The 60948-nt window shown below is 42.1% G+C and overlaps 1 protein-coding gene across 1 annotated transcript; it reads left to right on the top strand.

Moving 5' to 3' along the window:
* The first annotated feature begins 8476 nt into the window (after nt 1-8476).
* Gpr143 (G protein-coupled receptor 143) lies at nt 8477-33887 on the top strand. Its single transcript, XM_021154006.2, has 9 exons — nt 8477-8726; nt 11530-11639; nt 12631-12725; nt 16475-16567; nt 19279-19388; nt 21597-21705; nt 23997-24114; nt 24643-24880; nt 33793-33887. Exons 1-9 carry the CDS (start codon nt 8477-8479, stop codon nt 33885-33887), a joined length of 1218 nt encoding a protein of 405 aa, XP_021009665.1.
* The last annotated feature ends 27061 nt before the right edge of the window (nt 33888-60948 follow it).

Below are 60948 nucleotides of genomic sequence, written 5' to 3'. Positions count from 1 at the left end.
TTTTTTTTTTTTTTTTTGTAGACAGGGTTTCTCTGTATAGCCCTGGATGTCCTGGAACTCACTCTGTAGACCACGCTGGCCTCGAATTCAGAAATCTGCCTGCCTCTGCCTCCCGAGTGCTGGGATTAAAGGCGTGCGCCACCATGCCCGGCTTCTTTCTTTCTCTCTCTTTCTTTCTTTCTTTCTTTCTTTCTTTCTTTCTTTCTTCTTTTCTTTCTTCTTTTCTTTCTTTCTCTCTCTCTCTCTCTCTCTCTCTCTTTCTTTGTTGTTGTTGTTGTTGTTGTTATTATTATTATTTTGGTTTGGTTTTCTGAGACAAGGTTTCTCTGTATTGGCCAGGCTGTCCTGGAACTCACTCTGTAGAACAAGCTGGCCTCGAATTCAGAAATCCACCTGCCAGGTGGTGGTGGCACATGACTTTAATCCCAGCACTTGGGAGGCAGAGGCAGGCGGATTTCTGAGTTCGAGGCCAGCCTGATCTACAGAGTGATTTCCAGGGCAGCCAGGGCTACACAGAGAAGCCCTGTCTCGAAAAAACAAACAAAAACAAAAAAAACAAATGAACAAAAACAACAAACAAAAACCCAAAGAACTAGGACTTAGTTCCTACATGATGGCTGACAACCATCTCTAACTCTACTTCGAAGGGAGCCAATACCCATTCCTGACCTCCTCAGCCACCTGGCATGTACATAGTACACAGTACATTTAGGCAAACACATTCACATAATATAAAAATTAATCTAATAAGGCAAGGGGGCTGAAAATGCAAGTCAATGGTAGAAAATATGATACTTTAATACCAAAATAAAACAAACAAACAAAAACCCCTAAGGAACAAAACGGATAAAAGGCAATACTATTTTCCCCTTAATATACCATATTCCTATGAATTCAGAGTGGCAGGAAAACTGTCACAATTAGAAAGTAAGAGGGTGGTTAAAGGAAGACTTCTACAACATGAAGCTATCCTTTTTGCCATTGTCACCTTACTCCAGTGTTCTACTAGTTATTGTTGCAAACACTGGAATTAGCTGCAGATCTGCCAGTGGTAAAACAAAATGATAAATACTCCCTCATCTACCCAATCAGATCTTGAAAGGCTTTCACATAGAATAATGTTAGTTGCAATATTTATGGATCTCTGTAGAGAACTATGCAGTGATCTGAAGAGGGTCCATGTAGCCTGTCTATGACTATCACCAGGGTACTTCACATTTCACATTTAGAGTTTGTATACTGGGCCCAGCTTTGTGTTGAAATAGAAAGCCTCTACAAGGAAAAACTATCTTCACTTCACAGAGTACCTGATGTATGTCAGACACATGGTACACAAGTCCTCTTAACAAACATGTGAATATATCTGTCACCCCAGTGTACAAATGAAAACATTAAGACCCAGAGAGTTGTTTTAACTTACTTTGGTTAGAGCACCCACGCCTCTTCTGAAAGACATGTTTTTCTCAAGCAAACATAAGGTTTGCCTAGTGCCAGCATTCAGTAGTCTCATTAGACAGGTTTCTCTGGGTGGGTATGTTTATTCCTAAACATTCATGGGATACTAGGTGACCCTTAGAGATCTCCTGCAATTCTGTATCATTTTAGGATATGGTCTGTTGATGACATAGAGTCTTCCAATATAATCCAAATCTCCCTGGAGCTTACCATGTGACCCAGGATTAAAAGGCCCCTGAAGGGAGACCCTCACTCAAGTCTCGGGATAATAGTGAACCCCAAAGAACTCACGAGAGACCAAGCTTGTTGCAAACCACATGAGGCTTTATTGGGGAAAGCCAAAGCTCTGGGGACAACTCATATCCCACGCAGGGGTAGAAGAGTCGACCCCGAGGGGAAAGGGGTCCCAGTTTTTATAGGCCCTAAGGAGGAAAGGAGAAGGAGGGAGTAGGGGATTTACCAATCTAAACAATATCTATTCTAAAATGATTTCTCAAGAAATGGATATGGGAGGCATACAAGGAAAGAGTCTGGTGCAGGTGCAGCAACTCAGGATTGGTCAGGCTGTGGTTGCTGGGGAGATTTTTCAACTCTTCCCCAGCAACCAATATCATAAACACCTGGCAATGGGCTTCATCAGTGGGCACACACATGGGTTCAAGGAACGGTCAAAACATTGGCAGACACATGGGTTCTAGGAGCAGCCAGAGCATTGTGCACCTCTATTTTTCTAAACCAGTGAAGCTAGTTCTGCTAACAATGAAATCTATTTTGCCAATTTCAAGGCTTCTGTGACCTTTTACATTCTGTCAGGATCTTTCAGGATGTCCTAGAAATCATGAACCTCTTGGTTCAGCCTCTATGGTGGCATGTTCTTTAATATGTCACATATGTGAGTCAGATTGGTTGCCAAGCCCCTGAGGTGAGTCAGGAAGGTGAGGCAGGAGGATCATTTGAGCCCAGGAGTTTATGACAACCTGGGCAGTATAAAGCCATAGGTCTTTTGTTTTAAAAAGCATATGAGTTACATGAATTTTTTTACATAATCACAACTGACAGGCTGCCTGTCTTGCAACTAGGAGAAAGTAAATGGAAGATGGGGACAGTGGCACATTCTTTTTTTTGTTTTGGTTTGGTTTTTTTGTTTTTTGGTTTTTTTTGTTTTTTTTTTGAGACAGGGTTTCTCTATGTAGTCCTGGCTGTCCTGGAAGTCACTCTGTAGACCAGGCTGGCCTCGAACTCAGAAATTCGCCTACCTCTGCCTCCTGAGTACTGGGATTAAAGGCGTGTGCCACCATGCCCAGCACAGTGGCATGTTCTTATAATCCCAGTACTCCAGATGTGGCAGCAGAAGGATACAGAGTTTGAGGTCAATCTGTACTACATACTGAGTTCCAGGCCAGTTTGAGCTAATATTGACACTATTAAAAAAAAACTCACAAATTTTTAAAAATAAGTGGATATGCTGGGCAGAATTCATGGGGCAGAAGGAGGCAGATCTCTGAGTTCGAGGTCAGCCTGGTCCACATAACAAGATCCAAGACATCCAGGACTACAAAGAAACACAAAATAGAGCTTTTATTTCATCCATTACCCACTTTTGTTTTATTTATTTGTTTCTTGGTTTCTTGAAAGAAGGTCTTATTTAGCTCATGCTGGCCCCAAACATCTTGGAGATCCGCAGTAAGTGTAGGGTTTTGACAGGTGAGGACTCGGAATAAAGGATACTCATTGACAAAATGTCCTTCAAGAAAAAGTAGGGAAGGGGGCTGGTGAGATGGTTCAGTGGTTAAGAGCGCCGACTGCTCTTCCGGAGGTCCCAAGTTCAAATCCCAGCAATGGATTTGAACCGTTTGAACGGCTCACAACCATCCGTAACGAAATCTGATGCCCTCTTCTGGGGTGTCTGAAGACAGCTACAGTGTACTTACATATAATAAATAAATAGATCTTTAAAAAAAGAAAAAGAAAAAGTAGAGAAGCTTCAGGAGTGGAAAACAGAAATCTTTTTTTTTAAATATATTTATTTATTATATCTTAAGTACACTGTCGCTGACTTCAGACACACCAGAAGAGGGCATCAGATTTCATTACGGGCGGTTGTGAGCCACCATGTGGTTGCTGGGATTTGAACTCAGAACCTCTGGAAGACCAGTCAGTGCTCTTAGCTTCTGAGCCATCTCTCCAGCCCCAACAGAGATCTTTTAATGAGTACAGAAGTTGCCCAGCAATGTCAAAGTCAGATTGTGAAGTATTGTCCATGTGCAAAGCAACACTCTAAAATAGTAGTCTACTCTTATGTAAGGATTCCATTTTCATGGTCTCAGTTAGCATAAAAACCAAATACACATATACAATATTTTAAGAGAGCACAGTTACATTTCTTTCATTATTAACATTGTCATAATTGCATTTTATTATTAGCTGTTAATCTTTTCTTCTGATCTACTTTATAAGAATACTTTATCATAGGCATTCATGTATAAGGGAAAATAATCAGATTGGAGTCTGGTAGTGTTTGTGGTTGCAGATGGAGAGTTGTTTAGAGAGAAATTCAAATTTTTTATACATATTAGAAAGAGTTTTAAAAAACACCATAAGAAATTCCATCCCCATTAACAATAGACTTTTTACTCTGGTGACATTGTTATCTTAGCTATGTGTGAAAAGTTCCTTCAATTATGAAACCATATTAAGAAGAAGAAGAATGGGGCTGCAGAGATGGCTCAGTGATTAAGAGGTCCTGAGTTCAATTCCCAGCAACCACATGGTAGCTCACAACCACCATGTAATGGGATCCGATGCCCTCTTCTGGTGTGTCTGAAGACAGTGACAGTGTACTCATATACATAAAATAAATAATTTATTTTTTAATTAATTTATTTATTTTTGAGATAGGGTTTCTCTGTATAGCCCTGGCTGTCCTGGAACTCACTCTGTAGACCAGGCTGGCCTCGAACTAAGAAATCCTCCTGCCTCTCTGCCTCCCAAGTGCTGGGATTAAAGGCATGCGCCACCATCGCCCGGCTATAAATAATTTTTTTAAAAAAAAAAGAATAACGATACTGTTTAAGATCTGTTTTCAAAATCTCCTTGGTGGGAACAATTCTTAGACTGAGGAATCAGCTTCTAAATGGAATTTATCAGGGAGTGGGCAGTGCTACTGAGCTAATTGTCCTGCATCAACTGCTAACTCTCTATTGTGGCTCAAAATACTGGTCCAGGGAGTGGGTGGGTAGGGGAGCAGGGCAGAGGGAGGGTATAGGGGACTTTCAGGATAGTATTTGAAATGTAAATGAAGAAAATATCTAATAATAAAAAAGAACATCTAAAACACACACACACACTGGTCCAGATGCAATCACATCTTTATGTCACCCTTACCACTCAGACTTCCATTGATGGGGCACACAATCTTTTGCTCCATCTTGAATTTGATATTGGTTATATAGGAAGTCATCCATGTGAATGGATGCAGACTGAGAATTATAGATAGCCTTATTAAAACCAGCAATTCCAATGCTAAAACAAACCCTGGATGGTTTTGCTGTTTCATTAAAGCCTAAACTGTAAAAAATGATAATATGATTACATGATATTAATCTGTGATCCCTGACCTCAGGAGGATGAGCCAAGAGTGTTGTTAAAGAGTTCCAGGCCAGCCTAGGCTATATATCTGGAGTATCTCTAAAAAGATATGAAAAGTGGCATAAACTTCCATCTGATAAAATGCAACATATGTCAATCATCTTTACTGAAGATTATTTATCCTTTTAATAGCACCTGAGCCTATAATGATGAAACCTGATACCCTTCTGTTAGCTGTTAGAAACTCTTCTATTTTCTGCCTGTTATGTCAGTGTCAGGTGGATGTATAGATGTTGATTTTTGCCCAGAGCTCAGTGTCTGGAAAGGCAAAGAGACAGCCAAAGGATGTGTATTCCTTGTCATTCCTAGTGACCTCATGTCAGTACTTGGGGGTCTTGGTGTGGATCATGAGGTCACAGGGTCCTCCTGTATGCCCTTTGTCATCCATACTACACGGAGCACCTGCAGCTGCTGCTGTCTCCATAAATAACCTTATATCAGGAGGCATCACTATCCTGTGAGCAGCCTACAAAGAGACAATCTGAGTGTCCAAAGTTATTCAGAGAACATGTAGTGCCTATGGCTGCTACTTTGCCTTGTATGAACAAGCCTGGATCGGGCCCATGTGGGACCTAAGAATGGAGGTTCCTGAGTGCTTCATGTGACTTTGCTGGTGCCCCTAAGTCTGCTCTAGTGGATGAACCTAAGTACAGATCCAGTCAAAAAGCACAACTTGCCGGGCGAGGTGGCGCACACCTTTGATCCCAGCACTCAGGAGGCAGAGGCAGGCGGATTTCTGAGTTGGAGGCCAGCCTGGTCTACAAAGTGAGTTCCAGGACAGCCAGAGCTATACAGAAAAGCCCTGTCTTGAAAAACAAACAAACAAACAAAAAACAAAAACAAAAAAGCACAACTTGTTAATGAACCAGCACAAAGAATACTAAGGAGCTCCTTAGTATTTGGCCTCATGAGAGGCCAAATCTTTGTCTCTCAATGTCCAGACAGCCTGTTCAATTACCCAGCTCCAAGATATGTCAAAGAGATGTTGCTAAAGGAGCTAAGACAGTGCACCAGAGAAAAAGAAAAATGAGATGGGCTGCTTTGGTTTGAGGTCACAGACTGCAAAAGGAGGAAGCAGAATCTAGATCCCACACCATCTGTCTTCAAGCTGGTCACTAGAAACAGAGTGGCCGTTTTTTATTCCCAGACATAAGCATCTCAACAGAAGCCCAAGGAAGAGACTTACCTGGGGACTTCTCACCAGCCTGGTGTTCATCCAGGCTGCTTCTGGTCTGCTCTGAAGTCCTTTCTTGACTCGGGGGACCTCAGGCCTTCTGGCTCAGCCTAAGGAGAGCTATCGTCTTCCCTGTCTCTATCTAAGAGGATCTGTAAACTTCCTCATCTACACAAGGGGGGGGGACTAAGATATTCTGCCTCTACTCAATGGATCCTATAACCTTCACCTTGCTCCTAAGGGGAACTGGTGACTTATATATACTGTATATATCACAGAGAATTAAACTTGAATATAATAATAATAATATTTAATTACAGTCAAAATTTATAACTGAACATTTATACAGTACATGTATCAATTAAATATGAATTAAGTTATTAATAACATTGAGAATAATTTTGAAGTATAAGCAGCACAAGGGAATGCTAGGGCAGTGAGGCACAGGAGTAGGTAGGTAGGTAGGGAAGCACCCTCATAGAAGCAGAGAGAGGGGGAAGGGAATAGGAGGTTTGCAGAGGAGAGAAGGGGGGATAACATGTAAAATGTAAATAAATAAAAATAACCAATAAAAAAAGAATCCTAATGTAGTGGTTAGATAGATGGCTCAGCAGTTAAGAGCACTTGCTGCTCTTCCACAGTACCCAGATTCAGTTTCCAGCACCCATTAACAGCTAACGCTCACAACCATCTGTAATATCCATCTGATGGATAAATACTCTCAGCTGGCCTTAATGGGTGTGAAGCACACCTATGGTGTACATTCAGGCAAAACACCCATACACATGAAAACCAATCTCAATATAACAAATCAGTTATTTGTTTTAGCAAAATTGATATCATTTCACTGTATGCATTACGTGAATAGTTTTTCTGGCAAAATGGGAGAGGTTAGAAACCCTGTGGATATTTTCTACACACTCTTTCCACCTGAAAACTCTCTATTTATGGTTTCAAGTGTGAAAATTGCCAGATTCCTCATCATTGTCAGAGAATACAGGCTTGACTGGAGTGGGACTTCTAAAAGGCCACTGACCTAGCAGGTACATGGTGGGATTTAAGGAGTCCTGGAGTAAACCTTTTTGTTTTTAATTTTGAGATAAGGTCTCTTTGTGGCCCTATTAGTCAAGGAGCTCACTCTGTAGACCAGGCTGGCTTCAGACTCACAGAGATCTGCCTGCCTCTGCCTCCCAAGTGCTGGGATTAAAGGTGTACACTAATAAACCTGGCTAGAGTAAAACTAGAAGTAAACTAGACTAAACAGGAAGCTTTAAATTGGAAAATTCCCACCCCTCTGGTAATCATCTTGGTCCTGTTTCACCATCCATGAACATAGGTGTATCAGTTGGCCTAGGGTGATAGCACACCATTTTAATACCACTACTCTGAATGTAGAGACAAATGGATTTATGTGGGTTCTAGGTCAGTCTGGTATACAAAGTCAGACCCTGTCTCAGAAACATAAAGGTAAAACCCTGAAGTTGGTGCTGGATATTCATTTAATTTTAGTGTGTGTGTGTATAAGTTGTTTGTTTATTTGGTGTTTGCTTATTTGAGACAAGATCTCACTGTGTAGTGTTAGCTGGCATGGAACTCACTGTGTAGACCATGATAGATGTGAGGCTTGCCTTTGTCTCCAAAGTGCTGGAATTAAAGATGTCGTTAATTTAAATGGAAGGTCTCTGTGGGCTTCCATGAGAAAGGGCCACAGAGAAAGATACTATTTCTTTCTTGGATGTATTCAGAGGAGCCAGTCTTAGTGGATAAACATCAGTAGGTTGCATCTCAGGCATCACATGAAGATGTCACTGACAGAAACAGGAACTGTCTGATTAATGGGACGTAGCTCTCCAGAGAGACCAGTTAAGAGAAAATGGCAGGTTAGGGGTTGCAGGTTTTGTAGAGGTAAGGTACAAGGAAGGCCTGGTGGATGGAAAAATGGCTATCCCTTTCCCACTTCTGGCGCTCCTCCCCCATCTCTCCCTCTGCATATCCAGCATTAGCCTCGTGAGTCCTCGTGGCCTTTGAGGAGGGCACACCGCCCCCATGGAGCCAGGAGCTTTGCAGCCTAAGGGCTGAGGTTCGGGAAGAGGCACAGGGCACATGACGCCCAATCTCCCTCACCAGCCCAGCACCTGATCAGGAAAAGCTGAAAGCTGTGGGTTCCACAAACCAGAGACCGGTCCCTGAGCAAGAAGAATGGCCTCCCCGCGCCTGGGAATTTTCTGCTGCCCTACGTGGGATGCAGCCACACAGCTGGTGCTGAGCTTCCAACCGCGGGTGTTCCATGCGCTGTGCCTGGGAAGCGCCACTCTCCGCCTGGTGCTTGGCCTCCTTCAATTCCTATCAGGGCGCCGATCTGTTGGTCACAGGGCGCCTGCGACATCCCCAGCCGCCTCAGTCCACATCCTCCGTGCTGCCACCGCCTGTGACTTGCTTGGCTGCCTGGGTAAGGGCGCGCAGCCAGCTCTTTGGGGTTAGGATATGCAGCTGGCAGGGTGGAATGTACTGGGTTCACGGGATCTGCCCTCGCTTAAGGATGGTACAGAATTCACTGTTTGGGATTTGCTCTGGCCAAGATGCGTGGCCTCAGAGGGTAGTCTAGGTTTGAGAACAGATAAAAGCTTTGAGATATGTGACTGGCTCTTGGGTCCAGAGCAGGGCTGGATCTATTTACCTGGTGACTGGATAGTACTAGAGAATTCTGCAGAGTGACTGGTAAAATTAACGTCCATGGAACTTTAACAAAAGTATCCTGTTGAGTTTGTTAGTGGAACTTATTAGGGAAACCTCAGACATCAGGTGTAGTTAAAATCCAGAAACAAAACTGCAGGTCCTTGGTTAGCTCTATGAGAAGAAATAGACACCAGACACCTTCATCTGTATGTATGTCCTTTTTTTGTTTTTTGTTTTTTGTTTTTTCTCTTTTTTTTGGCTTTTAGAGACAGGGTTTCTCTGTATAACCCTGGCCCCTGGCTGTCCTGGAAGTCACTCTATAGACCAGGCTGGCCTTGAACTCAGAAATATGCCTGCCTCTGCCTCCCAAGTGCTGGGATTAAAGGCATGGGCCACAACTACCCTGCGCATGTTCTTTCTTCTGTGTTTATTTGTTGTTTGTTTTGTTTTTGTTTTGAAACACTGTCTGAAAGTACTGTCTTTTGAGCTGTTGTGGAAATTACCAGGGCCCCTGGGTAAAAGCTCTACCAAGCAGCTCTATCTACGGCCCCTCAAGTACAAAAAGTGCTATCTGGTACAACACTTTAAAATCTTTTCTGCTCCCCAGAGAAGATAGATGGCTTGTAAGTGCTGCGTTAATTTACATAATGTTTTATGGGAATATATCACTGCCCAGCATCTGCTGCTCCTGATCTGAGACCCTATTAGCCCTGCTAGGACAGAGTACAAAGCTGGAAATAGATACCGTGGTCCACAAAAAACTAAACCAAACCAAAGCAAAATCATAGTTAACTACCTGGCCCTTAGCAAAATGAATTTGCCAATATCCTCTTTCGACTAGAGCATAATAAACTTTACTGAGTTCTAAGCTAGACTTATTTTATCTGCTTTGTGTGGAAACTGTCCAATATGCATGATGGTAGTCTACAATTATAAGGAAGTATCCTGAATCTCCAGATGTCCCTCCTCTAGCTTTGCAGAATTCTCTTCTCTCTCTCCTCTCTCGCTCTCCTCTCTCTCTCTCTCTCTCTCTCTCTCTCTCTCTCTCTCTCTCTCTCTTTCTCTTTCTCCCTTCCTCCTAGCTGGGTTAATTGGAAGCAAATTCCAGACTTGGTGCATTTCTGTCTGTTAAGTTCCAGTTTAAAAAAAAAAAAAAAACTAAAAAATTTGTGCAGTGAAAAAAATATCTGTGCAGTGTAACACCAATGCCACTTGTACTTTAAAATAATTAAAACCAAGTTCTCCATATCATGTGTATTATTCATTTGTTTCCTATATGGTCTGCGATAGTGAGACTGTTAAATAAGACCCAAATTCTGTCTATGCTTTGCCATTTCCTGATGGTGCTGTGCCTGTGTGAGAACTGCAGTTTTCAGTCATTGCTCTTTGTCCTTGAGGTAAAGGCTGTGTGTCCTGTGTTCATCTTCCTGTGTACTTCACCTTGAGAAGGTCCCTGGATACAGGTGACTGACTGTGCCAAGGCCCAGACCTGCTTTGTCCCATTGCTGAGAGTCACAAAAATGTGACTAGGTTTACTGAAGAGTTTGAGTTCAGATGAATACGCTGTAAATCCCAGGTCACTCTCTCATATTTGGAAAAGCTATTTTCTTTCCACGAGGGATAGATCATGTTTAGTGCAAGATAATTCAATCTGGTGTTTTCTTGATTCCTTAAGGATATTCTCAGGGTAGATAGCAATATCAATTCAATTTAGTCATGTAACCTAAATGTTTTGAAATAATGAGGTATCTAAATATTTTGAGTAGGAAAAGGACACTGTCCTTCAGAACATCATGTAAATGAGGTGGTAGATATGGGACAGAAGTCAGGAGAGGGCTGAGGACTGACCCTTCTGAAAGATATGAAATACGAGTACTCATCTCACAGGCCCCTGGCCCAGTTTTAGATCTATGAAGACAGGCCCATTATGTGACCATAGTGAATTTATGGAGAGGTAATGCTGCTACTGCCTCTGGAGGGCTTAAGTCAATGACACGTGATCCTGCACCACAATGCCTACCTAGTTTCTCCTCTAACCTTTATTGAGCTCCAAGAAGAGCTAGATTGCTGACAATTCTAAAGTACTTTTCAGAAAAGCTATTATTTTTTTTTTATTATTAGGAATGGCTTAGTGATTAGAAGATATGGCTTTAAGAGTTTAGGAACAGTAGTGCATTACTCAGCACATATGTTATGGATTGCTGCATAGTGGTACATATGCATCTTCCCAGCTCCTTATATCATGAGTACCTAACATGAATATTAAAAGATACAGGTGAAAAATATAGATCTGCTAGTGGTGCTGTAATTCCCAAACACCAAACAAATGAGGGTCAATGCTGTTTCTGCTTATAGTTTGATTAGATAATGAAGTGCTTGGGACAACTCTGACAGTAAAAATTAACTCAGATGCTCGGCCTTCATTTTCTTCTTTATCATTATACACCAACATGTCTGTTTTTCTCCTTTCTTTCCTCCCTTTGTTTTCTTTTTTACATCCCTCCCCCTAAAGCAACCAGATTGCTTCAGATTTGAATTAGGAACAAATAGTTTTTTATTCTCTAATTCTCATACAGGAATCGTTATCAGGTCCACAGTGTGGATAGCCTACCCAGAGTTCATTGAAAACATTTCCAATGTGAATGGAACAGACATTTGGCCTGCTGCTTTCTGTGTGGGGAGCGCAGTAAGTTACCTTCCTTTGTTCACTCTCCTCCCTTTGCTCCTTCTACAGGGTGGTCTTCAAAGTCAGCAGAGCAGACACTGGGAGCTGTGAGGAATGTAATTCTCAGGTCTTGCCCTGGACTTGAGGAACAGGAATCAGTGTGAACCTGGGGTACAGATGGACACAGAAGTCTAAGAATGACCCGACCCTATCAGTGTCTCAGCTTTCCCCTTACACACACACACATACATACATATATACCCTCTCCATAATGTGTCCACGGCTCCAATCAAAGCCAGCTACAGAGAAAAACGAAGAGATTGGATGTGTTTTTCTAAATGAAATATATTTAAATGTACATTAAATATTTTGTCTGAAATTTTTGTATAAATAAATCATTCAGCAAATACCTATATTTCATACAGAAAAACATGCTATGCTTTCTGCACTGCACTGCCCCTCACAGGAATGATGTAGAGGGCATGGATGCCATATGGAGTCTCAGTTTCTCTACAGAATTCCCAGCTTAATTCCATTCACACTCCCTTTGTTTTCCTAAATACATTCCAATGACTACCCTGTCTCAACCAACTTTAGTAAGGTACATTGATTTTATGCTGCAACCCACACTCCACTCTTGTCATCCCCTTCTACCCAAGCACAGTCTGAGTTTCTCAGGTCCACAATTTTCCCTTCTCAGAAAGAGAGCTTCTACCTTAAACCACAGGAGTCCTTCCTCCATTATAAACTAGGCACCATGGACCTCTACCTACCTTGTCTAAAAGCACACCAATGACAGAGTTTCCATGTCAAATCCAACTATATAAACAAAGGGCCAATACATACTCATATTGGTCACAGCCACCCTGAGTTCCAGAGAATGTGTCCATATGGGATAGCTCACTCACCCATGATTCCAGGAAAACTTGTGTCTGCCTCTCATTTAAGGCATGAGTAGGACACCTCATGCCTGCTGCTCGAATCTTTGATGCTGAACTCCTGTTGATTATAGATGTGGATCCAGCTGTTGTACAGTGCCTGCTTCTGGTGGCTCTTTTGCTATGCAGTTGATGTATACTTGGTGATCAGGAGATCGGCAGGACGGAGGTATTTATTGACTGGGAACACAAATAGGGGTGTTTTTGCTGGTTTTGTGAGTAAAATTCAGACAGGCTATTGGGCATTCAAAGGTTCTTTGCAGTGTGGCTCACACCATACATCAAACTGTCAATTGGGCTTCTATCCAGAAATAACTATGCCTTCTCATTGTTATAATAACATTTTTGGACACTTGGTCTTACTATGAAACCCAGGCTAGCCCTTTAGTCTAGAATCCTTCTGCCTCAGCCTCTTTTCTTCTTCTTCTTCTTCTTCTTCTTCTTCTTCTTCTTCTTCTTCTTCTTCTTCTTCTTCTTCTTCTTCTTCTTCTTCTTCATTTTTTTTTTTTTTTTGGTTTCTTGAGACAGGGTTTCTCTGTGTAGCTGTCTTGAAAGTCACTCTGTAGACCAGGCTGGCCTCGAACTCAGAAATCCACCTGCCTCTGCCTACCAAGTGCTGGGATTAAAGGCGTGTGCCACCACTGCTCAGCCTGCCTCAGCCTCTTGAGTGTTTGGATTATATATGTTTGCCACTATTACCACATGACAGCTCACTTTGGTAAGATACCAATGGCAAATTCAAAGCATCAGGATTCTTACAACCTTGTAAATAAGTAACTTGGGAAATTAAATAGTTAGAGACTGTTGGAAATTTCAAGTGAAGAGCATATATATTCGAGACCCTGGGAGCCGGGCATGGTGGAGCACACCTTTAATCCCAGCACTTGGGAGGCAGAGGCAGAGGCAGGTAGATTTCTGAGTTTGAGGCCAGCCTGGTCTACAGAGTGATTTCCAGGACAGCCAGGGCTACACAGAGAAACCCTGTCTTGAAAAACAAAAAACAAAAACAAACAAACAAAAAGACCCTGGGTTCAATTCCAGTGGCCAAATCAAAATAAACATACAAAAAGTGGGGGAGGGAGAAATCAAACATTTGCAAGATTTGGAAGTAAACCCTATGTGAGAGTCCTCACATTCAATATCATCCCACACAATAACATCCTGGTTATTATCCCATTGTGTCCCCTACTACTCAGGGGCTTTGGTAATAAGTTTGAGGGAAACATTCATTCCAGCAGGCAGGATGATGATGATGATGATGCCGCCACCAGCATTTAGAAGATCTGGGCAGAGTATGGCTTCTGAGGATGCCCTATCTTGTAAAAATTTACTCCATGGGACATGGAGTCCCAGAAACTTTACAAGGGAAAGGTTTTATCAGCGCTAAGAAACACACTGTGGAGCCGGGCGTGGTGGCGCAAGTCTTTAATCCCAGCACTAGGGAGGCAGAGGCAGGCAGATTTCTGAGTTCGAGGCCAGCCTGGTCTACAAAGTGAGTTCCAGGACAGCCAGGGCTACACAGAGAAACCCTGTCTCGAAAAACCAAAGAAAGAAAGAAAAAAAGGAAGAAAGAAAGAAAGAAAGAAAGAAAGAAAGAAAGAAAGAAAGAAAGAAAGAAAGAAAGGCACTGTGAGGAATGGAGTGAGCTCCCCATTACAGAGAAGCAGGGCACGTATAGCATAGGCAACAAAGATGCCAGGTTTCTGCAGACTGAGTCTCACCTTGGTGCCTGGTACAAGTCCTACTTCTTAGTCCTACTCTCTTATCGTCATAGGCAAAGTGTAGGTATGTTCTCACTGGTTGGAATGAATCTGGGCTGGGAATGTCACTTCCAAAGCCTCCATCCTCTATCCTTCCCTTTGAAGAGGCTGCTGGTGTCCAGGGTAATGAGTGTAGCTGCTTCTACAGATGGCCACTGAGAGACTGAGACTGGAGAGGTATCTTGTGAATTCCAAGGCAATGGTTCAACTTGGCAAATGTGGGTGGCTAAACTTCACATGTCCTTTGAGCTCCTGTCAGCACTTACCTGCTTTCTTTGTCCGGCAGAAGAATATTTTCTTTTTTAAATCCAATCCCAAGAAAGGTAATTAAGATAGATATAAAGCTTGAATTTCAGCTCTTCACTGTAGCTCCATCCTGGTGTGGAATATACAGGTTTCAAACACTATTAGATAGGGCTTGAGATCTTGAAAAAGGCCTTGGACTAAAGGTATGGTATTGTAAGAAAATGACAGTATGGGTCTCCATGGGGCACACTTGAGTAATCTCAAGTACCCCAGAGACTGAGGCAGGAGGATCTGTAGTTGGAGGTCAATTCAGACTGAATAATGAGAACCTGTTGCAAAAAGAAATCAAAGTGTGGGTGACCATGGAATTGGTTGGTCTTGCATCCTGGACTGCCCACTCCCCACTCTGTAAAATGCATCCAGTGTGACCCAAGGTATGGGGAGGATGTGGTGGAATGTGCAGATCCTGCTGTCATCAACAATAGAGTCCCCTTATAGAGAGAACTTCTTTGAGGTAGCTGGGTCTCCATATAGCCTAGACTTCTGACAATACTAACATTGCTGTTGTGCCCCCTCCAGCTTCCTGCCCCTGTGAGGCCAGCGGATGGCCACTCCAGGAACTGTCAACAATGGGGGAGACAAAATATGCTGGAGTCATTTCCTTGTGTTTTCCCAGACAAATGGCACAAAATGTTCTTCTCTAGAAGCTTTGTATGCCAGTCTCTGCTTCTTTCTCTGCTTAGTGTAGGTCCTGGTCCACTGTTCTGATCCACAAGCTTACTTTTTGTTCATAGAGCTAGTCTTCAAAGTCAGTATCCCAATCGGATGTGGATGTCATTTGCTAGGTATCCTGTTGAATCTTGAATGGCAGCTAGTGTGTGTGACTAATGGAGCCCAATCACAAAGAAGCATCTATTTGAATGTTGTCCACTGCTCCATGGGATCAGCTGACATTGTGTGAAGCTAATTCTTCAGAGTTGCTGATACCATATAGGAGACCATGTCATCTGGGAGATTGAGTGACAAGGATAGGACTGGGTGTGTATGTGCAAAAATAAAGATAAAAGGATATGGCAGGAATTTGAGCTATGCCTGGAATGGGAAGTGAAGAGGAAGTAGGAAGAAAAGAAAGCTCTCCGATAGCCTGGAGAACTTGAGCTGTCTAGTTTCCCACCAGGTCATGAGACACAGCTTCTTAGTTTGAGCCTTTAGATTGTACTCTTTGTCTGATTTTCATGCAAGATATCCACCCCCTTTATTTATTATTTACTTTTACGTGTGTGTATATGTGTGTAACTATCTTGGGCCTTCTGCATGTAACTACAGATACCTGAAGAAGTCAGAAAAGAGAATCACCTGGATCCCTAGAGCTGGATTACAGACAATTACATATGACGGGGCTGGGGTCCAGTTTAGTTAGAACAACTGACTGACTGCATGAAAATACTATTTAACCCAGTAATTTCACACACACACACACACACACACACACACACACACACACAAGGAATTGAAAACAGGAACTCAAATAGCTGTATATATATGTTCATAGTTTTTTTTTGGGGGGGTGGGGGTTTGTTTTTTCGAGACAGGGTTTCTCTGTGTAGCCCTTGCTGTCCTGGAACTCACTTTGTAGACCAGGCTGGCCTCGAACTCAGAAATCCGCCTGCCTCTGCCTCCCAGGTGCTGGGATTAAAGGCGTGTGCCACCACCCCCTGGCTCTGTTCATTTTCAAATAACAAATTTTATGTAATGTGAATTTCACCTTGGAAACCACAAAAATGTAAACCCAACAACACCTCACCAACAACACAGGAAGCTCTGGGCAGAACAGAACTTAATCTAGTCATTTCCACTGGGTAGCCTTGTGGCCCCTCTTAGCTGTGGCCACCCCTCTTCTGTTTTCTCCTAGCACCATCCTGCTGTACCACATCATGGCCTGGGGCCTGGCTGTGCTGCTCTGTGTGGAGGGTGCAGTCATGCTCTACTACCCTTCTGTGTTCAGGTAAGCCCCATCATTCAGACAATTCCTGGTCTATTGTGTGCCTCTAATAAGGACTGAAAAGCAGTTACAGCTAATCCAACTGGAAAAAAAATGGGAGGGGCAGAGGAGGTAACTTAGTGGTAGAGAATTTTGTTAACATGCATGAGGCCTTGAGATGATCCCTTCCCCACAAATGGAGATACTTATAAAACCTCAAGGTCCTAAGTATGACAACTCTAAATTTACATGGAAAACAGACAGAGGTAAACAGTGTCTCTGTGACTTAAGGGATGTTTAAACCAGAGCTCAGTACAGCAGAGACCTCCTGACAAGTCTTGCCCTTTGTCTATGTTTATGAATAAAGTTTTATTGGAACACAGCTATACTTGTTTATGTGCTGTCTGTGGCTGCCTTTGATTTACAGAGACAGAATTTAGAAGTTGCAACAGAGACCATGAAGTTGAAATAAATGAACCATATTTTCCTCAGGATAACTTTGCTGACCCATAGTGTAGAACTTTTTTGACTGCTTTCAGTTTCTTAGTTGCGTGTGTGCCTCCACTTTGGTGTTGCCTTTTTTTATTATTAATTACTTTTCTGTTGCTATGATAAAATACCATGACTAAAGGTAACTTAAGAGAATTTATTTGAGCTTGCTCTTCCAGAGGGATAAGAGTCCATAGGGTAGGGGAGGTGTGTTAGCAAGTAGCAGCCATGGTTGCAGGATCAAGAAACTGAGAGATTGCCGGGTGTGGTGGCGCACGCCTTTAATCCCAGCACTTGGGAGGCAGAGGCAGGTGAATTTCTGAGTTCGAGGCCAGCCTGGTCTACAGAGTGAGTTCCAGGACAGCCAGGACTACACAGAGAAATCCTGTCTTGAAAAAACCAAAAAAAACCAAAAACCAAAAACCAACAACAAGAACAACGGAAAAGAAAAGAAAGAAAAGAAAAGAAACTGAGAGATCACATCTTTATCCAAAAACACCACCCTGTGATCTACTTCTTCCAGCAAGGATGTGCACCACCTCCTGAATAACACTCCTAACGGGGGACCAAGTGTTCAAATACCTGAGCCTGTGGAGGACATTTCTCATTTAAACCATTACACCTTATCAACTATTAGTACTCTCAGGGAGTTCTGTGCAGGTTCATGGCATAGTCTGCTTTCTGGAGAAGTTATAAAAAAAAAAAAAACAGACAACAGTACTATATCTATTAGAGTTGAACACACTTAACTGAAAAGTCCTTTCCTTTCTCATATGCTTTCCTGTGGGACCTGGAAACTCCCAGAAAAAAATGTGAGCTTGAGAGTTCCATTGATTCATGGCTTGCAAGGAGTCCCTCGGTACTCAAATGCTTTGGGTAGATGACTCAGATTTAGTCTTGATGCATGACTACCTTTTATTCCTGTGCTACCCATGTTTTGGAACCCTGGACATTCTTTGAGTACACCCTCACTTTCATCTGTCATTTCCTTTTTGCCTTTCTGTCAGAATCTCTTCTCCCCCTTCTCTTGTTTTGTTGATTGGCCTGGACTTTTTTCAGACCACATTTAGCCTTCAAAGATGAAGAACGTTTGTACTAGGAGTAGGTACCATAAAGGCTTATTGACCTCTCTCTTTGTGCCTGAGCTGTCTGTGCCCTAATTTGGCTTCACTTCTCACTTTTTCTCAGCCATTTTTCTTCTCTTACATCATGTGTGTCCTAGCTGATAGTTCTTACCCTCTTTTTTTCAGATTAAAAAGTATGGATATGAGTGTTTTGCTTCAGGTATGTATGTGCACTATGTATGCACACAGTGCCTGATGAAATCTGAAGAGGGCACAGGATCCTCTGATGATTGCAAATATATATGTACTAGGAATTGAACCCATATCCTCTTCAAGAGCAACAATTGCTCTCAATATCTGAGCCTACCTTTATGACATGAATGCATGGCCTTCCATTGCATCCTAAGTTGACCAATGATTTCAATTATTAATTTGTAGAAATTCTCATTAGATGCCCTGAAAAGAACTGTTGAGAGTTTTGTTATTAATGATAAGAACATATTTAATTTTAAATCTTTTTTTTTTTTTGAGGCAGGGGAATCTCTATTATATAGTTCTAGTTGTCCTGGAATTCACTATGTAGTCTAGGTGGGTCTCAAACTCAGAGATTCAGCTGGCTCTACCTCACAAGTGCTGGGATTAAAGGCCTGCACCATTACATAGCTTATTATAAATTTTAAACTTCTTTATTTTGAGTTTCTCAGTTGCTCAGGGATAGGGAGTGGGTCTTATTTATGTTACTGGGCAAGTACTCAAAGCCTAGTACTTTAATGGGTTCATTTGTTTCCACCTCCACTTGAATTGTGTGTGTGTGTGTGTGTGTGTGTGTGTGTGTGTGTGTAAAACTGTGAAGAGACACAGTACAGAGAAACCTATCACTCCAGAATGTTTTTTTGCATTCTTTTGGTTTCCCAGGAGGCCTTTAAAAGGTTCCCCCAGTGGGATGTTCTGTTACTCCTCCCATTCATGAGACAGGAATATGACCCATCTTCTTCAACACCCTGTAATGCATTACTTGTTTTTAGACAAGAAAAACGAGTCAGATTTCCTTTGGACATAGTTAGGAGCAGACTACTGCATTTCCCTCTGTGCTCTAACCTCTTATCTCAGCTTCCAGGTAAGTGGCCCATCTCAGCCAAAGCTTTTCTTTAAAGGAGAATGTTTTGATATTCTTCTTTTAAGGTGTGAGAAGGGCCTGGACCATGCCATCCCCCATTATGTCACCACATACTTGCCACTTCTGCTTGTCCTGGTGGCCAACCCAATCCTGTTTCACAAGACAGTGACTTCAGGTAAATCTTGGGAGAATTACTCTTGGTATATGGACATTGAGTACATCTGCATGCCTTGGATACATATAAAAATATAGCTGTTTCATCTGGAATTACACATGAGAATTGACCATATTCATCTTTCTTCAAAGACATGAGCAGACAGTGGTTAAGAGCACTGGCTGCTCTTCCAGAGGTCTTGAGTTCAATTCCCAGCAACCACATGATGGCTCACAACTGACTGTAATAGGATCTGATGCCCTCTTCTGGAGTGTCAGCAAACAGTGTATACACATACACAAAATAAATGCATCTTTCAAAAACATTAAACAAAAAAGACATGAGCAGAATACAGTTGGACTAACTGACCTTGTTTAATACATGAAACGTGAAAGCCTATTTACTTATTTACTACACAGTGTTTTTGCTGACATTTGCTTAGCTAAAGACCATGAGTTTTAGTTGAGGCTTTACTTCTATGCTGGGCTCCTCCAGAGTCTGCCCTTAGTATAAAGGACCTGAAGGTGACTTTTTAAAACTGTAGAGGCAACATAGAAGTAGATAGAGCAAGAGGTAGATAAGGGGAAGGGATGAGGTATGGACTCAGTATCTGGTCATTCCTATGTACTCATTTAGCCTATGCATTTTGTCAGATGTGCAGGAAGCAGGATTTGGAACAAAGGAAACAGATCCATTGCGATTGAAAAAACTAGATTAGAGGGAGATAGTGAGTCAGAAGAGGGACATGACTCTTACAGCTAGGACTAGAGACCTGTGTGTCTCAGCCCTACCACCTCCTCAAGTGAGATGGAGTGAGTGCCCATTCGTCTTATGCTTCTTTGCATCTCTTGGGTAGAATGTGAATTAAGGCATTGATTTGCACATTGGTCTCCACAGAAAGGTCATTTAAGAATTAGAAGTTGTAGAAATTTCTAAAGAGAGTGCTTAAAGTTTCTATCACTAGTGATAAACTATTGGCACTTTAGATGCATCTTTTCCTATCTTCTTTTAAATGTGGTGCATTAAATATACTTTTATGCCTAAGTATCAACAGTTGGTTGAACTGAAAAAAGATTTATTTATTTACTATTTTTATGTTTATGTGGGTGTGCCTACCTGAGTTTATGTGGATTACATGCACGTAGAGGCAAAAAGAGGGCATCAGATTCTCTGGAACTGAAGTTACAGGTGGTTGTGGGCTACCACGTGGTTGCTAGGAACCAAGAGCAGGAAGTGCTTTTAACCATTGAAGCATCTCTCTAGCTCTTGGTTATAGAATTAAAAAAATAATTTTTTTTTTTTTGGTTTTTCGAGACAGGGTTTCTCTGTATAGCCTTGGCTGTCCTGGAACTCACTTTGTAGACCAGGCTGGCCTCGAACTCAGAAATCCGCCTGCCTCTGCCTCCCGAGTGCTGGGATTAAAGGCGTGCGCCACCACGCCCGGTTTTAAAAAAATAATTTAAAAACATCTATTATTAGTAATAGGAACTTATTGCCATTGGATGGATATTTTTTATTTACATTTACATATAGGAATTTTTGTTTTAGAAATTATATACAAGTAGTGGTTTTTATCAAAGCAGTGGACATGCCTTGGCCAAACACTATAATGTTCTAGTGGTTCCATATGTCTTGAGGTACCATGGATTATTAACTCTTCTCTAAAGAGATATTCTAATTTCTCTGTAAGGAGAAATATTAACTTTTTCAATATTCTAAAATAAAAGTATAAATTATTTTAGAATGTATAAAATAAACCTTTAAAAACATAGTATTTGAATAAAGTACTAATAAAATCAGGAGTCCAGTTAATGAATTACCAGTGTTAATTTCTCAGCTGTACAAAAGTCCTATATTTGTGCATAATGTTCATACTGGGAGAAGGTACAGTTATGTAGCAATTCTCTGGGTAGAGTAAGTCAAGCTTAAATAGTGGTAGATCACTTGCCTAGCATGCACAGGGCCCTAGGTTTTATTTCTAGTATCCCACACATAAAAAGTTATTTCAAATTGAAAAATATATATATATATAACATATGTTTGTGTATATGTATGGCCCTGGTATTTATAAGGACACCAGATGCAACACTGTAATGACTGTCAGTAATGGGTTTTGCTTCATGCTTTTCTGACTGTGTGTAAGGGTTCGTATCTGCTATGGTTTTCTTCTCTGTTATGGAGTTAATGTAAGTCATAAATGTTGTCTGATGTTCCTTTATACTTCTACAGTGGCCTCTTTACTGAAAGGAAGAAAAGGTGTTTACACAGAGAATGAGAGACTGATGGGGGCTGTGATCAAGACCCGTTTTTTCAAAATAATGCTGGTGTTAATTGCATGGTAACCTTTCTTCTAGTATTTTTGTTGTTGATTGTATTAGTGAGAAGGATGTGCCAACTTGCCATTTTACTTCTCCAAATGTGACTTGAGAATTCCAAAGGAAAGAATCTGGAAAGGAAATCTTGAGACAATGCAGGTCAGCAAGTCATATTTTTTGTAAAACTTTAATGACAATTATGTATCAAATCATGAGAATAAGAAATAAAGTGTTCAGCAGGGCGTGGTGGCGCACGCCTTTAATCCCAGCACTCGGGAGGCAGAAGCAGGCGGATTTCTGAGTTCGAGGCCAGCCTGGTCTACAGAGTGAGTTCCAGGACAGCCAGGGCTACACAGAAAAACCCTGTCTCAAAAAACAGAACAAAACAAAAAAAACAAAAAAAAAGAAATAAAGTGTTCAAGGTTTGTTTTATTTTTCTTTTTAAAGAAAGATTTTGCTAGTTTTTCTTTTCTTTTCTCTCCCTTTCTTTCTTTCTTTCTTTCTTTCTTTCTTTCTTTCTTTCTTTCTTTCTTTCTTTCTTCTTCCTTCCTTCCTTCCTTCCTTCCTTCCTTCCTTCCTTCCTTCCTTCCTTCCTTCCTTCTTTCTTTCTTTCTTTCTTTCTTTCTTTCTTTCTTTCTTTCTATTTTGTTATTGTTTTGAGACAGTGTCTCACTGTCTTAGGTAGCCTTGAATTTTCAGTGATTGAGTCCATTGCCTCTGCCTGTCAAAGCACTGGGATTGTAGACATGTATCACCAGGCCTAGCTGTGTGTTCAGTTTTCAAATATTTATGCCATATGCACCTGATATTTCATCCCATTGTTGGGCTAAGCAAAATCAAGGAACAGTCATGCTGTTTATTTTGTGTGTTTAAACATTTTGGCTGTGTATATGTATATGCACTATGTGCATGTTTGGAAACCAGAAAAGGATGCCCAGATTCCCCTGGAGTTACCAATTCTTTTTGTTTTTTAAGATGGAGGCAAGGTCTCACTGTGTTGCACTGGCTGTTGGGAACTCAGAAATATGCCTGCCTCTGGGATTAAAGATATGTGGCATTGTACCCACAAGGTACAGACATTTGTGGGTCACCATGAGAGTGCTAAAAACCGACCATAGATCCTCTTACAGAGCAAGTTCTAGTACAGCTAGAGCCCAAAGAGAAACTCTGTCTTGGAAAGACCCACTCAACCTCCTTCCCCAAAAGATTGTTATAACAACAGTAATGAATCAGTACCATTCAGAACTCAGTGTATTAATCCCCCTGGCACAAGGACTTTTATTTATTTGCCCTCCTAGGATAGGTCTAAATTATCTGCAGCTTATATATTCACCTTGCTATTTTACATTCCAGGGACCTACAAAGATTTACATTTTAAAAATCCACATAAGGACTTGTACTGTTTATTTTTCTACTGCTGTGATAAAACACTGTGACAAAGGCAATTTATAGGAGCAAAGGTTTATTTGGGGCTTATACTTCCAGAAAGATAGGAGTTCATTACCGTCATAGCAGAGAGTATGACAGCAGGCAGGTTGGCATGGCTGAGAAACTGCAGCTAAGAGTTCACATCCTAATCCACAAAAAGGAAGCAAAGAAGCTCACTGGGGATGCCATGGACCTTTGAAACTTCAGAGCTCACTGCCAGTGACACTCCTCTAACAAATGTGTATTTCCTCATCTCTCCCAAATAATTCCACCAACTAGGATCAAGTGTTCAAACATATGAGCCTATAGAAGCCATTCTCCTTCAAAATACCACAGGATTGGTGCAATAGCTCAGCGCTTATGCTCAGGCCTGACTACTTGAATTTGATTCCTGCATCTCACAAGGTGGTAAGAGAGAACTGAGTCCTAGAGATGTCCTCTGATTACCTCCTGCCCCTCCCCCACCTCCCAGCACACACTAATTCCATATAAAACATCAAAATGGCATTTGGACTCCATTGAAATGTTAAGTCACTTTTCAAAAAAAAAAAAAAAAAAAAGAAAGGAAGGAAGGAAGGAAGGAAGAAAGGGAAGAAAAAGTATTGAAGGTTACCTCTCTTATGGAGAATGATTTCTAGTTTGATACAAGGCTAAACTTTACACCTTGATGTGCTGTAAAGTGTTTCTATCAAGGAGAATTGGTTGAGGTCTGTGTTAGACCAAGAGAAGAAATTGTGTTCCAATTAAAGTCTTGGTGCCAACTCAATTCCTTGCCACAAAAATGATCATGTTGCCACAAAGAACTGGTACATTTAGACTACAGTTAAAGTTGCTATGAATTTCACTGAGTGCTTTCTTCACCTATGGATCATTTTCTTTCTATCAGTTGGTTGTCCAATATCATCAATGAAAGTCTTTTGTTCTACCTTGAAATGCAACCAGATATCCATGGAGGCTCTTTGAAACGCATCCAGAATGCAGCCAGGACCACATGGTTTATAATGGTAGGCTAATCTCGACTGAATTTTTCTTCTTGAAAAAAAAGAAGAAGAAAATCAATATGGAAAAAAAAACATTTGAAGTACAATGTGTAAATATATAAACACTGCAAGGTTTATGGACTACCGTTATCACTAGTGGACTGCCATGCTAAGTTTAGTCATTGTATTACTAAACAGGCTTAGAGCTGAGCTGTGGCCTGGTGACAGTGGTTTCTGGGTTTGATCTTCAATTTTCAGTACTGCAAAATGGGTGAGTGAGTGAGTGAAGGAATGAATAAAAGTAAGGCAATCTCTGTTAAGTCACTGTGCCCTAGAATATGAGACATTTGAAGTTAACTCACAGTATCAAACTGTTAATCTTTTTTTATTTGTTTTTTATTAGATTTATTTACTTGTGTGTGTGTGTGTGTGTGTGTTTCAGAGGAAGACCAGACCATTGGGCAGGATGGAACTTATGATTATGGTGACTGAAGATTGTCACTTTTTCTATACTCCTTTGACTTTAATGTATTCTTTTGCCTTCCTTCCTAGGGAATACTGAATCCAGCCCAAGGACTTCTCTTGTCTCTGGCCTTCTATGGCTGGACAGGATGCAGCCTGGATGTCCATCCTCCCAAGATGGTGATTCAGTGGGAAACAATGACTGCCTCTGCTGCTGAGGGCACGTACCAGACCCCTGTGCGTTCCTGTGTGCCCCATCAAAACCCCAGGAAGGTGGTGTGTGTCGGGGGACATACTTCTGATGAGGTGCTGAGCATTTTGTCTGAAGGTAATGCTTTATTGCAAGGAAAGTGAACTGCAGAGCTCCAGAACTCCCTTGAAGTCCTTCATTAAGCAGGGAGCTGCAGATGGGAACTTACATGTCACTATACTCTTGCATTCCCTCTTCCACTTCTTTTCATTTTTATGTATTCTCCCTTTTAGTAATCTATGTCATTTTATGTATATGGTTGTTTTGTCTGTATGTGTGTCTGTGTACCATATTCATACCCTGTACCCATGGAAGCCAAAAGGTGGGGTCAGATCCCACCCAAACTGAAGTTACAGGTGGTTGTAAAAGCTGCCATGTGGGTGCTGAGAATTGAACAGGACTCTTCTAGAATAGCCAGGGCTCTTAAGGACTAAGCCAGTTCTCCAGTCCCTCATTTATTTTTAAGACAGAGTTTCACTGTGAAACAAAAGCTAGCCTCTAACATTCAATTCCCCTGCCTCAGCTGTTTGGATGATGGTTGCTACAATTTTCTGTCACTCTAAGGAGACAGATTTAAAAACACTCAGGGGTTTAGTTCCCAGTACCCATATTGGACACCTACAATGGCCTGTAACTCCAGCTTCAGGGGATCTGATGCCCTCCTTTAATCTGGGTGGGCACATGAGCACATATACTCATAATACACATAAATAAAAATAAATCTAAACAACAACAAACTTACTCAGGAACATCAGAGCAATCCTGCCCATCCTCAGCTGATCCATATAGAATGGATAGAAAACATGTAGTTTTGCTGCTAAACTCCAGCATCCCTTATCATTGGCTAGCTGCTTCTACATTTTGCTGCCTGTGCTATGCACTTTAGAGTGCTTATTAGCCTCTCTGATTTCAGCTCACTAGAGTGTGAGAATCGAAACTCTTTACACAGCAACAAATATCTTCTGTGGACATAGTGTCCCTCAGATCAGAAAAATGTCTCATTTGCAAAGCTTAAAGAAACTTGCATTTTTGAACATGGTAATACCTGGGATACATATACATCATCTATCTATATGCACTCACACACACACACACACACACACACACACACACACACACACACAGCCAAAGACAATAAATACATAGTCCTGACAAACTTTACACCAAATTAGAAGGAGGAACTTTTTTTATTTAGTTTATTTTTTTATTTTTATTTTTTAAAATTTTTATTGGGTATTTTCTTTTCTCTTCTTTTCTTTCTTTCTTTTTAAATTTTTTTTTATTTTTGTTTTTGTTTTTTGAGACAGAGTTTCTCTGTATAGCTGTGCCTGTCCTGGAACTCACTTTGTAGACCAGGCTGGCCTCCAACTCAGAAATCCACCTGCCTCTGCCTCCCAAGTGCTGGGATTAAAGGTGTGCGCCACCACTGCCCAGCAGATATTTTCTTTATTTACATTTCAAATGTTATCACCTTTCCTGGTTTCCCTCAAGCCCCTATCCCATTCCCCCTCCCCTGCTTCTATGAAGGTGTTCCCCCACCCACTCACCTACTCCTGCCTCCCCACCCTCAAATTCCCCTACACTGGGGCATCCAGCCTTCACAGGACCAAGGGCCTCTCCTCCCATTGATGCCCAACAAGGCCATCCTCTGCTACATATGCATGCAGCTAGAGCCATGGGTCCCTCAATGTGTACTCGTTGGTTGGTGGTTTAGTCCCTGGGAGCTCTTGGGGGGGTCTGGTTGATTGATATTATTGTTCTTCCTATGAGGTTGCAAAACCATTCAGTTCTTTCAGTCCTTTCTCTAACTCCTCCATTGGAGATCCCATTGGGGACCCCATGCTCAGTGTAATGGTTGGCTGCAACCATCTGCCTCTGTATTTGTCAGGCTCTGTCAGAACCTCTTAGGAGACAGCTATATCATGCTGAGGGAGGAATATTTTGAGAAAAGATGTGTAGAATTGGCTAGAGAACTTCTATCTTCTTTTTCTTTCTTGCTATTCACATATGCAGAAGAAGGTTCATTCTTGGGACAAATCTGTCTGAGAAAACATAGAGAAATCCATGACCAGAGGATTGATGCCCAGAGGTTAAGGTATTGTGTGGTTGTACTGGGGAGCTGTAGAGGAAACAGAGGAGCTCTTTTGGCTAGACCTACAAGACAGATAAACTATGTGTTTAGGGACTTTCTCTTTTTCTGGCTGTGCTGGAGTAGTAGCCAGGGCCTCATCTATACTGAGCTATTGCTGCAACTCCAGCCATACCCCAGCCTTTATGCTTCTGATGTTGCCCCTGTAATTCATGAAAAACAGGGACATACAAATTGAGACTCCGGGACGGGCGTGGTGGCGCACGCCTTTAATCCCAGCACTCGGGAGGCAGAGGCAGGCGGATTTCTGAGTTCGAGGCCAGCCTGGTCTACAAAGTGAGTTCCAGGACAGCCAAGGCTACACAGAGTAAACCCTGTCTCAAAAAACCAAAAAAAAAAAAAAAAAAACAAAAAAAAACAAACAAACAAATTGAGACTCCGGTCAGAATGCCAAATTATTGATACTACCTGGGGCAGGAGTAAAAAGTTACATCTAGAACTATTTATGTGTGTCTGAATTCCCATGCTGATGGCTCAAAATGGCTGAGCCATTTTTGACACTATAATAAAATCCCACAATAACAGTAAACCCCATTACATCTGGTCCCTGCACCCTACTTCCTTCTACCACTTCAAACAGCATCAATCAAACTCTTCTTGTTTCTATTCCTTCCAGCAGCCAGTGTTGCTCAGGACTGTTGCTCACAGGCTGAAAGCTTTTAAAGTCTTTACCAGGACAGCCAGGGCTATACAGAGAAACCCTGTCTCGAAAAACTAAAAAACAAAACAAAACAAACAAAAAAAAAAAACAATGAACAAAGGTCCAACAGGAAAAGAAACAGGGCCATTGTTCATAATGGCTGCTGTCTTTAGGATCTCTTCTTTGCTGATCTTTTTTCCTTTTTTTGTAGTGCTTCAAATGGAACCTAATATGTTACCGATGCCAACTTTTTGCTACACAATAGAACCACACCCCCAAGTCTTATTTCAATTCTTTTCAAAGAAAAGGAAGAGGTTCTGGCAGATTAAGGAAGACCTGAGACACCCTCTATAGTCCCAAGGGGGAAAAAAGAGAATCCACGGTTGTATATAATTCAAATACCATTTTATTTATCCTTTAAAGGGTTTAGTGCATTTTGGAAACTATGAACACTTCCCATTCTCTCTCTTTCTCTCTCTCTCTCTCTCTCTCTCTCTCTCTCTCTCTCTCTCTCACTCTCTCTCTCTCTCTCTCTCTCTCTCTCTCTCTCTCTCTCTCTCTCTCACACACACATGCAACTGGGTCTCATGATCATGCTTCAAGCCCATGCTGACTTTGAACTCTTGATCATTTTGCGTCCATTTTCCGGTGCTGAGATTATGAGAGTATAGTACCATGCTCAGTTTACAAGGTGATGGCATTGAATCTATGACTTTCTGCCTGCTAGACAAGCACTTTACCAACTAAGCTACAATTTCAGCCCTCTCTATTCCTGCCAGCCACGAATTTTTCTATGTGTATGAATGTTTTACACATCTCCTATTCAGTATTTGTTCTTTTCTGTCTGACTTTATAGCCTAAATTTGTGAAGGTTCATCCAGTAGCACACATCAGCATACAGTTATTTTATGGCTGAGTAACATTTCATAGTATGGAAATACTCATTTTCTGATTTTTTTTTCTTAGCAAGGACTGTTGACTGTAAAGAACTCCATCAGGCCCTGTATTAGGAGTTGTATCATGGGATTGCAGCAAGGACCATAAACCCTGCCCTCATAGTTTATTGGACAAATTTAAAATACTCAAAATTATTATTCTACTCTATTATAGTCTATTCTATTAATCATTGAAAATGTTGAGCCGGGCGTGGTGGCACATGCCTTTAATCCCTGTTGAGTCGGGCGAAGTGGTGCATGCCTTTAATCCCAGCACTTGGGAGGCAGAGGCAGGCGGATTTCTGAGTTTGAGGCCAGCCTGGTCTACAAAGTGAGTTCCAGGACAGCCAGAGCTATACAGAGAAACCCTGTCTCAAAAAAAAAAAAAAATTGTTAATTTTTTGTTTTGTTATTTTTCGAGATAGGGTTTCTCTGTACACAGCTATGGCTGTCCTGGAATTTGCTCTGTAGACCAGGCTATCCTCATGCTCACAGAATTTGAACCTCCCCCTGCTCCCAATTGCTGGGATTAAAGCTGTGCACCACCCTTCAAAAGTATTGATTTGAGAAAAAAAGTGGAGGAAAAGGGAAGCAAAGGAGAGCCTATGTAAAAGAAAAAAGAATTTTTGTAAAAATAGCAGGCATCAGGATAGAGGTATAGCTCAGTAAGAGCACTTGACTACTCCGTACAAGGCCCTGGGTTCTGCCCCCGGTACTATAAATATACAAAAGAAAACAACAGCCCCTGTCAAATTAATTAATTAACTAAAAAAAAGAGGAAAAGGCAGCTGTCAGTTTAGAATCCACAGGGATGTGTTGTTTGCTTATCTTCTGGGTCAGTTTTTTTTTTTTTTTGAAGCATTCTTCAAGCACAGAGTAAGTATTTCCTGCAAAAGTCTGAGAAGTGGGGGTTCAGTGAAGGTCTTAAGCTTACACTTCTTTACCCTGAACATAGCTAAATTAAAATGACTCCTAAGAAAAAGTTACCACCATTTTGTATGGTGGCTCTATGCAGGAATTTGCATATATGGAACTGCAAAGAACAAAGAGAGCTGTTACACAGAAATGAAATCATTTTAAGTGTTTTGCTTCTTAGAGTAATATAGTGCATTTAAAAAGATTTCTATATCTCTTTTGGTTACTATTGTCCTGTATGGTCTAGTGATGTTTTAGTTATTTCTTTGTGCAGCAACAAAAATTCTGAGGAAAACTTCTTTTTTTTTAAAGAGATGTATTCATTTATTGTATGTAAGTACATTGTAGCTGTCTTCAGACACCCCAGAAGAATGAGTTAGATCTTGTTATGGATGATTGTGAGCCACCATGTGGTTGCTGAGATTTGAACTCAGGACCTTTGGAAGAGCAGTCAGAGCTCTTAACCGCTGAGCCACCTCTCCAGCCCGGAAAACTTCTTTTTAAGAGAAGTTTAATATGGTTCAGTTTTAGAGGTTTTTGGAAAAGAGTGCACATCCATTTAATGAAATATCATTACATCATAAAAAGAACTATGTTCACCATTGCTCGGTCCTCTTGCTCCAGGCTTGTGATTATGAAGAACTTCATTGCTAGGGGTTGGCTGTTTGATATTATGAGGTCATGGTCACCCTATATTAACAGACTTTGCATGAATAGGGAACTAGTCAATACCCTAGTAACCATGCTGAACTGTCTCCAGAGTCTTCCTCTCTCAATACCCTCTCTTCCTGGAGACTTATAAGAAAAAAAAAAAAGCCTCAAGGCCAGTCAGGCTTGCTAGAGTCCAGAACCCAATCCCTTATCTGACTTAGAACAAATGGAACTTCCTGAGACTGGTTTTATTCCTGCAATTTTGCCTTTGAGAGACTCCTTATGCATCACTGTTTTCCATGGAGATGGGTGTAGGGAGTAAAAGACACTTTACAAAACCATGGGACTCTGAGTTTGTCCTTAAGTGTGAGGTCATGGGGGAGTATCCTCAGCAAAGACCTTGATCACAAGTCACCTTATGATACTCAGCTGGGTCTTTTTTGAACAAACCCACAAAATCCCACATGAGTTCTCACACACCCAAGATGAGTTCATAACCCAGCTGACCCTGTGAGAATTAAATCTTTTCCAAGTGCCTTTAGCCAGCCCCTCCTACAGAAGTGCTATTCTGGAAGCTCTTAAAAGCCTTTCCAGCTTGTCCCTGGCCACTCTAGCCAAATGGTTGTCCTCTATACCCATGATAGCACCCACACTCAAAATCCGGGCCTGGCCAAACATTATTCCTTTGTTCCTTTCTCTAGATTCCCTGAGGGAATCACATTTGCTTTGTGTTCATCATGCCTGTATCTTCTTAGATGCATCTGTCCCTGGGGAAGGTCTGGCTGCTTGTTTCCTAACAGGCCACAGTGCATTAGAGTAATCCTGCAGTATGGTGTTTGCCTCTGTTCAAACTGCTATTCTTCCTGCTCTCCTTAGGTCATCAGTGTTAAAGCTGCTCCAGCTTCCAACGGCTCATCTCACTGCTGCTGAGGCATTAATTATGTTTACTGAGTGCTTCATTCTAGACGAAGAAAGAAAGCAAATACAGAAAGTCCACAGTGATCATGCAATATGATATCTAAGTAGTGAGAAATACTATGGACCAGAACCCTTTAGGGTGCAGTTTATATAATTCAGATGAAAAGAGCTTGTTTAACATGCAAGTGACTCTGACTTCAATACCTAATTTGTTAAGAATAGGAACCATTAATCAGGGAGAGAGTTAGGTAGCGAACTGGTATTTCATTCAATAGGGTAACCCAGAAGTTTCTCTATGGATGAGATAACACCCCGAATTGAGACCAAAATTAAACACAGGAGAGAGTCATGAGAAAATTGAAAGATGCATTACAGGCAGAAAAAGAGCTGTGGAATGGCCTTTGGCAGGACCAGGAGGGGAGAGGTAGGTAGATTAGACTACCTGAGGAATGACAGGAGTGATCTGTGAGGATGCAGAAGTAAGCAAGGTCCATTGGTGGAGCTTAGAGACTGTTTGCCTGTGCATACTGGGAAAGGCCCCCTTACTTCATGACTTCCATCTTTGAATTTTCCATACCCAGTTCCTACCCTGGCTTAGAGCCAGTTCTCCTGGGTATTTTGGGAGCAAAAGAATAAGTCTGCTGTTTGTTCCAAAGGATTTTGCTACCAGGAAGGAAGGAGTGCTAGTCAAGTGATTAAGTAGACCTGCAGGGTGACCCTTGATGAGAATGTTTTATTTTGCCTTTCTTATTGAACTTACTTTCCCACCCATTTTACTGTGCTGTGACTGCTGCCTGCAAGTCATGTCACATTCTAAAACAAAGGGGAAATTGATTAGTAAGAAAACAGAGCAGGACCAGAGAACAATGATGGGATCCAAGGAAAACCAGGTGAAATGAGCCACACGAGGCTATTCAATGTGTGTGACTGGTTTGTCTTTGAGTTTCTTAACTGGAAACTAAAGAGAGAATGTGTTAAGTTACAAAATTAATTGTTCTGAAGAAAACCTAGCAATGGCTCTTAAAAGCTCTGCCTCTTTCTTTCTCTTCTCTTTCTCTTTCATGCTCTCACAGGTTCCAGACACGAAGGCCAGAGAGAAAGGTCTCCTTCCTTTAGCTTCCTATGAAATGAGCACCAACTAACTCAGAGATTATTTGAATGTGTGTGCTATGCCATATGAGAAGCATAATTTGTCCCCTAATCACTATATCTAGGAGTCTAGTTTATGATCAGAACAAGGAAACTTGCTTGGCAAAGCATTGCCAGGCATGTGCTGTTGTATATCTTGGTAGGTGTTTAAATTACAGCCCCTTGAAAGATGGAGAGATAGTTTTGGGGGCTTCTTGGTGCTGAAGAATGGGGGTTGTAAGGTAAAAGAAAACTATTAGCACTGTATATGAGGACAAGAACAAGTTTTGCAGAGAACATAGATTGCTTCATTCTGGGCCTTTCTGGAGCTGAGTGCAGGTAGCCAGTCAGGAGGCCCCACAACTTCCCGTGGATGGACTCTGTCCTTCCTTTGTACATCTCAGGCACATCCAGGAATCCAGGGCCACCGTAATTATTTTCTCTGGAACCATGTGTCAGACGCCTGAAATGATTCTATAGGGTTTATTTCATTTTTTTTCTCTGAATGAATGGATTTAATATAGTAAGGGATTGTCTTAGTGTTTTACTGCTGTGAGCACACAGCATGACCAAGGCAACTTTTTCTTTTAGATTTATTTATTATTATACATAAGTATACTGTAGCTGACTTCAGACACACCAGAAGAGGGCGTCAGATCTTATTATGGGTGGTTGTGAGCCACCATGTGGTTGCTGGGATTTGAACTCAGGACCTTCTAAAGACCAGTCAGTGCTCTTACCTGCTGAGCCATCCCACCAGCCCTGACCAAGGCAACTTTTATAATAAGGACATTTAATTGGGGCTGGCTTACAGGTTCAGAGGTTCTGTCCATAATCATCAAAGCAGGAAAATGGCAACATCCAGGCAGGCATGGTGCAGGAGGAGCTAAGAATTCTACATCTTCATCTGAAGGCTGCTAGCAAAATACTGGCTTCCAGGCAGATAGGATGAGGGTCTTATAGTCCTCACCCACAGTGACACACCTACTCCAACAGGCTACAGATAGTGCCACTCCCTGGGCCTAGCATATACAAACCATCACAGGGATGATGTAGAGGTTTTTCCTTTTCCCCTTATTTTTTCTTTTTACACACATACACAGGCAATATTGATGTTAATTATTTTTTGAGACAGAGTCTTTGTATGTAGTCCTGGCTTTCCTGTAATTTGCTATGTATACTACTAGGCTGGCCTCAAATTCACAGAAAATTGCCTGACTTCTCATGAAGGGATTAAAGTGTGTACCACTAAACTTGGCCTTAGATGCTAATATTTGACTAAGATTCATTCATTTATTCTTTCTTTCTTTCAAGAAAAAGAAAGATAAAGTCTCATTTTGTTGTTGAGTACTAGCAACATTTTCTGAAGTTGAAACCCCCCTTTCTAGGGGCTGACAATGTTAGCACAGTACTTGGCTAGCTAGCATGAGGCTCTGAGTTCAGTTCCGAGCATCATATAAAATGAATATGATGATTCATATTTGTTATTCTACCACTTTGGAGGAGGAAGTAGGAGGATTGGAAGTTCAAGGTCCTTCTTGAATATATTTCAACTTTGAGGCCAGCCTGTTCTACATGTGACCCTTTGATAACAAAACAAGTCCAAACCTTCGAGGACCTCAGCCCTGACAAGGCCTGCTCTTTTCCTTTTCAGATTCAGATGCCAGTACTGTTGAAATCCATACTGCAACTGGGTCCTGCAACATAAAGGAAGTTGACTCCATTTCCCAAGCCCAGGGGGAACTCTGAAGGAATGGGATAGGGGTCAGACACCCCTATTTTTCAGGTTCTGTGTCTTGCTGTTTTGGATTGTGTTCTTGCTGCCACGATGTATGATCTTTCAAATTCCACTCTGGTCACCATAGTGGAGTTCACTAAATATGACCTTTATACTGGGAGAAACAACACATCAGAACTTGAAGATGGAAAATTCCCTCTAGAACATTCAGTGCCACCTCCTGACTCTTAATTACCCTTGGACTTTTTCTTTTTTTTTTTTTTTTATATTTTTATTACATATTTTCCTCAATTACATTTCCAATACTATCCCAAAAGTCCCCCATAGCGCCCCCCACTTCCCTACCCACCCATTCCCATTCCTTTGGCCCTGGCATTCCCCTATATTGGGGCATATAAAGTTTGCAAGTCCAATGGGCCTCTCTTTCCATTGATGGCCGACTAGGCCATCTTTCGATACATATGCAGCTAGAGACAAGAGCTCCAGGGTTCTGGTTAGTACATCATGTTGTTCCAACAATAGGGTTGCAGATCCCTTTAGCTCCTTGGGTACTTTCTCTAGCTTCTCCATTGGGAGCCCTGTGATACATCCAATAGCTGACTGTGAACATCCACTCCTGTGTTTGCTAGGCCCCGGCATCGTCTCACAAGAGACAGCTATATTTGGGTCCTTTCAGCAAAATCTTGCTAGTGTATGCTATGGTGTCAGCGTTTAGAAGCTGATTATGGGACGGATCCCTGGATACAGCAGTCTCTAAATGGTCCATCCTTTCATCACAGCTACGAACTTTGTCTCTGTAACTCCTTCCCTGGGTGTTTTGTTCCCAATTCTAAGAAGGTGCACAGTGTCCACACTTTGGTCTTCATTCTTCTTGAGTTTCATGCGTTTATCAAATTGTATCTTATATCTTGGGTATCCTAAGTTTTGGGCTAATATCCACTTATCAATGAATACATATTGTGTGAGTTCTTTTGTGATTGTGTTACTTCACTCAAGATGATGCCCTCCAGGTCCATCCATTTGGCTAGGAATTTCATAAATTCATTCTTTTTAATAGCTGAGTAGTACTCCATTGTGTAAATGTACCATAATTTCTGTATCCATTCCTCTGTTGAGGGACATCTGGGTTCTTTCCAGCTTCTGGCTATTATAAATAGGGCTGCTATGAACATAGTGGAGCATGTGTCCTTTTTACCGGTTGGGACATCTTCTGGATATATGCCCAGGAGAGGTATTGCTGGATCCTCCGGTAGTACTATGTCCAATTTTCTGAGGAACCGCCAGACTGATTTCCAGAGTGGTTGTACAAGCTTGCAATCCCACCAACAATGGAGGAGTGTTCCTCTTTCTCCACATCCTCGCCAGCATCTGCTGTCACCTGAATTTTTGATCTTAGCCATTCTGACTGGTGTGAGGTGGAATCTCAGGGTTGTTTTGATTTGCATTTCCCTGATGATTAAGGATGTTGAACATTTTTTCAGGTGCTTCTCTGCCATTCGGTATTCCTCAGGTGAGAATTCTTTGTTCAGTTCTGAGCCCCATTTTTTAATGGGGTTATTTGACTTTCTGGAGTCCACCTTCTTGAGTTCTTTATATATATTGGATATTAGTCCCTTATCTGATTTAGGATAGGTGAAGATCCTTTCCCAATCTGTTGGTGGTTTTTTTGTCTTATTGATGGTGTCTTTAGCCTTGCAGAAGCTTTGTAGTTTCATGAGGTCCCACTTGTCAATTCTCGATCTTACAGCACAAGCCATTACTGTTCTATTCAGGAATTTTTCCCCTGTGCCCATATCTTCAAGGCTTTTCCCCACTTTCTCCTCTATAAGTTTCAGTGTCTCTGGTTTAATGTGAAGTTCCTTGATCCACTTAGACTTGACCTTAGTACAAGGAGATAGGAATGGATCGATTCGCATTCTTCTACATGTTAACAACCAGTTGTGCCAGCACCATTTGTTGAAAATGCTGTCTTTCTTCCACTGGATGTTTTTAGCTCCCTTGTCGAAGATCAAGTGACCATAGGTGTGTGGGTTCATTTCTGGGTCTTCAATTCTATTCCATTGGTCTATTTGTCTGTCACTATACCAGTACCATGCAGTTTTTATCACAATTGCTCTGTAGTAGAGCTTTAGGTCCGGCATGGTGATTCCACCAGAGGTTCTTTTATCCTTGAGAAGAGTTTTTGCTATCCTAGGTTTTTTGTTATTCCAGATGAATTTGCAGATTGCACTTTCTAATTCGTTGAAGAATTGATTTGGAATTTTGATGGGGATTGCATTGAATCTGTAGATTGCTTTTGGCAAGATAGTCATTTTTACAATGTTGATCCTGCCAATCCATGAGCATGGGAGATCTTTCCATCTTCTGAGATCTTCTATAATTTCTTTCTTCAGAGACTTGAAGTTTTTATTATACAGATCTTTCACTTCCTTAGTTAGAGTCACGCCAAGATATTTTATATCATTTGTGACTATTGAGAAGGGTGTTGTTTCCCTAATTTCTTTCTCAGCCTGTTTATTCTTTGTGTAGAGAAAGGCCATTGATTTGTTTGAGTTAATTTTATATCCAGCTACTTCACCGAAGCTGTTTATCAGGCTTAGGAGTTCTCTGGTGGAATTTTTAGGGTCACTTATATATACTATCATATCATCTGCAAAAAGTGATATTTTGACTTCATCTTTTCCAATTTGTATCCCTTTGATCTCCTTTTGTTGTCGAATTGCTCTGGCTAGGACTTCAAGTACAATGTTGAATAGGTATGGAGAAAGTGGACAGCCTTGTCTAGTCCCTGATTTTAGAGGGATTGCTTCAAGCTTCTCACCATTTACTTTGATGTTGGCTACTGGTTTGCTGTAGATTGCTTTTATCATGTTTAGGTATGGGCCTTGAATTCCTGATCTTTCCAAGACTTTTATCATGAATGGGTGTTGGATCTTGTCAAATGCTTTTTCCGCATCTAACGAGATGACCATGTGGTTTTTGTCTTTGAGTTTGTTTATATACTGGATTACGTTGATGGATTTCCGTATATTGAACCATCCCTGCATCCCTGGGATGAAACCTACTTGGTCAGGATGGATGATTGTTTTGATGTGTTCTTGGATTCGGTTAGCAAGAACTTTATTGAGGATTTTTGCATCAATATTCATAAGGGATATTGGTCTGAAGTTTTCTATCTTTGTTGGGTCTTTTTGTGGTTTAGGTATCAGAGTAATTGTGGCTTCATAGAATGAGTTGGGTAGAGTACCTTCTGTTTCTATTTTGTGGAATAGTTTGTGAAGAACTGGGATTAGATCTTCTTTGAAGGTCTGATAGAACTCTGCACTAAACCCATCTGGTCCTGGGCTTTTTTTGGTTGGGAGACTATTAATGACTGCTTCTATTTCTTTGGGGGATATAGGGTTGTTTAGATCATTAACCTGATCTTGATTCAACTTTGGTACCTGGTATCTGTCTAGGAACTTCTCCATTTCATCCAGGTTCTCCAGTTTTGTTGAGTATAGCCTTTGGTAGAAGGATCTGATGGTGTTTTGGATGTCTTCAGGATCTGTTGTTATGTCTCCTTTTTCATTTCTGATTTTGTTAATTAGGATGCTTTCCCTGTGCCCTCTAGTGAGTCTGGCTAAGGGTTTATCTATCTTGTTGATTTTCTCAAAGAACCAGCTCCTTGATTGGTTGATTCTTTGAATAGTTTTTTTTGTTTCCACTTGGTTGATTTCACCCCTGAGTTTGATTATTTCCTGCCGTCTACTCCTCTTGGGTGAATTTGCTTCCTTTTGTTCTAGTGCTTTTAGGTGTGTTGTCAAGCTGCTAATGTGTGCTCTCTCTAGTTTCCTTTTGGAGGCACTCAGAGCTATGAGTTTTCCTCTTAGAAATGCTTTCATTGCGTCCCATAAGTTTGGGTATGTTGTGGCTTCATTTTCATTGAACTCTAAAAAGTCCTTAATTTCTTTCTTTATTCCTTCCTTGACCAAGGTATCATTGAGAAGAGTGTTGTTCAGTTTCCACGTGAAGGTTGGCTTTCTATTATTTATTTTGTTATTGAAGATCAGCCTTAGGCCATGGTGATCTGATAGGATGCATGGGACAATTTCAATATTTTTATATCTGTTGAGGCCTGCTTTGTGACCAATTATGTGGTCAATTTTGGAGAAGGTACCATGAGGTGCTGAGAAGAAGGTATATCCTTTTGTTTTAGGATAGAACGTTCTGTAGATATCTGCCAGATCCATTTGATTCATAATTTCTCTTAGTTTCACTGTGTCCCTGTTTAGTTTCTGTTTCCATGATCTGTCCATTGGTGAAAGTGGTGTGTTGAAGTCTCCCACTATTATTGTATGAGGTGCAATGTGTGCTTTGAGCTTTACTAAAGTTTCTTTAATGAATGTGGCTGCCTTTGTATTTGGAGCATAGATATTCAGGATTGATAGTTCCTCTTGGAGGATTTTACCTTTGATGAGTATGAAGTGTCCCTCCCTGTCTTTTTTAATGACTTTGGGTTGGAAGTCAATCTTATCAGATATTAGAATGGCTACTCCAGCTTGTTTCTTCATGCCATTTGCTTGGAAAATTGTTTTCCAGCCTTTCATTCTGAGGTAGTGTCTATCCTTTTCTCTGAGATGAGTTTCCTGTAAGCAGCAAAATGTTGGGTCTTGTTTGTGTAGCCAGTTTGTTAGTCTATGTCTTTTTATCGGGGAGTTGAGTCCATTGATATTAAGAGATATTAAGGAAAAGTAATTGTTGTTTCCTGTTATTTTTGTTGTTAAAGTTGGCATTTTGTTCTTGTGGCTGTCTTCTTTTAGGTTTGTTGAGGGATTACCTTCTTGTTGTTTCTAGAGCGTGGTTCCTGTCCTTGTATTGGTTTTTTTCTGTTATTATCCTTTGAAGGGCTGGATTCGTGGAGAGATAATGTGTGAATTTGGTTTTGTCGTGGAATACTTTGGTTTCTCCATCTATGTTAATTGAGAGTTTGGCTGGGTATAGTAGCCTGGGCTGGAATTTGTGTTCTTTTAGTGTCTGTATAACATCCGTCCAGGATCTTCTGGCTTTCATAGTCTCTGGTGAAAAATCTGGTGTAATTCTGATAGGCTTGCCTTTATATGTTACTTGGCCTTTTTCTCTTACTGCTTTTAGTATTCTATCTTTATTTAGAGCATTTGTTGCTCTGATTATTATGTGTCGGGAGGTATTTCTTTTCTGGTCCAGTCTATTTGGAGTTCTGTAGGCTTCTTGTATGTTCATGGGCATCTCTTTCTTTAGATTTGGGAAGTTTTCTTCTATAATTTTGTTGAAGATGTTTGCTGGTCCTTTGAGTTGAAAATCTTCATTCTCATCCACTCCTATTATCCGTAGGTTTGGTCTTCTCATTGAGTCCTGTATTTCTTGGATGTTTTGAGTTAGGATCTTTTTGCATTTTACATTTTCCTTGATTGTTGTGCCGATGTTCTCTATGGAATCTTCTGCACCTGAGATTCTCTCTTCCATCTCTTGTATTCTGTTGCTGATGCTCGTATCTATGGTTCCAGATTTCTTTCCTAGGGTTTCTATCTCCAGTGTTGCCTCATTTTGGGTTTTCTTTATTGTGTCTACTTCCCTTTTTAGGTCTAGTATGGTTTTGTTCATTTCCATCATCTGTTTGGATGTGTTTTCCTGTTTTTCTGTAAGGACTTCTACCTGTTTGATTATGTTATCGTGTTTTTCTTTAAGGATTTGTAACTCTTTAGCAGTGTTCTCCTGCAATTCTTTAAGGGATTTTTGTGCTTTCTCTTTATTGTCTTCTGCCTGTTTAGCAGTGTTCTCCTGCATTTCTTTAAGTGTGTTATTAAAGTCCTTCTTGAAGTTCTCTATCATCATCAGGAGATATGCTTTTAAATCCGTGTCTAGCTTTTCCGGTGTGTTGGGGTGCCCTGGACTGGGCGAAGTGGGGGTGCTGGGTTCCGATGATGGTGAGTGGTCTTGGTTTCTGTTAGTAAGATTATTACGTTTACCTTTCGCCATCTGGTAATCTCTGGGGTTAGTTGTTATCGTTGTCACTGTTTAAAGATTGGAGCAGAAGCTGTGTTCCACTCACCAGCAGTCTCTAAATCCTGCGGCGGGGGTCGTGGGTAGCTGACGGTACCCCGGTGCTGGTCCAGCCGGAAGAGGCCTGTGGTCCTACACAGGCCGTTTTTCTGCTTCCCTAACTAATGCAGTCTCTGGTCCCGCGTGCAATTGGATTGGAGCAGAAGCTGTGTTCCACTCTCCAGAAGTCTTAAGATCCTGTGGTGGGTGTTGTGGGTAGCTGGTGAGTGTCAGCCGACCCTGCGCCCCAGCTGCCCTGGTGCTTTTCTGACCGGAAGAGGGTTGTGGCCCTATGTAGGCCGGATTTCTCTCTCCCCAACCAGAGCAGTCTCAGGTCCCGCGTGATTGGACTGGAACAGAAGCTGTGTTCCACTCACCAGCAGTCCCAAAATCCTGCGGCGGGGGTCGTGGGTAGCTGGCGGGTGTCAGGCAACCCTGCGCTCCCGCTACCCCGGCGCTGATCCGGCCGGATGAGGCCTGTGGCCCTACTCAGGCCGGTTTCTGCTTCCCTAACTAATGCAGTCTCAGGTCCCGCGCAATTGGATTGGAGCAGAAGCTGTGTTCCACTCACCAGCAGTCCCAAAATCCTGCGGCGGGGGTCGTGGGTAGCTGGAGGGTGTCAGGCAACCCTGCGCTCCCGCTACCCCGGCGCTGATCCGGCCGGATGTGGCCTGTGGCCCTACTCAGGCCGATTTCTGCTTCCCTAACTAATGCAGTCTCAGGTCCCGCGCAATTGGATTGGAGCTGAAGCTGTGTTCCACTCACCAGCAGTCCCAAAATCCTGCGGCGGGGGTCGTAGGTAGCTGGCGGGTGTCAGGCAACCCTGCGCTCCCGCTACCCCGGCGCTGATCCAGCCGGATGAGGCCTGTGGTCCTACTCAAAATGTGTAGCCCAGGCTGGCCTCGAACTCGTGATCCTCCTGCCTCTGCCTCCTTCGCCACCACTACCGGCGGACTTTTTCTAAGGACAGCTGTAATGCTAAGTGCCAGATACAAATCCTTGAGAAAATAGTTAAATAAAGTCATCGTGACTAACTCCATCTTGACATGGATTCTGTCCAAACAACCTGTAGCCAGTGGTCTTCTGGAATGTTTGAATGGTGCAGGAGGCAAACAAGTCCAATAGGATGGACTGGGATTGGAGCACTGAGAGGTATGAAGCAAGTCTTTCTCTAGTCCCACTAGGGTGGGGTGCATCATATCTTTAATATAACTGTCCCTCCTATGCTGTGTCAAATAGTGACATGGCCTAATAACTCCCTGGAGCTATGATTATTGCTATGTTCTTAGCTTTTCCTCAGTTAAGATGATTCATGTAGCTGGGCACAGTGATGCATGCCTATTACATTACCTAGAGAAGTTGAGACAGAGGTATTGCCTTGAGTTCACAGACTATCTGAGCTACCCAACAAGTTTAAGGCCTGGCTGGGCTACTAAGACCTTATCATTTTTTTAAAAGATTTATTTACTTATTTTATGTATATGAGTACACTGTAACTGTACAGATGGTTGTGAGCCTTCATGTAGTTGTTGGGAGTTGAATTTAGGACCTCTGCTCGCTACAGTCGGCCTGCTCTCTCCGGTCAACTCCACTCACTCAGTCCCTGCTTGCGCCAGCCCAAAGATTTATTTATTATTATAAATAAGTACACTGTAGCTATCTTTAGACACACCAGAAGAGGGCATCAGATCTCATTATGGGGTGGTTGTGAGTCACCATGTGTTTGTCAGTATTTAAACTCAGTCCTTTGGAAGAGCAGTCAGTGCTTTTACCCGCTGAGCCATCTTGCCAGCTTCGTCTTACAAAATAAAAATACAACAAAACAAAAACAAAACCAGAAACAAAACAACAACAAAAAAAACCAAGAGATGATATTTTCTAGTTCCATCCATTTGTCTGCAAAATTCATGATGTTTTTGTTTTTAATAGCTGAACAATATTCCATTGTGTAAATGTATACATAATGTAAATATATTTTCTGTTTCCATTCTTCAGTTGAGAGACATCTGGGTTGCTTCTAGTTTCTGGCTATTATGAATAAAGCTGCTATGAACATAGTGGAGTGTTCTTGGGGGTATGGTAAAGCACCTTTTGGGTATATTCGTAGGAGTGGTATAGCTGGGTCTTCAGGTAGATCGATTTCCAATTTTCTGAGAAACCACCAGATTGATTTCCAGAGTGGTTGTACAAGCTTGCAATCCCACCAGCAATGGAGGAGTGTTCCTCTTTCTCCACATCCTCACCAGCATCTGCTGTCACCTGAGTTTTTGATCTTAGCCATTCTGACTGGTGTGAGGTGGAATCTCAGTGTTTTGATTTGCATTTCCCTGATGACTAAGGATGTAAAATATTTCTTGAAGTGCTTCTTGGCTATTCAAATTGAAGACCCAGAAATAAACTTACACACCTACAGACACTTAATTTTTGACAAAGAAACCAAAAACATACAATGGAACAGGGAGAGCATCTTCAACAAATGTTGCTGGTCTAACTGGATATCTGCATGTAGAAGAATGCAAGTAGATCTAGATTTTTCACTCCCCACAAAACTCAAATTCAAATGGATCAAAGACTTCAACTTAAAACCAGGTATACTGAATCTAACAGAAGAGAAATGAGAAATAGCCTTGAACTCATTGGTACAAGAGTAAACTTCCTGAACAGAATACCAATGGCTTAGGCTTTAAGATCAACAATTGATAATTGAAACCTCTTGAAACTGAAAAGTTTCTGTAAGACAAAGGACACTGCCAACAGGACAAATCAGTAGCCCTACAGATTGGGAAAAGGTCTTCACTAACCCTATATCTGACAGAGGGCTAATAGCCAAAATATATAAAGAACCCAGAAAGTTAACTCCAAAAAACCAAGTAACCTAATTTAAAAATGGGGTATAGAACTAAACAGAGAATCTCAACAGAGGAATCTTGAATGTCTGAGAAGGATAATTGAGTCTTAACTCATAGTTAAAGACCTGTATAGTAAAATGCCTCATAGGTGTAGTCAATGATAACCTCATATATGATGATAAGCCCTAAGATTATATAATTTTTTGTGTAGGTTCACTTGATTTTCACAAGATATTGTAGTGAAATGCTTTCCTCATGTGTGTGATGATGCTGTAAACTGAACAATCAGCCAAAAATAATGCACAGTGCATAAAATTACAGTATCTGAGTACTGAGTTGCTGGATTATGTATCTATCATACAGCTTATTGTAATTTAAAAATGTATCTCCTTATAAACTTCATTATATCTCCTATTTATTTCATCTTTTCATTGCATAACTTCTTCCTGTGTTAAAGTAATCGTGTGTTGTTTTGTTTATTGTGGACCCCAGTGCAATAGGCTAATCTGTTTGTCTATCTGTCCATCCATGGACCCCCTTCATTATTATCACTTATCTTATGCTATTATCTATGTCATGAATCCATAGTTATCTTTCTACTTTTTGTCAAGGGTATATATTAGGTTAGACCATGTAAGTTTATGCAAGCATGTCTATTCCATCCATATATCAACAATTGTCTATTGCACCAAGCAATCAATCATATATCATCCAACCCTTTGGATTATGTGCATTTATCTTATCATTTAGTCAATCAGTCAATCCTCTCTACTATTTGTGTTTTTTGTGTTTGTCAAGTTAACTGATCCATCAGTTATTTTTTCTAACATTTGTCTAGGTGGCAGCATAGACCTCATAGATCTGTGCATACACATGGATGTTCACATAGAGATACAATCCATAAATGACACATTTTTCAGAACCTATCTCTTGTCCTTAAGTGACAGACACATGATTATTTAGAATTTGGCCTCTCTGGGAGCTTGAGTCATTGGTGAAGACTTCATATACTCTGAATACTGTAAGTATTTTGTTCCATCATGGGAATATGCTAGGTTAGAGAGAATGCCACTATGACTCCCTTTGTGGGTCATCAGCACTCTAAAAAACTAGATACAGAATATAGGCTACTGCTGTGCTATTTTTATCTTGTCTTAACCCACTGCCTCCTTCACAAGAATACTGATATTCATTATCTAATCAAATGCAAGTACATCAATTCATTAAAAGGGCATAAAGGGTTCGGTGGTGCTAGTGGTGCACACCTTTAATCCTAGCACTTGGAAGGCAGAGACAGATGGATCTCTGTGAGTTCGAGGCTAGCCTGAAAGCAAGTTCCAGGGCAGCCAGGGACACGAAGAGAAACCCTGTCTAGAAAAACCAAACCAAACCAAACCAAACCAAAAACCAAAAACCAAAAAAAAAAAAAAAAGGAACATATGGTTGAGCCTGGTATACAAAAAGTACCCATAAAAATTCTTGCTTTATGATAGGGTCTCTGTAGCCCTGGCTGCCCTGGAATTTGACATGTAGACCAGGCTGGTTTTGAACTCACAGAAATCCTGTCTCCTGAATTGTGGGATTAAAGGTGTGTGCCACCATGCTTATCCTATAAATGGTTGTTTTTAAATGTTTCACACAGTGTAGAATTCAACACCCACAGGCATGCCCTGTAAATAGATTTTATTTATTTTTTTACAATATATCTAATCCTAACTCAGACTCTCAATGTAGAGGCTGTAAGAGAAAATTGCTTTACTTTGACTCTTTTTTTTTTCTCTTTGGCTAGATAAGAATCCAAGATTTGTAAAGGTGCTACACAGGTGCTAGGAGAAATTTATTTCATACTATGAATATGATCTGTTGGTTCTCTTTTGAAACAAATGAGCTATGACGCACAAGGTAATTTTTCTCTTTAAGAGCATGAGGAGTAGGGGCCTAGAGGAGTAGATAGGCAGGTCAGTGTTGCTTAAAATATTGACAAACTACACCTGGCTGGCATAGATAGTAAAAATCTGAAGAAGCCAGTAAATTTTGGGTGAGACACTTTTTTGCATTCGACAAGCAAAAGAATCAAGAGAAAATGTGGAATGAAAAGTTTAAAAAGAGAGAGAAAAAAACAAACAAGTACAAAGCAGATCTTTACATTTGACAAAGTGCAAGTCACTTGGCTCCATGATCTAATCTTTAGTAGACAGAATATAAGGTCGTAGGATGTTGAGTAGTGTGAGAACTGAACCCTTTGGTCCTCTACAGGCAGCATCCTGAATGTGCCAGGAATGGCTGTGTGGTTACTTCAAACACAAGGGAAAAAAATCCCACGAAGGGCTGTTGTGTGATTACACAGCTTTCAAAGTTGAAGTTAATCACAAACTCAACCATTCCTTACGATATTTTAGGAGCTGTAAACAATTTTTGACAATAGCATTACAATGAACCACCCCTTGATCTCAAAGATAAAGCACCTGCTGTGTGGCACCAAGGCAAATGATGGTATGCAAATGCTGGCTGCTCCAGAAACAGCTGTGGACTGGGTTGTTTTTGTATGGATGAGCTTAATGGGTGTGTGCTACATTCTCCTGCAGAGATTCTTGTGGCCAGTATGAAGTTCCTGTCCACGGCTATCTGGGAGGCCAAGGAAATGAGCGGTTTTCCTTAGGCTTCCTCTTGTGCACACTGAACCTTTTTGTTTTGGCCTTTCATCCCTTGAATCCAACATATATAATTCTGATTTGGCTTAGATTCACCTAGGGGGTACAGCCAAACCTTTAGCTTTATTGTAGACACCCGGAGACTGTCTGAGTCATGTTCCAACCACCCATCACCATTCCATAGCAATGTGGAACTTGTCAAATGTAAGCCATACCCCAGTAATAGGCTAACTTTGATAAATTATTGTGTATAATTATAATTTTATTTGGTTGTTTTGTTTTTCGAGATAGGGTTTCTCTGCGTAGCCCTGGCTGTCCTGGAATTCACTTTGTAGACCAGGCTGGCCTCGAACTCAGAAATCCACCTGCCTCTGCCTCCTGAGTGCTGGGATTAAAGGCAAAAGATAAATTTTTATTGGGGGACAAAGATGCGGTTTATCTGGACCCCTCCAAAACTATATCCCCAAATTAACACATTCTCAGGGGCAGGGAATTTGATATTCACTTATTAAGGAAAAATTACTGTGATCAAAGTAACACTGGAGATGCCACACAACTTACTCTGCTAAGTGTTTAGGTGCCAGAGCCTACACACATCACTTGACACAATAACAAAGCACTAGACATTTCTCTCTGAGTAACACCTTACTCAACCACAAACTGACACTTACCTATTGTCAGCTGATCCACAGCCTCACAGATATGGCCTACTTCCTAGGTCTTTCTGTGATCTCAAGAAAGTCGAGAGAAGAGGCCCTATCTTCTAGTCTATTCTTTCACTCTTTATTTAAAATATGGGTCAGCATCAAGTTATGACATAATGTAGACAAAGGTCACCTTATTCAGTGATGGTGTACTGGATGGTTTTGTGTATCAACTTGACACAGCTGGAGTTATCACAGAGAAGGAGCCTCTGTTGAGGAAATGTCCCTATGAGATCCAACTGTAAGCCATTTTCTCAATTAGTGATCAAGGGGGAAAGGCCCCTTGTGGGTGAGACCATCTCTGGGATGGTAGTCTTGGTTCTATAAGAGAGCAGGCTGAGCAAGCCAGTAAAGAACATCACTCCATGGCCTCTGCATCAGCTCCTGTTTCCTGACCTGCTTGAGTTCCAGTCCTGACTTCCTTTGATGATGAACAGTAATGTGGAGGTATAATCTGAATAAGCCCTTTCCTCCCCAGTTTGCTTCTTGGTCATGGTGTTTTGTGTAGGAATAGAAACTCTGACTAAGAAAGATGGAAACCTTGAGATGCACACAAAGCCTTATTTACTTATTTAAAAATGATTCATTATTTAAAAAAAATTAGTTTTCTGTTGTTGGGAACCGAATCTTAGCAGAAAGCAGCCATCTCGGGCTATTTACTCACAGGTGGTACTTTTCCATCCTGATGAGAGACTTGTTTTCCTAGCATGATGTTTTTTCAAGAAGCCCACAACAGCTGCACACACTCTGATAGCATCTTGTTTTTCTCCTATACATCCTGGACCTGTGGCTAAGTGTCTCCAGTGTACTCCCCAGTGAGCACATACATACCCATAGCTGCCTTTCAATAAATGAGACTCAAGACTTGAGACTTGATCCTTGATCCTTGATAGTCTGTGTTGTCTCCATTCTTCAAGTCTCTTGCTCCTCAGTTACCACTCACTCTCTTGCAGACACCATTGACTGACCTGAGGATTGGGTCATTCTGTGAGATAAATTATAAGGAGGGTAGAAAAAATTAGTTACGTTTTACCTGGGTCATAACTCATCTTCAAGATTGATCCTTATTTATTGTCTTCAAATGGTGCCACTACCTGGTGACCAAATATTCAGATCTATGAGCCTATTGTGTACATCCCTATTTAAGCCACCATAGTGGCTAAGAAAAGCTGCTGAGGCTAGGCATGTGTTAGGGAGATCTGAAGAGCACTTTGATATTATTTATGGAGATACAGAGTTTGGAGTTTTCCCAACTTTGGTCCAGTATTTCCTCACCATGCTCCCTTTCCTTCCTTTTTTTAATGGTAAAGTATATTCTGGCCATTGTATGTTAGAAGTATGCAATCTGCTTTTGGATTTTGATTTTACAGGGGTTACTATTAAGAGATAGCCTTGAGTCTCAGAGAAGACTGAACTTTCGACTTTTAATGATGGACTTTTGATGTTTTAATGTTGCATTTTTCATTATGATATGGTTATAAGCCTATGGGAGCCAGGGAGTGAAAGGTGGTGGTTTGAATAGAAATGGCCCCCATAGGCTCATAGATTTGAATACTTGGTCACCAGGGAGTAGAATTATTCAAAAGGATTAGGAGATGTGGCCTTGTTGGAGGAAATGTGCCACTGCAGGTGGTTTTGAGGTTTCAAAAAGCCCATTCTAAGACCAGATTTTCTGTCTTTCTGTTGCCTGTGGATCTGGATGTAGAACTGTTGGCTATTTTTCCAGTGCCTTGTCTGCCTGCCTACTACTGTGCTTCCCACTGTGATGATAATAGACTGAAACTGCAAACAAGCCCCAATTAAATGCTTTCTTTTATAGAAGTTGCCATGGCCATGGTGTCTCTTCACAGCAATAGAACACCAACTAAGAAAATATCTGTATGTCTTTTGGGTATTTTCCCAAAGGAAACTATGAAGAAATGAATATTTTTGACAATCCCCAGACATTCATAATCCCAAAATCCAAAGTATAGATTGAGAAAATCAACTCTTTTATTTTTTATTAGATATTTTCTTCATTTACATTTCAAATGCTATCCCAAAAGTCCCCTATACCCTCCCCCCACCCTGCTCCCCAACCCACCCACTCCCACTTCCTGGCCCTGGCATTCCCCTGTACTGGGGCATATGATCTTCGCAAGACCAAGGGCCTCTTCTCCCATTGATGGCCGACTAGGCCATCCTCTGCTACATATGCAACTAGAGACAACAGCACTGGGGGGTTACTGGTTAGTTCAACCAGTGCTCTTATCTACAGGATCCTCTCTCCAATCCCTTGGGTAACTGTGATTGCTAATTTTGATTGTCAATTTGACTATATCTGGAATCAACTAAAAACCCAAATAGCTGTACAAATGTGATGTGTTTTCTTGATCAGATCATTTTGAGTTGAGAAGACCCACCCCAAATCTGGGGCCACACCTTCTGGCAGCCCACACAAATGGACATGGAAGAAGGAAGTTTTGTTATTTTCCCTCACTCTCATTGGCAACTTCATGTATTGTGTTCTTAAGGCATTCCTTTGTTGGTATTAGAACCCACTTCTTTGAGGTTCCAATATATACTGAAGACAAGTAGCTCTCTAGGACTTCCCTAAGACTGCAGCATCAGATTGAGACTGCTGAGACCCCTGTCTCATCAACTGAACAACCACTGATGCTTTGGCCTTTCCATCAGGAGATAGTCATTGTTGGACTACCTGGACCGCATCCTATAAACCACCTTAATAAATCCCCATACACATCAGACAGGCTTGCGGGTATGTATACACATGTACACATACACACTCCATCCTATTAATTTTGTTGCCTTAGAGAACCTTGACTAACATAGATTATGGTACTGAAGTGGTTCTAGAAAAACAAAATTTTATGCTAGAATTATTGTGGCTGCTATTGTACGGTGATTTTGCTGTGAGAGCTTTTCTCAGAAGCCCTACTGCCATGTCTGCACTACATTGGACATCACAATATCTATCAAGGATATGAATTCCATGGAGAGGCCATTATACATTATGATATCCTAGGAAAGCAAGCCAAGTGACAGTCATTAGCTCATCTCACATGGAAAATGGACCAATGGGGAAGCTGGTACTAAACAGGAGAGAGGTGTAAGGGATTTTTTTTGGTGAGGCAAGAAGGAAAACTGTTCATGAAGAGCTGCATACAGATTATTCTTTGTGAAGACTTGACATTGAAAATGTCAAGCTGAATTTAGGTATTAAGGGCAGCTGACTATGTCTACTTTATGCCATGACAAAACCCACTACTACTGGTGCAATAATGGGTATCCAACCAGTAGAACGTGATTATTAAAGGGCAGTTCTCACAGTGGGGAACCATTTTCAGTTACAATGGGAAGGTGAGGTAAGACTGCCATCTAGAGTGTAGACACCAGCTGTACAACTCAACATCTTTGGCTGCACTGGACATCTTGCCAGATCATTCATTACTCAATCCTAAAGGTGGAATGCTTCGATTGAGAACCACTTTGCTTGGATGCTACCACAAGAGTGGCATCTCCACAAATAACTCTCATTCATAAGGGTGGGGTAACTCCTTAGGAGCATAAATCCAACAGAAAGGACTGTATTATACTCATGTCCACCAGACTTAAAACAAGCAGTGGGTGTGCTCTATAATGACTCCTTGGGCTGAGCACAGAGATGAAATAAAAAGATGTAACAGGTAACAGGATCACTTTATTCTGATATATATATATATATCAGAATATATATATAAAGTATATATATATAAAGTATATATATGTATATATATAAAGTATATATATGTATATATATAAAGTATATATATGTGTATATATATATATATATATATATATATATACTTTTGAGATAGGGTCTCAGTATGTAGTTCTGGTTGGCCTAGAAATCACTATGTAGACCAGACTAACCTAGAACTCACAGAAATCTCACCACTTCTGTCTCCTAAGTACTGGAATTAAAGGTGTGTACCACCACACCTAGTTTCATATTTTTCTTGACAATCCTTTGATTTCTGTTTCCACCTACCAGGAAAACATTTGCACATATTTTAAACACACAAGAGGATGTTCTTAAGGTCCCTTCCCCTTAGGAAATAATCCAGATATTTGAATCATGTATATCTGTGGGTTGTGTCTGTTAGATGAACAAAGACACTTTCATATGCTCTGAACTTGAATTACTTTAGAAATGAGGAAGATTCTAAAAACACAAGTCTCAGCTGAATACTATCTAAACAACATGTCATCCCAGATGATTTTTTATTATAATACAATGTAAGAAATAAGAAAAGCAATACACAGAAATACAATGTCATCCTTTAGCTGCTTTGGCCCTGGAGTGACCTTCCTTTTATGAGTCCATTTCAAATAAGAGTCTGTGTCATAAACATAGTCACTGCCTAAATAACAAAAATACCCCCCTTTAAATTTCCAAAGAATACTATTTTTTTTTTCTTTTTTAATGCTTGGAAACTTACGACAAATGAGATTATTTTTTTCATTTTTATTAGGTATTTTCTTCATTTAAATTTCAAATGCTATCCCCAAAGTCCCCTATACCCTCCCCCGCCCTGCTCCCCAACCCACTCACTCCCATTTCCTAGCCCTGGCATTCCCCTGTACTGGGGCATATGATCTTCACAAGACCAAGGGCCTCTCCTTCCATTGATGGCAGACTAGGCCATCCTATGATACATATGCAACTAGAGACACAGTTCTGTGGGGTACTGATTAGTTCATATTGTTGATCCTCCTATAGGGTTGCAGACCCCTTTAGCTCCTTGGGTACTTTCTCTAGCTCCTTCTTTAGGAGCCCGAGATTATTTTTTATTTACTTCTAAACACACAAGAATTTGAGGCATTGGAGAAAACATCATGAAGGTGTGATTATTTAGCAGAAGAGACGGAGGAGCTGAAAATTACTTAATACTTTTAATATTACTTAATATTTCTAATAATTAATATTTTAATATTTTTCTTTTTTATTGGATATTTTCTTTATTTACATTTCAAATGTTATCCCCTTTCCCTGTTTCCTCTCCGAAAACCTCCTATCCCCTCTCCCCCTCCCCTGCTTCTGTGAGGGTTTTCTCCCATCCACCCAATCCCACCTCCCTGCCCTGGCATTCCCCTACACTGGGCCATCCAGTCTTCACAGGACCAAGGACCTCTCCTCCCATTGATGCCTAACAAGGCCATCCTCTGTTACATATTCAGCTGGAGCCATGGGTCCCTCCATTTGTATACTCTTTGGTTGGTGCTTTAGTCCCTGGGAGCTCTGGGGGGTGGGGTCTGGTTGGTTGATATTGTTCTTCGTTTGGAGTTGCAAACCCCTTCAGCTCCTTCAGTTCTTTCTTTAACTCCTCCACTGGGGACCCTGTGCTCAGTCCAATGGTTAGCTACAGAGCCTCTGTATTTGTCAGGCTCTGTCAGAGCCTCTCAGAAGACAGCTATATCGGGCTCCAGTCACTTCTTGGCATCTGCAATAGTGTCTGGGTTTGGTGACTATATGTAGGATGGATCCCCAGGTGGGCCAGTCTCTGGATGGCCTTTCCTTCTGTTTCTGCTCCATACTTTGTCTCCATATTTCCTCCCATGGGTATTTTGTTCCCACTTTTAAGAAGGACCGAAGTATTCACACTTCGGTTTTCCTTCTTCTTGAGCTTCATGTGGTCTGTGAATTGTATCTTGGGTATTTAGAGCTTTTGGGCTAATATCCACTTATCAGTGAGTGCATACCATGTGTGTTCTTTGTTACCTCACTCAGGATGATTTTTTTGTTGTTGTTTTGTTTTTTGAGACAGGGTTTCTCTGTGTAGCCCTGGCTGTCCTGGAGCTCACTTTGTACAAGATCAGGCTGGCCTCGAACTCAGAAATCCGCCTGCCTCTGCCTCCCGAGTGCTGGGATTAAAGGCGTGCTCCACCACGCCCAGCAGGATGATATTTTTTAGTTCCATCCATTTGCTAAGAATTTCATGAAGTTACTGTTTTTAATAGCTGAGTAGTACTGCATTATGGAAATGTATTTCATTTTCTATATCAATTTCTCTGTTGAAGGATATCTGGGTTCTTTCCAGCTTCTGGCTATTATAAATAAATAAACAAGGCAGCTGTAAACACACTGGAGCATGTGTCCTTGTTTTATGTTGTAACATCTTTTGGATTATATGCCCAGGAGTGGTATAGCTAGGTCCTAAGGTAGTACTATGTCCAATTTTCTGAGGAACTGCCGACTGATTTCCAAAGTGGTTGTTCCAGCTTGCAATCCCACCAACAATGGAGGAGTATGCCTCTTTCTCCACATCCTTGCCAGCATCTGCTGTCACCTGAATTTTTTATCTTAGCCATTCTGACTGGTCTGAGGTAGAATCTCAGGGTTGTTTGATTTGCATTTCCTTGATGACTAAGGATGTTGATCATTTCTTAAGGTGCTTCTTGGCCATTTGATATTCCTTAGCTCTGTACCCCATTTTGAATAGGGTTATTTGGTTCTCTGGAGTCTAGTTTCTTGAGTTCTTTGTGTATATTGGATATTAGCCATATCTTTTCTTTTTAAATGTTAAAGAAAAAGCAGTATGAAATCGTATGAGTAGAAAGGTTTGTAAGGATCAGGCTAGTTTCAGAGAAAAGAGATGCCATGCACAGAATCCTGACCAAGAGCAGGGAAAAAATTGTGGGCCTGTCTCATGGTAAGGAAAATTTGGGGGAGGAAGGGCATGGGAAGTGCAAGATTAACAACACGGGTCTCAGGGGGAAAGTAGTAAGAGACTATGGGAGTCCCTGGAAACCCAGAGGATTTATTGGAGAATACTGTGAGGACATTGCAGAAGAAGCCAGATGAGCTACATTGAACTAAATTAACCAATTCTCAGATTTGGTACAAGGACTCATGGTGCCTCCAAAAATTGGGAGTGGATACAAGATAACTGGTAGGATTTTGACCTACTTATTGCTCCATTTTTGTTACTATCTATTCTACAATTTGTATAATTATAAAATGATCTTTGCTTTACACCCTCTTCTATACAAGGCTTATCCTTCTTTCTGCCCAAATCTCTCTTTGGTTATAGTATCTGCCAGTTTTATGTAAAATACAGATTCCATATGAACATGAAGTAAGATCAGTCTTTAGTCAATCTACTCTGGGAAATCAGAAAGCAGAAGTCTGTTTTAGAAGCAGAATGGATAGTTGTCATCAGTTAACACCCTGTGATTCTGCAAACCCATATACCAAGGGGCACTCAAAGCTTGCTGTTGCTGTTGGCCTGTCTGTCACCTCCATTTTTTTCCTCAAGCACCTTAGGGAAATGTATGCCAGACTTGAGTACTGACTCATACAAATTCTCCAGGCTTCTGCAAGGGGAGGCCAAGTAGGAAACATCTGCAGGAAGAGAGCAACAGAAATGGGTGAAAGCTGAGTAGGGAGGAAGGTGTGGAGATGTGAACATGGAGCTCTGGGGTGTCAATGAACTTAGAGAAAGTGGAGCTTTCTGATTTAGGGTTGAGAGGGCAGACAAAACAGGAAACACACAACAGTAAGGAAGACAAGTATTTGTGTGGGATTCAAAACAGTCTCAGATGGCAAGGCCTTTTTAGCCTTACGAATATATCTCAAATAATGAAGAGGTCACATCCTGATAAACACATCACAAGTTGAAAATATCACAGGTAGAAATTATATTTAATAATCTTAATGTGGTCTAATGTAAGAGTGTCCCCTACAAAACCAGCTTTTGTTGCGCACACCTTTAATAATTCAGCACTCATTCCAGCCTAGTTTGGTCTACACTGTGAGTTCCAGGAAAGTCTGAGCTATAGAAAAAGACCCTGTTTCAAAAACATAAAACAAAATAAGTAAATGTCTCTTATGGCCTCCTAATTGAGAGCCAGGCCCCAGTTGGTGGTGTTATTGAGAGATACATCATTAGGGTACTGAAAGACTCTAAGACTCCCAAAGGGAGACACTCACTCAAGCCTCGGGACAGCCGCGCACCCAAGAAGACACTGAGACCGAACTTAAGATGTAGAGAGTAAGATTTTAATACAGCAACAACAAGAAAGCACATAAAAAGCACATATACCAGAGGCTCTGGGGTCGAAACTCATACACCCAGCATGGTGCAGAGGAGAATCGGCGACCAGCCCAAATTTTCACAGGCTTTTATAGGAAATAGCCAGGGGAAAAGTACAAGTTTTACGTCACCAAGGGGCTTTGCCAAGGGGCTTTCCATAACCAAGGGGTCGTGTCCTATATTTTGGCAATGTACCTGATCCATTGGAACATCCTGGGGTAGTACCAGGAGGCCCCTATCTCAAAAATGTTCTTGGAACAGTCTTCAGCTAGGAGGGGTAGGACCCTGGAGTAAAGAGTTCAGGAATGTACTCTGGGGTGAGAAGTTCAGGAGTGTTCCGGGAACAGTCTCTGGATGGGAGGGGTAAGAGGACCTGAGTTGAAAAGTTCAGTTTTTCCTCTTTCATTCCCCCCTTCTTCTAGTAAAAAGCTCTAATCTTAGAGCGGGGTTTTGGCCTCCTGGAGGACCCGATATTGTTGCCTTAGTACCATAACCTGCACTGCATTTATTCTTTCTCTAATAAAAGCTACTAACTTATTGAATATGCAGGGGCCAAAAATAAGCAAAAGCATAAGTGTAATTAAGGGTCCTGCTATGGTGGAGAGGAGGGTGGTGAGCCAAGGGGACTTATTAAACCAGCTTCCGAACCATCCTTGTTGGCTTTCTCTTTCTCTTTTACGCATATCTAGGCGTTCTCTAAGTTTGACCATAGAGTCTTTGATTACTCCTGAATGATCAACATAAAAACAACATTCTTCTTTTAGGGCAGCACAAAGTCCTCCTTCTTTAAGGAATAATAAGTCTAATCCCCTCCTATTTTGCAGCACTACTTCAGACAGTGAAGTTAAAGATTCTTCTAATTTAGTTATGGACTGTTCTATGGTTCTAAGATCAATATCCATAGCTGTACGTAATTCTTCATAGTATTGGGGGGTCTGAATTAAGGCAGCGGTCCCTGTACCTACTCCCGCTGCTACTCCTAATCCTAAAAGTACTGCCAGTGTTAAGGTAATGGGTTCTCTTTTCCAGCGGGCCCGATGATCAAACTTGTCTAAAAAGGAGCTATCATCATGATACAGGAGTCTAGGAATAAGTTGAACTAAAATGCAGAAATCTTTGGAACTATTAAAAACAGACATAGATACGCAAGGAGTGAGACCGGTATTGCAAGCCCATACTGTATCTATGGGGGGCACCAGGTACTGACCACTTTTGCTAGGCTGGATGTTCTGGGTCTGATTACAAAGGTGCCGTTTATCCTGAGGCACCTGGCCCAAACAGAGCCCACTTCCTGAAACTGCTGCCAGAGTCAGCTTTCTGTTTTCTCCCCAAAGGCATTGAGAATGATCTGAAGTAGTATTATAAGTCCTAATTTGAGCAATTCCTTCATAGTAAGGGGGCCTAGAGGTATAACATAACCAACATGATTGAGTCATATTAGGATTAGTCCTATTTAACACCAAAAAAGCTCCTTGGACTAGACTGACCAGACAGCTCTCTGTGTCTAGGGGCGGTGGGGAAACTAAGGTCGGTCTCATGAGGGAAGTATTAGTCCTTAGGGAAGGTCTCACTGTGTTGGGCTGTGGAGTTAGTGGAGCTGGTACAGCCGGGACTTGCGGGGGAGCCGGTGCAACTGGGGGACCCTGTTCCGTAAGGACTTTGTTGGGCCCTATGGGTGTTATTGCCAGGTCTCTCACTGTTAGCCTGATCGTGAAGATGAACCCAGGGTCTCTTGGTGGACTGGATACACGCCAACCCCACTTATTTCCTTTAAGCCAACTTAAACGATTTTGTTTCCCTTTTTCAGTGAATTTTATAAGTAGGGGGTTGCAGTATTTACCTTTGCATGGTCCTGGGGGGCTGTTTTCAGTAGCACACCCATAAGCTCCTACGGCGGCCTCATCTGAATCCAGGACATAATGGAGGTCGCCATCGTTTGGATATTTATGGGGATCTCTTTCTCCTTGATATGGCTTATCATAACCACTACCTCGCTTAACCGTGATTAGGTCCCAGGGAGAGGAAGGCTTCCAGTAGGCTTCCCCTGTTGTTTCACATGTCCATTTACCACAAAATAATCTGATGCCCCTCCGCATTCTTGTTGAAGCTTTTTGCTTTGACCCTGACCAGGGCAAACATAGAACTGTGCAGCTCTAAGATTAGCTCGGTAGAACTGCCCTGAACACCCATACGTGTTCCCTATTCCACCTGGAACACACCGCTGTTCAGGGGGTGGGTTACTAAGATCAGTATGGTCGGGGAGGTCCCAATTGGGAGATCCTGCTGCTAACTTACAGATGTCAGGGGTGAGATCAGGCCACCAAGTCCAAGGGGGGAAGGACTGCAGTGATTGCCCATACAATGTTTCCCTCCCCATTAAGCACTTCCCATGACTGTTGAATCGGGGCATGAGGGTTGTCGTTCCCTAGGCTTAGGGTGGCCCCCACGACACAAGCGAAGTTTAAGAGGATTGTCAGTAGTTGCCACCGTCCAGTTGTCTTCATGGTTGCCTCTACCCTGGCTAGGAGCCTTCTTGACGTGGGAGGCGTGGATCTAGGCGGCGATTCCGTCTACCTTTACTGCCGTGGGAGTTGTTAACAGCACCAGATATGGTCCTTTCCACCGAGGCTCAAGAGTGCCAGCTCGATGTCGCCTGACAAGGACCGAATCTCCAACCTGGAACCCGTGGGGCACTACTGTAGTTCCTGGGGCATAGGCTTTTTTGATCTGGTCCCAGATCTGTGTTCTGACAACCTCCAAGGCCTTTAAATGGGTAAACAGAGCAGAGGGTGAGGAAGAGTCAACACAGGGATCCAATATCCCGCTAGACTCAGTCAAAGGGGGCGGTCCCCCATGTAGAATTTCATAAGGAGTAAGACCGAAACGTCCAGGTGTGTTTCGGACTCTGAGAAGCACAAAGGGAAGGAGGGTCACCCAGTCTTTACCGCCAGTCTCAATAACTAATTTAGTTAGGGTCTGGGCATGATGCAGGTGCACGTAGATCAGATCTCTGGCTGGAACTGGTGAGATGTCCTTGGGGTATCCAGCTCGTTCACTGTAACCAGTTGTGACCAGACTTTTTTCTGTACCACCTGCAAGCCTTTTTAACTTAACATACAGATTATTATAGGTTTAAACACATCATTTAAGACAGTGATGGGCATAGGAGTCTCATGAAGGATCTTAAACAGAGTAAAACTGAATCAAGAGGGAGTATTTTTAGTACGTTTGAATAGGGCATAGGGAAGGAACACCAAGTCTGTGCCAGTCTCCACGATTAATTTTGTCAAGGTCTGTCTTAGAGTTTTAAACTAATTTTTATCTATCCTGAGCTCTGAGGTCTATACACACAATGTAATTTTTGACCTCTGAATACTTGGCCACACCCTGACTTACCTGGGCAACAGGATTATTGTTCTTTGGGATGCCTGTTTGGCGGTTAGATCTGCCATCTGATTTCTTTTGTTCACAGCATCTTAGGTCTTTTTCTGCAAATGTCAACAGCTTTCTTTGTCTGTATATTGTTCCATACAGTGGCAAAAGCATACCTGCTGTCAGTGTAGACTTTTCTGTTGTCAACTTTCTGGGCTGAAGTCCCTTTAGGGAGGCTGCTGGCCTAGATCACTTGCTTTTTGTCCACCGCTGCACTGCTGTCCCCGCCTTCCGCTTACCTTTAACCATGAGGCTACTGCCATCCGTGTACCAGTTCAAACTTTCAAAACCCCACGGGCTACTCCAGCCCGCTCATCAACATATAGGGTAAAAGGCTTAGTCAGATCTGGCAAAGCCAGGGCGGGGGCTGCAAGCAAGGCTGCCTTTATGCTGTCAAAGGCTTTTTGGTGTTCCTCAGTCCAGGTGAATGGGACTTTTTCTTTCTGCAAAAGCCCGCCGTCCCCAGAAACTCACGTACTTGGCGCGGGGTGGTGGGGGTTGGGATCAGCATCACAGTCTTTTTTCTGGCCTCGGTGAGCCACCGCTTTCCGTCGTTTACGACATAACTGAGCTTTCTTAGCCGATACCCGGTACCCCAACTCACCCAGTTCATTCAGGAGCTTCTAGGAGGGCCAGAATTTCTTCTTTGTCTTTGATGTCTCTGCCTTCAGCCAACCGCAGGGCTTGGGTTAGCGCCAAGAGTTCAGCCTTCTGAGCCGAAGTTCCTTCTGCCAGAATGTCAGAGCAATGATGAGTAGGTGAAGACTCAGCAGGTTAGCAGGGGAAGCGAAGGTCACTTGTTCTGTCAACAAAAAGCTCTGATAATGTGTCCATCAGTCAGGGAAACAATTGGATCATGTGTCCTTGACCAAAAGCCATTATGTGCAGACAAGCAGGCCATCTCTCAGTCACCAGGTCTAATTTTTCCAAGGTTGTTCTTTATTTCTTATACGAGGGGCTGTTTATCTTTTTAATTCAGCAAAACCTGGAATCCACAGTTTGCAAAGGCCTGCAGTGTCCAGGAACCTTTTAAACTTGCTTTGCATTGGTCAGTGGAGGAATATGAAAACACAGTCTCTTTTTAGCTGCTTCAACAGGTAGGCTACCGGTCTCTTTTAAGGACTCAGCTTCTGTGTTAGCACCCCTTCTGCTATTTCTTTACTTTTAGCCACGAGCAGGTGAAGGGTTTGGTCATGAGGGGGGGCTCCTCTTCTTTTTGTTAGGACAGTCTCTCACCCAGTGCTCTTCCTTTTCAACAGCAAACACTCTGATCTTTAGCCAAAAGCCTTTTTTTTTTTTTTTTTTTTTTTTTTGCCAGGTACTAAGTTTTCTAGTCTCCCTGACTTTTGTGACCAGCATTTCATTTCTCTTATCTTTTTTTAGAAAATTTTCTGGCTCTTTATTTCTTACAGATCATCTCTAAGTGCTAGTATTATTAGCAAGTGTCACTTTGCTAGGTTCTAGTCTTTGTCATTTATCTCTCTTTGCTCCTGTTTCTTAACTGCAATGGAGATCTCATATAATGTCTCTCTTTCTATCTATATATATCTCTTTTTGTTTCTCTTCCTTGTCTTTGCTTACTTTGAATGTTATCTAATTATTACATCTATATTCTGTCACTTATCTTTTGTAACTTTTTATTACCTCGGTCAGATTGTTGGGACACTTTCTAGTCCCACAGACATGAGACCCTCATCAGAGCCTGGCAGTTAGACTCGCAGGTGTTCCTTACCTTGGACAGAAGAAGCCCCAAGTGAGTGGTCTCCCTCACCAGAGCTTAGAACAAACTCACGCAGCTCAGGGCGGTGCCTGAGAAGAGAAAACACATGGGGCAGAGAAGGGAGTGCAGCTCTTACATCATCTGGCTGCACCAGACCACTGATTAACAAGAGACAGGATACAGGGGACAGGGAAATGAGAAGCAACCAGGGAACCTTGTGGCGTCCTCAGATCAGACGTGGCGACCCGCTGAATTTAAGCATATTAGTCAGCGGAGGAAAAGAAACTAACCAGGATTTTCTCAGTAACGGCGAATGGACAGGGAGGAGCCAAGCGCCGAGTCTCCGCCGCGCGCCACGGCGCGGGAAATGTGGGAGTGGCAAACAAACACTGGCAGGGAGGGGCAGAGGCATTAACCATTTAATAGACACCCGGTGCTCTCTGCACTGTCTTTCTGCATAGCTTGAGCCCTTGGAGGCGGCGGCGGACCAGGGGCCCGCCACCCTGCACACAGGCATTTACGGAGCTCTTTTGGCCGGAGGCAACGGCTGCCTCCCGAGCTTTGGAAACGCAAGGCGCCTGCGCGGCAGGGCGGGGGACAACGACTACACTTCTCTGTGTGCCCCGCGGCGGGCGCGCAGACACAAGGGAGTGCGGGCAGACTCCGGGAAAGCCAAAGGAGGGACGGCGGCCGCAGTCGGCCCCTCCCCAGCTGTGGCAGGCTTCACGGCCACTCCAGGGCACCAGGCGGGTCCGGCAGGCCGCCGCACTCGCCACCAGCATCTCACAACTCGTTCGCGCTGCTGTGTCTGCAGAACTCAGAACCCCAGCCGAGTGCTGGCCCCGCAGCAAGGCCGGCCGGCGCTGCCCGCCCGCTGTGAGCTGCCGCCGGTACCGCCTTGCCGAGTGCACGGTGGGCAGGACCGGCCTGGTGGTTTTTTCTCTTTTTTTTTTTTTTTCTAAAACCTGACAAATTCTGTCCTGACGTCAGTCCAAGTCTACAGTCGACAAAGGGTTAACACACACACACACACACACACACACACACACACACACACACAGTCTTGTCACGTGACACAACCAGCCAAACGCCACTTTCTGACGGGGTCGGATTCCACATCGACTCCCTTTTTCTGACGGGGGTGGGACTCCACATCCACTCCCGCCCTGGCAGAAAGAACACTGTCCTGACGGGGGCGAGATTTTACATTTACTCCCGTTCTGGCAGATTGTCCCATTTCCAGAATAATAGCAGACACAACAAGAGCAGACACGAGACTCAGACAAAAAAGAAACCAAAAACGGCGGCGACTTCCTGTCGCCCACAGGCAACTTACAGAATCAGATTGAGACCTCCCTGGTCTCCAGAGGGGTTCATCAGGCGTCCCTGATCCTCCCCGATTCCTCCCTGGGACGTCTCCCAGGGGCAGATCGGACGGTGGACACCTGGACACGTCTGTCCTTATCCACCCCGCGCTCTCTATTGAGACCTGCCTGGTCTCCAGCTCCCGGAGCACAGTCTCAAGTGCTTGTACTAAGCACAGAGCGTCACGCAAAACCAAAACTGCGATCGCACCAGATA

This window comes from Mus caroli, unplaced genomic scaffold (genome assembly GCF_978045245.1).
Source record: "Mus caroli unplaced genomic scaffold, Mus_caroli_1 scaffold_5, whole genome shotgun sequence".
In the NCBI taxonomy this organism is placed as follows: Eukaryota; Metazoa; Chordata; class Mammalia; order Rodentia; family Muridae; genus Mus; species Mus caroli.
Note: the sequence above shows the minus strand (reverse complement) of the source record. Positions and strands in the feature narration are given on the sequence as shown.

Excerpts from the sequence above, each read along its gene's own strand:
- Gpr143 (XM_021154006.2), top strand. The coding sequence starts at position 8,477 with ATGGCCTCCCCGCGCCTGGGAATTTTCTGCTGCCCTACGTGGGATGCA. Across the intron at positions 12,726-16,474 it reads AGGAGATCGGCAGGACGGAG|CACCATCCTGCTGTACCACA; the intron begins GTATTTATTGAC and ends GTTTTCTCCTAG. Across the intron at positions 24,115-24,642 it reads GGACCACATGGTTTATAATG|GGAATACTGAATCCAGCCCA; the intron begins GTAGGCTAATCT and ends CTTCCTTCCTAG.